General features: G+C 36.9%; 1 protein-coding gene and 3 long non-coding RNA genes across 6 annotated transcripts; 2 read left to right on the top strand and 2 right to left on the bottom strand.

Moving 5' to 3' along the window:
- Positions 1-18,599: 18,599 nt before the first annotated feature.
- LOC113315235 lies at positions 18,600-19,054 on the bottom strand. The gene is made up of 2 exons (XR_003342873.1): positions 18,867-19,054; positions 18,600-18,781 (listed from the first exon to the last, which is right to left on the bottom strand). It is a non-coding gene; the product is annotated as an uncharacterized LOC113315235 (long non-coding RNA).
- A 1,555-nt stretch (positions 19,055-20,609) lies between these two features.
- LOC113316585 (putative F-box protein At1g32420) lies at positions 20,610-21,953 on the top strand. Its single transcript, XM_026564748.1, has one exon. The coding sequence runs from the start codon at positions 20,610-20,612 to the stop codon at positions 21,951-21,953; it is 1,344 nt and encodes a 447-aa protein (XP_026420533.1).
- A 5,502-nt stretch (positions 21,954-27,455) lies between these two features.
- On the bottom strand, positions 27,456-29,112 carry LOC113319677. 2 transcript variants are annotated; one of them, XR_003345745.1, is made up of 3 exons: positions 28,925-29,112; positions 27,723-28,071; positions 27,456-27,637 (listed from the first exon to the last, which is right to left on the bottom strand). It is a non-coding gene; the product is annotated as an uncharacterized LOC113319677 (long non-coding RNA). The 2 variants fall into 2 exon arrangements; XR_003345746.1 differs by having other exon boundaries at positions 27,723-27,941.
- A 7,611-nt stretch (positions 29,113-36,723) lies between these two features.
- On the top strand, positions 36,724-42,893 carry LOC113319324. 2 transcript variants are annotated; one of them, XR_003345363.1, is made up of 9 exons: positions 36,724-36,834; positions 37,050-37,099; positions 39,373-39,849; positions 40,759-40,983; positions 41,104-41,267; positions 41,425-41,719; positions 42,112-42,225; positions 42,308-42,445; positions 42,537-42,892. It is a non-coding gene; the product is annotated as an uncharacterized LOC113319324 (long non-coding RNA). The 2 variants fall into 2 exon arrangements; XR_003345362.1 differs by having other exon boundaries at positions 42,112-42,445; positions 42,537-42,893.
- The last annotated feature ends 29,196 nt before the right edge of the window (positions 42,894-72,089 follow it).

The following is a 72,089-nucleotide window of genomic DNA, read 5'->3' as shown; positions in this document are numbered from 1 at the left end:
GATTGAATCTCCCGAAAACACCTTCATTTTGTTGATTGAAACTCTAACAGTTGAGAACTTCATTTCCCGCCAAAAAAAAAGATTTTGAATTTAAAGAGATGAAGTGCCCCTAACCGTCTGTGGAGTGTAAATAGCAAATGCCCAAGTGAGGTTCCCCTTAGTAATTGGGTTGCCCCTTAACCAAAATGAGAGTCCGAATAACAAATGTCCTCCGGGGACCCCCCGCATAATTTTTCGAGCAGATCTTTCAAAAAATGTTTATTTCCTAAAAATACATAAAAACACAATTTTAGTACAAAAATTGAGTTCCAACAATACGGACATTGAGGACAAATTAGACACAAAAATGTGTTATCAAAATCTCACACTTATGACTTTTATCTAAAGTGAATTTTTGTATGCATCCTACGCTAGCCAGTTTATGCATTGATTTGTAATTTACATGACCAAGTATTCCATGCCAAACATTCGATGACACACACATGAAAGCATAAGAATCATTCAATTTCACTTCAGGACAGGTTACATTAAGTTTGTAAAGACCCCAAGTCTTATAACCCTTACCCACATAATCATTGCCCTTAGTTACTATAAGTTTTCCTGACTCAATTGAAACTTTAAAACCCTTATCATCTAAAACAGAACAAGAAACAAGATTTTTGCAGATGTCTCGAACATGAAGAACTTCATTCAATGTGAGAGTCTTGCCAGATGTGAGCTTCAGACCGACCTTTCCTTTTCCTGCAACCTATGATGCAGATGAGTTACCCATATAGATTTTCTCGCCTTCCCCTACCCTCTGGTAGGAGGTGAACAGGTCTCTGTTCCCACAAACATGCTTGGTAGCTCCAAAGTCTACCCACCAGTCCATCACATTGGTCACCAAATTAACTTCAGACGCTACAGAAGAAAACTCATCCTTGATCTTTTCAACCAAGTTAGCATTATCCTTCTGTCCTTACGATGTCTACAGTGAACTGCCATATGCCAGTAACTCCACACGCATAACAAGCACCCTTAATTTTAGTAATGCTAGACTTGGTTTTCGAAACATACCTTTCTTGGGAGGACCACGCTTAGAGTTACGATTGTTACTCTCACCTTTTCCAGCTTTGGAAGATCTGTGTTCAGTCATATGAGCTTTGTTACTCATGTCCCTTGCAGAAGACACGTTCTTATCTTGGTGCACACACTCTTCCACTTGAATTTTCTTCCTAATTCAACCATGTTGATCTCGCCAGTTTCATGTCTTAGCTTTTTCTTGTATTCAGACCAGAAGATGGTAACTTCTCAATTACCGCAGATACTTGAAACGTCTCATCAATGACCATACCTTCAGCAAGAATCTCATTAATGATCTGTTGAAATTCGAGAATTGATCAACAACAGGTTTATCATTCGTCATCTTGAAGTCCATAAACTTCGCCACCAGAAATTTCTTGCCTGCAGTCTCCGCTTGATACTTTGCTTCTAACGCAGTCCACAAATCATAAGCACTGAAATTTTCTTTAGCATTGTAAAAATCATACATCGCATCTTCCAAACCATTCATGATATGATTTTTCGCCAGAAAATTACACCGCTTGTTATACTCGATCACCTCCTCAGTTAAACCTTCAGCATTCATCAATTCATCATGTGGAACAAGTACATAATCCAGTTCATGATGGCTTAGATAAAAACATCTTGGATTGCCATCTCTTGAAATCCTTTCCATTAAACTTCTGTGGTCTTTCAACATCGTTCTTTCCCATTGTTACAAGGAATAATAATGTGTTAAGATTGTTGGTCTTGCAACATTGAAGAAACGTCAGATGTATCAAACAATAATATAAAGAACAGTATCAAACAACTCTACCACGAACAAATTGATGAGGGCAGAATCACAGGTTCAACAAGCTGTCCTTAACACATTAGTTCGCGGGTATACTCTGAAGTAATGCTAAACCCCAACGTGCGAAGATGTGTCCAGGATAAGACTGCCCGATATAACTTGATTAGCACAATACAAGTTACCCACTCTTGAACTCAGCAACAGATGGAAGCAAAACGCCGAACATAAAACAAGAAAGAAGAAAAGTAGACCTAGAGATAGTCGCTGCTTGTGTGTTTTTAAAAAGAATTTCGAGTCATATTTATAGGAAATACTTGCAAATCAAGTTAGTTAGGTTTTTTTTTTTGTTTCTTAAAACAATTAAACACAAAAAGGAATTTCCACAAATAAAACTCTTAAAAAATTATTTATCAAGTTAAAAACTTCCAAAAATAATCAAGTAGAAACGGACTTGGTGCATGGTATACGCGCATGGGCATGGGTCGAAACATGTATTTTTCCCACCCGCTCCACCCACAGTTTTACAACAATCATAACATGGTAATATAGTGGAGCTCCTCTTTAGTTTTCCACAATGTGGGACTAAAGGTTCCATTTCATTCACAAAAATGAGTGAGTATCCTTAGACCCTTAGGTCATAGATCAAACCACACCAAGACCAAAAATCATTTTTAATTAAAACTCATTTTCTCCAACAATCCCCCACATGAATGAAATCTCGGAAAACGAAAAATCAGAGTAGGAAAATACCATTTAGGCAAAGGTGTCCATGAGGTCTTGAACCTTGCTTAGTGAGAAGTTACCGGAACTACTAGCTAACAGTGAACGATGTCTTGAACTGCTAGCGTTTGGTGTATTCAAATAACATCCACGCATGATATCCTCCAAGTGTTGCTAAGTTCGTGCCGTTTTGTCCATTTTGGCCCTGGACATATCCTGTTTCTCAAATGCTTAAGAATGGCTCCATTCTCATGGAAGCGACCCACTTCCTCATTCAGATAGGTGAGTTCCATCAAGAGTGCTTACTGCTACACCCCACTTCAATCTTAAATTGAAACTATAGAACTCATTAAGACTTAATTAAAAGTCATCCTCCACATGCAGTCACACTATCACATCAACACCATAGGGAAGGGACAGAGATAAAATTCTATGATAGTGTTTACCTTTATACCACAAATTAGTTGTCTCATTCGAAACCTTGATTGGAATCTCCAGTCAGCAAGGTTGAGTATCCTTCATGGCAAGTTTAATTATTTGAGCCTAAGCCCCATCCCCTTCGATGCTTTACTAACTATCTCCTTGGAAACCTTTCGTCAAAGGGTCCGCGATTTCTCCTTGGACCTTGTCCAATCTATGGAAATAACGCCTGTTGAGATTAGTAATTTCAAAGAATCATGTCTTCTACGCATATGTATAGACTTTCCATTGTAGAAGCTATTTTAGCTCTACCTATTGCAGATTTGCTGTCACAATGTATAGATATAGCTGGCACAGGCCTATGCCAGAGAGGAATATCTTCTAAAAAGTTTCTTAGCCATTCGGCCTCCTCTCCTGCTTTATCTAACGCAATAAACTCCGACTCCATAGTTGAGCGAGCTATACATGTCTGTTTGGAACTCTTCCAAGATACAGACGCACCTGCTAGAGTGAATACATATCCACTCGTAGACTTAGACTCCTCTGAGTCTGCTATCCAGTTCGCATCGCAAAATCCCTCAAGGACGGCCGGATACCCTTCGTAATTCAAACAAAAGGTCATTGTGTACTTCAAGTACTTTAGCACTCTATTAAGTGCATCCCAATGTTTCTGCCCTGGATTACAAGTATACCTGCTTAACCTACTCACACATAAGCAATGTCTGGTCTCGTACAATTCATCAAATACATCAGACTTCCTATGACTCTGAGTATTCAAGTTGGTTAACACCTACACCCTTATTCTTCATGAGTTTGCAAGAAGAATCATATGGAGTGCAAACAGGTTTACAGTCAAACTGATTATATTTCTTAAGTATGGATTCAACATAATGAGACTGACTCAGACTATAGCCATTAGAAGTTTTTCTAATCTTCATCCCTAATATGACATCAGCGGGGCCTAAGTCTTTCATGTCAAAGTTCTCATTCAACATTTTCTTAGTGGTATTAATAACATCCATGTTTGTACCTAGTATAAGCATATCATCAACATACAAGCATACAATCACACAGGCATCCTTGACAAGTTTAGTATAAACACACTTATCAGATTCATTAATTCTAAAACCACTAGAAATCATCACATGATCAAATTTCTCATGCCACTGTTTAGGTGCTTGTTTCAATCCATACAAAGATTTCTTCAGTTTACAAACCTTCTTCTCACAACCTTTAACTACAAATCCTTCGGGTTGTTCCATATAAATTTCTTCATCTAATTCACCATTCAAAAACGCTGTCTTTACATCCATTTGATGTATCTGTAGGTTATGGACAGAAGCTATAGCAATTAACATCCTAATGGAGCTAATTCTACTTACTGGTGAATATGTATCAAAGAAGTCTATACCTTCTATCTGTTTATAGCCTTTCGCTACCAACCTAGCCTTGTATTTTTCAATAGTTCCATTTATATTACGTTTTCTCTTGAAAATCCATTTACAACCTATGGCCTTAGACCCTGGAGGTAAATCTACAAGTTCAAAAGTACCGTTTTCTCGAATGGAATCCATTTCACTAATTGAAGCTTCTTTCCACCACGGAGCTTCAGGACAAGTCATGGCTTCTTTATAAGTCTGAGGATCAGACTCGGCTAGGTATGTAATGCAACCAGGATAGGTTTTTAGTTTTAACCCTTTTACCTCTTCTAGGTTCTATTTCTGGTTCATCTTCCTCTAAAGGTAATGACTGACTGGATGATGAAATTCTAGGGGATCATCTAAACATCTTTTCGAGAATCACGTTTCATAGGAAAAACATTCTCAAAGAACTCAGCATCCCTAGACTCCATGATAGTATTCAACCCTATGTCAGAAATTTCAGAACTCACAACCATAAACCTATGAGCACTAGAATGCTCAGGATACCCTATAAAAACACAATCAACGGTTTTGGGTCCTATCTTATTTGTCTTAGGAGGAGGGATGGCCACCTTTGCCAAGCACCCCCACACTTTGAAGTAATCATAAGATGGTTGTTTACCTTTCCATAACTCATATGGAGTTTTATCTGATCCTTTAAAGGGTACTCTGTTCAGGATGTAATTGGCTGAGAGGCCCCCCCCCCCCCCCCCCACCCCACAAATTCGAAGGTAATCCTGAACTAATCAACATGGCATTCATTATATCCTTAAGGGTACGGTTCTTACGTTCAGCTGACACCATTGGATTGAGGTGAATAAGGGGATGTAGTTTCATGTATTATGCCATGTTCTTCACAGAAATATCCAATAGGAATTAGATACTCACCACCACGGTCAGACCTAAAAGTTTTAATGGTAGCATTCAATTGGTTTTCAACTTCACGTTTATATATCTTAAAGGCTTCTAAGACATCGTCCTTCCCTCTAAGCAAATAAACCTGACAATACCTCGTACAATCATCTATAAAAGTGACAAACCATTTCTTACCACCTCTAGTTTGAACTGACTTCATGTCAACTACGTCTGAATGAATCAATTCTAAGGGTTTAGTGTTTCTCTGGACATTCTTCCTGAATGATTTCCTAGCATTCTTAGATTCTACGCAAATCTCACACTTATGACTTTTATCTATTTGGGTATGCAGCCTACGCTAGCCAGTTTATGCATTGATTTGTAATTTACATGACCAAGTATTCCATGCCAAACATTCGATGACACACACATGAAAGCATAAGAATCATTCAATTTCACTTCAGGACAGGTTACATTAAGTTTGTAAAGACCCCCGGTCTTATAACCCTTACCCACATAATCATTGACCTTAGTTACTGTAAGTTTTCCAGACTCAATTGAAACTTTAAAACCCTTATCATCTAAAACAGAACAAGAAACAAGATTTTTGCAGATGTCTGGAACATGAAGAACATGATTCAATGTGAGAGTCTTGCCAGATGTGAGCTTCAGACCGACCTTTTCTTTTCCTGCAACCTCTGATGCAGATGAGTTACCCATATAGAGTTTATCTCCTTCCCCTATCCTCTGGTAGGAGGTGAACAGATCTCTGTTCCCACAAACATGCTTGGTAGCTCCAGAGTCTACCCACAGGTTCATCACATTGGTCACCAAATTAACTTCAGACACTATAGTATAAAACTCATCCTTGTTATTTTCAACCAAGTTAGCATTATCCTTCTTGTCCTTACGATGTCTACGGTGAACTGCCATATGGCCAGTAACTCCACATGCATAACAAGCACCCTTAATTTTAGTAATACTACACTCTGGTTTTCGAAACATACCTTTCTTGTGAGGACCACGCTTAGAGTTACAATTGTTACTCTCACCTTTTCCAGCTTTGGAAGATCTATGTTCAGTCATATGAGCTTTATTACTCTTGTCCCTTGCAGAAGACACGTTCTTATCTTTGGATCACAGCAACTCTTCCACTTGAATCTTCTTCCCTAGTTCAACCATGTAGATCTCGCCAGTTTCATGTCTTAGATTTTTCTTGTACTCAGACCAGAAAGTTGGTAACTTCTGAATTACCGCAGATACTTGAAACGTCTCATCAATGACCATACCTTCAGCAAGAATCTCATTAATAATCTGTTGAAATTCGAGGAATTGATCAACAACAGGCTTATCATTCGTCATCTTGAAGTCCATAAACTTCGCCACCAGAAATTTCTTGCTCCCTGCAGTCTCCGCTTGATACTTTACTTCTAACGCAGTCCACAAATCATAAGCACTGAAATTTTCTTTAACATTGTAAAAATCATACATCGTATCTTCCAAACCATTCATGATATGATTTTTCTCCAGAAAATTACACCGCTTGTTATAATCGATCACCTACTCAGTTAAATCTTCAGCATTCATCAATTCATCATGTGGAACAAGTACATAATCTAGTTCATAATGGCTTAGATAAAACAACATCTTGGATTGCCATCTCTTGAAATCCTTTCCATTAAACTTCTGTGGTCTTTCAACGTCGTTCTTTCCCATTGTTACAAGGAATAATAATGTGTTAAGATTGGTGGAGTCTTGCAACAAATGAAGAAACGTCAGATGTATCAAACAATAAATATAAAGAACTGTATCAAACAACTCTACCACGAACAAATTGATGAGGGCAGAATCACAGGTTCAACAAGCTGTCCTTAACACATTAGTTCGCGGGTATACTCTAAAGTAATGCTTTACCTTCTTCGGTAGATTAACATTAGAAGCACTAGATTTCACCTTCATCTCCCTCATGGAATTTAGTAGTGTTGATGGCATCTTTTTCCTTTGTCCTGCTTCCTTTGCGCTCGCCACCATGAATTACTTCTGTCAATCATAAATTTATGATGAATAAGAGATTTGTATGTATAATATATTACTCGATATCCCTTGCGATTGGAGATACCAAAAAAAACTTAGCTTACCTTATATAGCTAATGACTGCAAATCTTTGCCAAGGGGTACTAAACACTTTAACATGGTAGAAAACTCTTATTTTCGGTTAGAACTATGGGTCAATTTAAGTCAATATCACCATCATATCTTATATATGTCGCATTGTATCGGCGACGATATTGATGCCTAGTACTGCAAACCATCGGTGTACAACCACATTACTTATTTATTGCTGGGTAAGTACTCACCGCTGGATGGAAGAATCCTTCTCGAATCTGCATTTCGATTGGAAACCATGGCGGTTGATTGTATGCATCCCATTCGGGACATACATGTTTATCGTTTAATATCCATTCAATGATGAATAATTTTGATAGTAGGTAAGGTAATAAAAGGTACTTTGGCATTCCCAAAAATTGTCAAACTCCAAACATTTTTAGCTTAGTACCAATTTAGGCTATACTACAGGTTTTTCAAGTAAATCATCTGAATCAAATGCTTTAAAAAATAAAATAAGTACATCATCTTAACGATATGGGTTTGGGGCTTTCTGGTATTTTGGGTAATTCCAAAAGAATCACGTAAAATGTTACTCCCACCAATCTCCAATCACAGGAAACTGATAGGGGGGCCTTGTGAAATGTGAAAACTACAGTGAGATCCATACTCCCAAACCCATATTTCTTAAAATTACGATTTTCCTTTTATTTCTTCTCCATTCGTAGTTTCTGGTTTCTGGTAATTTCTTTACAAACTTTGAGCAGAGGAATTGAAAGCAACTGATGTTCACCGATTCGACGGAAGAACTTTGATTTCATGAACTTATTATCTCATAGTTTCCTTGTGATTTGACAAGTTTTTTTTTCGTTTTTAGATTTATAGATCTGGGAACTTCTGTTCCAAATATCACATAAAATTCAACGAAAAGAACAACAACGCCTATCCTCCTTCACATGTTTTCCACCTGAATTATAGGGCGAGATCGAGATGTGGATTCATCTTATGGATTAGGAGATGGCATCACCGAAAGATCAATTCTTTACAACAACAACAACGCCTCTATGGACTTCTTTCAACAACAATAACCAATTGATTTGGGGGTCTCTTCACCGGAAACAACAACAATGGATTTGGAATTTCGATTGGTATTGAGTGATTTAGGGTTCGAGAAGATATTTTAACGGAAAAGAAATGAATCTGTGATGGCTAGCAGTTGGATTTCAAAATTCAGAGACAGAATGGGTTCTGGTTGTTCCTGTCAAAGCAAGAGACGATAAATCTCTACCTGATAATAGAATTGAGATGGGTTTTGTGCCGCTGTCAAATTGAGAGCAGAAAGAAGATCCTGGGTTATGTGATTTATGGGTTTGTGAAGGATTGGATTTCGAAAACATATGTGGTTAAGAATGGGTTTGATTTGGTTTCAGTTGATAGGGAAGATGATGATGTTTTGCAGCCGAAAGAAAGAACGAAGTTCAAATCGAGAATTATGAAGAAATTGGAGGTGTTCTTGAGCTGCAAAGTTGAGATAAACAAGGAGCACTGTTCACTGTTGCTGGTGATCAAATGGGTTGTGTGGAGCAGTATTGAGATTCAACTGAAACTTGTTAATTTGCAGGTTAATAATAAGGGTATGTTATTCAAAGAGAATTTTTTAGAAAGACTTAATCTCTTCGTGAATGCAATTTTTGCCGAAAAGAAAGCTTTAGTACCAGCATCATTTTCTCAAGCAAAATCTTTGGCTTAAACAGGGTCCCGTCTGCTCCAAAATATCAAAATCAAACATGATACAAGTATTGATTAGTTTACTGAATAGAATAGAATACAACATCCTGTAAAATGGGATAGGATGATTGAGATCATGGTCTTGCAGTTCGAATGTCTTGTAACTTGCCAGACTTTGACACTTTACTGGAACTGATTGGTCTTGGTATGTGCATCTTTTGTATTTTTGTTTGACTCTAATATGGATGATTTGTATTTTTGTCTGACTCTAATATGGATGTTGTTGGTCTTGGTATGTGCATCTTTTGTATTTTTGTTTGACTCTAATATGGATGATTTGAAATGTATGCATGAATCTTTTGTATTGAAACCAACAAAAAAAAAAGGCTGCATAATTTGTCATGCACCTACAAAAATAGCTGCATAACTTGTTATGCAGTCCAGAGAATCGTAGCATAACACGTTATGCAGTTACTTTTTCTTAGTATTGAAACCAACAAAAAATAAGGTTGCATAACTTGTTATGCACCTACAATAATATCTACATAACATGTTATGAAGTCATGAAAATGGATGCATAACATGTTATGCATCCGAAAATATGACTGCATAATGCATTATGCATCGTGAAAATTGTCGCACAATCTTTTATGCATCGAGAAAATAGATGCATAACCTGATATGCATCCGTAAATTTGGATGTATACTGCATTATGCATCAATTTTTTATGTACGCACTAAAATCAACCAAAACAATGGCTACAAAACTTGTTATAGATGCATAACTTTGTTATGCAGTCGAGAAAATGGTTGCATAATTCGTTATGTGTCTGCATGATGCGTTATGCATCCTTTTTGGTGGCTGCATAATGGTTATGTATCAAGTTTTTGAAAATTTTGCCTAAAACGATGATCGCCTCCGATTTTTTAATGAAAAACAAAATTTTGGTATTGTTGTTTGTACTCGTTGCGTAGCTCTCTTTAATAGATTTCCAACGATATAAAATTTGTAAATTTTCAAGGCGTGAATTTTTAGATATGTTATGTCCAAGTTGCGTTGCCAATTATACCCCTGATGCATAACCCTTCATGCAGATGCATAATCCGTCATGCATACATTTTTAATAATTTCATATAATTATGGGTGTCACGAAAATAATTATGGGTGTCACGGTATCCAAAATTAATTGTGGGCTTGACAATGAAAATATTATTTTTTTTGGGTCTCTCCCTAATTTTCCCTTGTGAAATTCAAGAATGCATGTTCATTAATTTTTGATGGGAACCAATCTCCAATCACAGGGAAACTTTGACAGGGGTATCTTGAGACATTCAAGAATGCATGTCGATTCATTTTTGAAGGGCCAAAGCTATCAAATTCGTACTCCCCCTGCCAAATAGTACTAGGGGCTAGTTTCAGTGTCGATGTAGTCAATGCTTGGGTTTCGTAGGCTGTTACCTTTGTTGTTTTTCTTTCTGAATTCTGATTTTGGCTTCTTTGCCATCTCCCGTTGTATCATTTTTAGTGCCTACCCCTTTGTTTTCTTTTGGTCTTTTGAATAGAATTTAAACCTTCTATTCCCCAAAAAAAAAAAAACGTTCGCGTTTTTAGGGGCCATCCGAAAGGATTTAGGGGTCATCAATTTATTCCCAGCCAAAGACTCTAGTTAAGGGGTACCCTATATGATATTGAAGTTACATAAATGCCCTTCTGGTAAAACTGTATAAAAATCAAATCAAAAAAAAATCTAATCATTTCAACTCTTGTTCTTCCAGTTTCATATTATCTTCTGATTGTGGAAGAAAAAAACTTTCCCTCGTTCTTGTGTTCAACCGAAACATCGCCGCGAATCATAAAATCAAAAATCGTCGATTCGTTTATAAAACAATGGATAAGGGAAATGAAACCCACAGACCTAGAACCAAAAACGTTGCTCGGAGTATCAATCCAAAGATTGAGATTTTAGCAAGAAATAAAGAAATTGTTGCTGCAAATGAAGAAGAACGCGAAGAACGCGAAGAAGAAGTACCCGTCGATATAGTCGGTGGTGGCGATTCCGATAGTCAAATACTTCGTCAACTTCAAATGACCCCAATTAGGTAAGAATCTATCATTTTTGGGGTTTATTTCGCTTTAATTCGACGAATCGAGAAAAAAAAATTCTAGGGTTTTCGGTTATTTATCCAGATTCGGGCGATATTCATGCTTATTTACTTCCGAATTTAGTCGTGTTCTTCATTTCTCAAGAACATCGACAGTATTCGAGAGAAATATTTGATGGTTATCTGCCGAATATTGTTGGCCATATCTTCCTGGATACAAACTGGTCATAATCGGTAGTTTAATGATTTTTTTGGATCCCGAATATATTTAAGTAGACACACAGTATTCGGAAGTACACTCACTACCGAATATATATATATATATATATATATATATATTGAAAAAATCTCAAAATTTCTGATATAGGAAAAATCCCATTTTGGGGCCAGTATTTATTCGGAAGACAATATAATGTTTTATACCTCCGATTGTGTAGGATAAAATTTTAGGGTTTCTGAACTCCAGTTGATGAATATTCGGTTGTAAACATGTTTAAATATATTCCGATTGTTTTTCATTCGGGAAAAATATGTGTCTTATGACTTCGGAATTTGTTCATTTGGGTTATAGTTGTGTACTTTGTCTTCCGATTGTGTAGGATGAAAAATTTAGAGCTTCTGAACTCCAATTGATGCATATTCGGTCGTAAATATGTTTAGTTAGCTTTCGATTGTTTTGTATTCGGGAACAGTATGTGTCTTCTTACGTCCGAATGTGTACATTCGGGTTATATTTCCATACTTTGAATTCCGATTGTATAGTTTGTAAATATTGTTCCTTTCTTTGTTGTTTATACAAAGTCGAGAAAGGAGGAAGAAAGTGACAGCTAGTGCTAGGAGGGAAAGGAGTGCCAAAGATAATTCAAGTGCTCAACAAAGCTTACAAGAACAAAGCAGTCAACAAGGAGTGCAACCAAGTGCTGAACAAAGTGTAGAACAACAAGGCAGTGAACAAGCGGTGCAACCAAGTGTTGAACAAGCCGCTCAACAAAGTGCAGAACCAACTTCTCCACAAGTTACACCCCACCATGAAATTAAACCAGTTGATCAAGTGCCAAGAGTAGAAGAAGAAGGACAACCAAGTGGTACCCAAAAAGCCAAAAAAAGGAAAAGATGGTGTAAAGAAGTATATTGCTAAGAAAGCATCATATCTTGTCCCTCAACACTTGAAGAAGAAGGGTATTCCAGCAGGCACAATCCTTGCTATTTGGATACAAAGACTCGTGAGCCAGAGAAATATAATAAAATTACTATTTTTTATTAATGTATTGTCTATGTGTTATATCGTAATATTTGTATTAAGGATTTTTTTATGTACTTTAATAGGATCATCAAGATGCGGTCCGTCTACTCAAACCTAACGCCGCACCAACAAAAATGCTTGCGTGGCCTTTATCCGGTGAATGTGAAAGGTTAAAGTCAATTGTTGCCAACTCGGGGTTAGTTAATGCCGCCGATAATTCATTGTTGGAACATGATCGTGTGGCCATATCGGCGTTCGTGAAGAGAATGTATCCTGATATAGATACTTTCCATATGACGTTTGGGGAGATGACGACTACCCCAGATGATGTTGTGCAGATTCTTAACCTTCCCGACCAAGGCACAACTGTGAAGTTTAACTACACAAAGCAGTTAAGTTGGGCACAACTTTATGCTCTAACTAAAAAGTGCTTAGGTTGGGATGAAGAGACAACAACAGCAGAGTTTAGGAGGCATGCAAGTTACAGAACAAGACAGATCAACATTACAGCTTTGATGAATATGTTCTGAGGAGCCTTGGAGAAGGAAAAGAATGGAACGTTAACTGATGAGCAACTGAACCACGCTTCCACCGCATATCTCCTTTGTGTATTGGGATGGGTCATATTCCCCAATACTTCTGGCAACCGGATCGACGCCAAACTTATACAACTTTTGGATCCTCTCCATGAAGTCGGTGACTATTCTTGGGGCACGACATGCCTAGCATTCTTGATGGAAGAGTTGAGAAAGGCTTCGAGGCTAGGAACCTGCCAAGTTTCCGGGAACGTGGCTCTATTGCAGGTTTTTTCTTTAACTCTATAACTCACTCTATAGTTATTCGGTAGACAATACATATGATGCATATTCATAACTCCAAACTATGCATATTTGGGAACATGATACTTAGTTTTACTTCCGATTGTTTAGAATCGGAGTTTAGTCTTGGGGAGTTACTGTCGAATATATATGCCAAAGTATTATAGGTTACTGAACTCCAAATGACGCATATTCGGTACAAAATGATCCATCTCTTGTTCCGAATGTTGGTTATTCGGTGGCTAGGTACTTATTTTGTTTTCCGATTATATATAATCGGAAATATTCTTTTGATATTAGAACCGAATATACAGGCCAGAAAAACTATATGTTACTGAACTCCAAATGACGCATATTCGTTAGGAAATGATCCATATCTATTTCCGAATGTTGGTTATTCGGTGGATATGTACTTAGTTTTATTTCCGATTATATATAAACGGAAATAATGTTTGGAAATTACTACCAAATATACACAATCTATTTACTAAAACTTGGTTTCTTATGTATATAGGCATGGATCTATGACCACTTCCCTATCCTGAAGTTGGCCGGAGAAAACCTGGGGGGTGCAAAGGTACTCCTAGAGGAACAAAGTATATATTTGAAGACAACCGTTCTAGGACAAAGAGCAGCAGTTGATTCGCATGAGGGAGATTTTGGACCAGTTGAAGGCCTCAGACGTATGCTTGATCCATACAAGGAAGATCGATCAGTGGGCATATAAATGTTCGGTCGGACTTGTCCTTTATTTGGACCATTCTGGCACCCACATGATATGTGATGTATAACCCCTCTAGGGTGATGCGACAACACGGGTACTATCAACATCAACCTGCGGAGGAAATGGGGGATTACTCAAATTGGAGTTGGAGTTGTGCTCTTCTAGTGGTGACAATCTCACGATTGTTCACACAGGCCCACCTACTGTTCTTGATAACTGGATAAGAGGAATGACTTCATTATTGACACTGGTAGACGAACCACCCGGGTGATGAAAATTATCCAGACTATAGAGTTGGTATAACAACGTATCAAATCCTTTGGTTATCCGTGAAATCAAATCCAATACTACTGCGGCGGGTTCAAGTTATAATTGTATCATCAAGACAAACCAGCTGGTTATGATAACTGGTGCGTGTTTCTTATATTTTTGTTCATTTTATATTATTCCTATAAATCTTAGGTAATTACAGTTTGATGTTATGTCATTACGTATAAAAAACGGTGAATAGGTTCAAGCGTGTTTCCAAAATGTTAACTGCATGCCTGAAGAGCGGAGATCCCATGCCAGCTGAGAAGATCAAAGAGGCTAGAGACCTAGTTGATATTAGATAACGAAGATTATGCTTCCCAGTTGGGGAGAAAGTCACGAAGAGGCATCCGCCCAAGGTGGCAGTATCAAAGACGGGTAAAAGAACTCGAGCTTCATCGAGCGCTGAAGGTGCTCCAACTGATGCTGCTCCAACTGAGGTGCTCAAACCCGTGGTCGTGTAGGAATGGGAGGTAGTCACGGTGTAAAGTAAAGAAGAGCAGATAAATGATAATGATTTGTGTTTTACATTCGGGATTTACAAGGGCCAATATAGAAGGTTAGACAACCCATATTCGGAAGTTTGGGTAACTGAGTTGACTTCCGATTATTGCAAGTTCAAAATTTAAAAAGTATCAGTTTTTCCCAAGTTCTGATTTTTGGGCCATCGTACATTCGAGAGTTTACAAAAAAAAAAATTATCCTCCGAATATTACAAGTTCAAAACAAACCATGCCATGGCTCTAGGTGGTTCCAAGGGCCAATATAGAAGGTTAGACAACCCATATTCGGAAGTTAGGTAACTGAGTTGACTTCCGATTATTGCAAGTTCAAAATTTGAAAAGTATCAGTTTTTCCCAAATTCTGATTTTTGGGCCATCGTACATTCAGGACTTTACAAAAAAATTATCCTCCGAATATTACAAGTTCAGAACAAACCATGCCATAGCTCTAGGTGGTTCCAAGGGCCAATATAGAAGGTTAGACAACCATATTCGGAAGTTTGGGTACTGAGTTGACTTCCGATTATTGTAAGTTCAAAATTTGAAAAGTATCAGTTTTTCCCAAATTCTGATTTTTGGTCATCGTACATTCGGGCTTTACAAAAAAAATTTATCCTCCGAATATTACCGATTGTAAAGGATAAGAATACTGAGTTTTGAAATTTTTGAGGAATTCGTTTTTGGGGCCATTCGGGGGTAAATAAGTCTACATAACTACCAAATATAGATTTTTTTGGAAAACCAGTTTGGGGTTTTTTCTCATATTCGACAGTAAAACTACTCTCTTGGAACTACCGAATATACATTTGGTACTCTGTGTGTTATATTCGTAAGTTTATTCGAGAAATTATCTACCGAGTCTGGGTGGTTCATGGCATTCAATGCATGCAATAATCGTTGTTTTCGTTTACAAAAGCACACAAACGCATGCAAATCGAGTATTTGAGTTTCTTAACACAATACCTGTGTTTTACATGCATCGTTAGCTTCAATATCAGGCGATTCTCCATTTTCTTCCATGAAAGGGTCATCTAGGTTTTCCTCTTCACAAAAGTTTGGATCATTCAACATATACCCCAAATCGTCTTCGCCATGATTCTCACCTTCTTCTTCATATCCATCCATTTTGTAGTGATAAAATGGGTTTCCCTTTTTTTTTCCTTCACCTTCTTCTCTATAACTCTAACAACTCAAAAATGAAAAGAAATGGAAAAAATGAAACAGAATCAGAATTATTACTGCATCGACTACAATCGGAAGTCTGGGTATTATTTTGGCTTCCGATTGAAATCGGAGGATAAAAATGTTATCATATCCTCCGAATATAAGGGTAATTTTGCCATTACGAATTACGCGAGATAAGGGTTGGCTATATTTTTCCTTTGGGTGATCTTTTTTGTTTATTGTTGGCCCCTAAATCCTTTTGAGTGACCCTAAAAACGCGAGGAAAAAAAACCCCTCAACTTCAAACAACACTTGCAAGAAAATACCACCACTAAAGTACTTGCGAAGTAAACACAACTCAGAAATAAAGAACATAAAAAAGAAACCACCCAGAAGAATGAAAACACCCAGCATCTGCATGAAAATTATAGGACCCACGAACTAATACCCAAACTGTTCACTAGCATCTGAACCAAGACCAAAACCAAGAAACAAACCCAATATGCTGTTTGATTCCCTATCTAGTTCTTCACGGACCAGGTCACCAGGGTCATATCAAGTTTAATCCACTTTGTCCTGATCACAATCAACTAGATATGAACAGTACATGGCTTCTCTTAAGGCTGATATTTTTTAACAATCTAACCTGCTGAGCAAGGTTTATTTAGGCATTTTGTACAGAGACTAATTGATAGCAAGATGGTTTGTTTATACTGAGACAGAAATGATCAACACCGCACATGCTTGCAAATCTTTCCAGACCGTAAACAATCAAAACCTAAGGCGTGGAAGTGACAGACAGAATTTGAACTACATTACAATATGAAGATTGTAATTTCAAACAAGAGAGACAAATAAACTGACTCACCAATCCCTCTTTTAGTTTTGATTCTATGAATTTCTAGACATTTGAGCCCGGAGTAGAAGTATAAAACTCCTAATGTTCCACCCTTTCATCATCAGAAATGTGCAGGATAACAGAGCCATAAACCATTCTATATTTGTAGAATCCAAAAATCAAAAATAATATCCCAAAGAAGCATACCTTTGCTAATCCAGCATACCTTTGCTAATCCAGCATATCTTGTCATCAAAAACTAAACTGGATGGCTTGCTACTGTTATGTTTACCGAAAAAGAAGACGAAAGCAAACTCCGCCCTAAGCGTAATAATACTGCTAAATCAAAGTCCTTCCATATGTCTTTTTTTTCTTTTTCTTTTTTTTTATTTGTTAGGGGTATTTTGGTAATAACATATTTCTAGTACTAGTCAATTCGGAATTACTTGACGTCTCTGGTCGCAGAAGTAACCCTCGTAAATAAGGTAAAAACCCCAAGGCTACTATGTGGTCTCCCCTTATAAAGTTAGTTCTAAATACAAAGATTTCCAATTTTTTCTCACTTAAACAATCAAAGATTGAAAAAGGAAAAAGGCACAATTTTAGATACCGTGACCTCGTAGTGCTATTTAAAAAACTTTTCTGAGAACTTAGTCATACTCATTTTCTTTCTCTTTGAATTAACGAGATGACAATCCCCGATCGGGATGATTTAATACTTAAAGACGATGAAGTGGAAACGATTGGTAAGTGATTTCAATACGTCTTATAACTTTTGTTTTGCTTAAGTTGTATCTTAAAATTAGGGTTATTTGTTTTCATATGGTTGGTGATCCAACGAGAAATTTAGAATTTTAGAGCATCAAAGGACAAGCAAACCAAAACCCTGATACACACATCCAATTTTATCTTATTTTGATCGATAAAAAAGAATCGTATCGAAACAAGAGAAAAGATGCAAGAGAGAAAATTGTGTCCCATCACAAAGGACACAACTCCAAATAGAGCCCCTCCTCATATAAGAACGCAGTTAATGACAGTAACAAAGACACTGGACTACGCAGAGACCCTCCTAAACTAATACCAAACCTAAGCTAAGGTTGTCCCAATAAGTATCCTAGTTCTAGCGTTTGAGCATAAACTAGAGCCGATATAGTTATATGATATGATAATTATACTTCAATGACTTTACCAGCCGATTAACCTTCATCTTGAATTTTGTTTCAAAGTGAACTTTATCGTGTAATTACATTCTTTTGACAATGTCCTTATGTCCACATAATTGGTCTGAGTCAGCCACATATAGAACGCTATTTTTAAATTTCAGTATAGCTTATTTGAAGTTTTACCTTTTGGGCGATAGGTATGGATATCGGTGGTGCCGACCAAAACCACCATGAAGGATGTATCGGAAAAAAAGAATGTTTTTGGGATCGGGTGAAGTACAAATGTATCCCTTTTTTATGTGCGCTTTCAAGTGTACCCAGTTTTTTTGACTTTTACAAATATACACCTTTTTTTTTTTTTTTGAAATAACGGTTAACGGAGAGTTATCCTCCACATGGCAGTTAAGTCCACTTAAAATTACTTTTTAGTCCCTTAAATCGCTGAGTTCACCATTACCATGCTATTAACTCTTTTAAAATCGCAGAGTTCACTTGTCAACTCGAATCGCTTCTGTTCCACCATGTGAACTGTGTACACGTCGTCAGAAACTGACACGTGGCTCATCAAATTGCTGAGTTAACTCAGCTTTGTGGTAGATGGGTCGTTCAAGGCTTTTCTCAAACTATTGTGCAAAAACTACTCAAAATTAATACAAAATCCAACTTATGTTATTTCATACTGTTCTAAATTAGCACAGTTCATGCGCAAATGAAGTGATATGTATACATTGGAAAGACAAACAATTTCCGTGCTGAGTTTGGGAAGATTATGTACCACTTGCACCACCACCACCACTATTTCTGCATCGAACACCTTCCCACTGTGTACCTGAAACAGACATTAATCTCAAGGCACTGACAGAACTTAAAGACTCCAGCAAATATTGAGCAGGTTAGAGAGAATTTTACACTACCTCATCCCACTTAATCAATACAGTGAGCAGCTGTTCCAGAGATTTCTGCTTTATGTACATAAAGAGAATTTAACTTGAGAAGGAAACAACCAAATGGCACACTCAAAGCATTGTGTCACACCCAGAATAATGACCCTTGCATGACCTTTGAAACATTCAGTTCCCCCATCAACAGTATTTCATAGTCTCTATATGGATTGTCTCCAGAGTCATATTCTAGATAACCAAAACAGGGAGACAGTATCAACTCAAGGTAATATCCATGAAGGAGTAACGTATGCAGTATGTGTAACTATAAACACAAGTAATTTGAAGATTCATGTATGTAAGATGGGCATATCCATTCCTGCATATGTAAGAACACAATTGAACACTAATCATCTATCCAGCAAACAAAATAAATTCAAAAATTCTTTGAAATTTTGGACGATCTATAAATTCAAAAATTCTATATTAAGAAATCTCAAATCAAAACAATGGAACAAAAATAAAACCCTTGATTCTTAAGCATGACACTAAGAAATGATGAGTACTCATTTACTAAATCAAAGCTACAGTTGGCGTATTATGTAGATAATCATTAGTACTGCAATCCTATTCGAAAACGAGGTATAATAGAAATGTTGCACAACATGTATACTGGGATTTCCACGAATGTTGGTAGAGGAATTTGGGGAACATAACAAAGAGTTGTATTCAGGAATTTGGGCAACATACCATAGCCCATTCATTTTCCTTTACTAGCATCCACACAGTTAGTATACCAAGTATTATACACATTTACAGGATCACTATCGTATCAAAACTTGTAATAAGGTATAGATAAAATTAGTGCCAGCTAGATTCATTTTCAATTCATAAAACTTGTAATCAAATATCAATACATAAAACTAACTAGGGAGAAACGAACGAATTCGAACAATTAAAATTGAACCCAGTATCAATCGATTAGGGAAAAGTAGAACTGTGAAACCAATCAAAAAATGAATCCAATATCAATTGATTAATTATGAATCCCTAGGGGAAAATGAATCCAGTATCAATCTATTAGAGCAAAATATACCAAACACAGAAACTCCAAGATCAACTCACCAAATTCAAAATCTTCTTAGCATCATAATAGCACAAAAAAAGGAAACCCATCATCAAATAAGTCTATACAAACAAAAATTTCAAATTAGGGCAATAAATTAGTACCTGGGACTGAGGAGAAAAACAAGATTAACGTGTTGTCGTTTAAGTTTAACAAAGATTGCAGGTGTTTGCGTGTTGTTGCACGAGGAGGAAGCCCAAGGTTTTGCTGCTCGGGGAGGAACCGAAGAAGAACAAAAGAACGAAGAAGAAAGAAGAAGTTGTTTTCTGTTCAGGGGAAGATGCGTATTAGGTATTGTTGGATGAGATTCAATCTCTGATTTCTAATCAATTGTTAGAATTTTATTAGAGGACAAAGTTGTAATCTTGCAACTCAATTTCTCATCTCGGTCAAGGATAAATTGACCATAAAACCAAAAAATTGACTTTTCCAACGGATTTGGATGAAAAACATCCAACGGGCCTATATTTGTAAATGGGAAAAAAACGGGAGTCATTTTTAAGTCGGATGTACATATAGGGGTACATCCGGTTACAGTACTTATTTCAAATGATGTCACAGTCCTAGGTGTTGACAGAACTGAAACATATGTGTCTGGGACAATAACAGGTACACCTTTGGTTCTCTGTCAGCATGCTAATTCTGATCAAATGTTTCCATCCATTAACAGTAGAAGTAGTACTAGTCATACTCTAGCTGGTGATGATTATATAGTCTGCGAGATACTCAGCAGACTGCGAGTGAAGTCACTAATGAGGTTCAAATGCGTATGCAAAAGTTGGAAATCCTTGATCGAAAAAGATCCTTACTTCATTAATTTGCACTTTACTCGATCAAAAGTTGTTGGGAGATCCATTCTCACCGAGATGTTCACTACTGAAAATTATGCACGTGTATTATCAGCCAAGCTATTACTGCCATCTGAAGATGGCCATGGAGGAGGAGCAACTTTCGAAAGGGAAATTCCTGTTGGCCCCCATCGTTGCCTTGATTACTTACACATGCTCAATTTCGTCAATGGTTTAATCTGCTTCTTAGACAGAAAAGAGCATAGTGTTCGTGTCTACAACCCAAGCACCGGAGAATCAACTCCCTGGATAAGATCCAGAATTAGAAAAGAACCCTCACATTTTAGATATATTAAATTCGGTGACTATGACTTTGGATATGATCCTTTCACCAAAGAGCACAAAGTGCTTGCCATGTGGGATCTGGATGCAAGAAGCAAAGACTTTCCCTGTGAGGTGTTGACTGTTGGCAAACACCTCAATCAGTGGAGATGGATTGAGGATGTCCCACCAGTGTCTCCATCAAAGCTTGGAAATCCTGTTCATACAAATGGTTCTATATATTGGCAGTCTGATATCTATGGTAGTGGAGTTCCTAGTATTGTTGAATTTAATGTTAGGAGCGAAAGGTTTAGAGTGATATCACTTCCTAATTTCATAATCCGAGATATTACTAAACCTTATGTCGCCAGTTTAATGGAAGTCAGTGGCCGTTTAGCAGTATTAGCATTGAAGACAACTATAGTTGACTACTCGAAAGATCCTTTGATAAACAGTAATAATAACAGCACATCTGTTAAGATGTGTATATTATACGATAGTCATGATGACAATCAAAATGGTACAAGCATCACAGGTAGCAGTAATAGTAATTACCACTGGATGGAAGAATCCTTCTCGACGCCACCATTCGATTGGAAGCATTCATGGATTCGGCATATGCATCCCATTCAAGGAACAGACTTATCTATCATGCAATATCCAGAAGACGATGATTTCTCATTCTATTATTATAATTGGAAAAGGAGAAGTTTTAGCAGTAAAAAGTTCACAATAAATGGAATATCCTCAGTTGATGCGTCTGTCAAATACATGAAGGGTTATTTCTGTTTTTATACTTTCACTGAAAGCCTTTTTCGAGTAAACCAAGTGCATGCCGGCGGTACAGGTATTGTTCATGAAGTCCAAGAAGAAATTGTTGATTGAGAAGACGATCATTTCGGTAATGAGCACAAGCTTCAAAAACAAAGAATTTTGAATACTGCGCATCATGCCGCCTATGTTATTAGTCTATTGTTTAAATAGAATATAATGCTTGAGTAAAGGTTCAGGGGAATAAGAAGAAGAAGATTTTTTGTTGGCAAGAAGGGGAATGCCAGCATACAGCAAGGGTAGGCTGTGGCCTTTAATTTGCCATTATCTGGTGAATTCCAGTAATATAATTTCTGTTGATTTCTGATGTTTTGGCCTTCAAGTAGGTTACTGAACTCCAAATGACGCATATTCGGTACAAAATGATCCATCTCTTGTTCCGAATGTTGGTTATTCGGTGGCTAGGTACTTATTTTGTTTTCCGATTATATATAATCGGAAATATTCTTTTGATATTAGAACCGAATATACAGGCCAGAAAAACTATATGTTACTGAACTCCAAATGACGCATATTCGTTAGGAAATGATCCATATCTATTTCCGAATGTTGGTTATTCGGTGGATATGTACTTAGTTTTATTTCCGATTATATATAAACGGAAATAATGTTTGGAAATTACTACCAAATATACACAATCTATTTACTAAAACTTGGTTTCTTATGTATATAGGCATGGATCTATGACCACTTCCCTATCCTGAAGTTGGCCGGAGAAAACCTGGGGTGGTGCAAAGGTACTCCTAGAGGAACAAAGTATATATTTGAAGACAACCGTTCTAGGACAAAAGAGCAGCAGTTGATTCGCATGAGGGAGATTTTGGACCAGTTGAAGGCCTCAGACGTATGCTTTGATCCATACAAGGAAGATCGATCCAGTGGGCATATAAATGTTCGGTCGGACTTGTCCCTTTATTTTGGACCATTCTGGCACCCCACATGATATGTGATGTATAACCCCTCTAGGGTGATGCGACAACACGGGTATATACAACATCAACCTGCGGAGGAAATGGGGGATTACTACAAATTGGAGTTGGAGTTGTGCTCTTCTAGTGGTGACAATCTCACGATTGTTCACACAGGCCCACCTACTGTTCTTGATAACTGGGATAAGAGGAATGACTTCATTATTGACACTGGTAGACGAACCACCCGAGGTGATGAAAATTATCCAGACTATATGAGTTGGTATAACAACGTATCAAATCCTTTGGTTATCCGTGAAATCAAATCCAATACTACTGCGGCGGGTTCAAGTTATAATTGTATCATCAAAGACAAACCAGCTGGTTATGATAGACTGGTGCGTGTTCTTATATTTTTGTTCATTTTATATTATTCCTATAAATCTTAGGTAATTACAGTTTGATGTTATGTCATTACGTATAAAAAACAGGTGAATAGGTTCAAGCGTGTTTCCAAAATGTTAACTGCATGCCTGAAGAGCGGAGATCCCATGCCAGCTGAGAAGATCAAAGAGGCTAGAGACCTAGTTGATAATATAGATAACGAAGATTATGCTTCCCAGTTTGGGGAGAAAGTCACGAAGAGGCATCCGCCCAAGGTGGCAGTATCAAAGACGGGTAAAAGAACTCGAGCTTCATCGAGCGCTGAAGGTGCTCCAACTGATGCTGCTCCAACTGAAGGTGCTCAAACCCGTGGTCGTGTAGGAATGGGAGGTAGTCACGGTGTAAAGTAAAGAAGAGCAGATAAATGATAATGATTTGTGTTTTACATTCGGGACTTTACAAGGGCCAATATAGAAGGTTAGACAACCCATATTCGGAAGTTTGGGTAACTGAGTTGACTTCCGATTATTGCAAGTTCAAAATTTAAAAAGTATCAGTTTTTCCCAAGTTCTGATTTTTGGGCCATCGTACATTCGAGAGTTTACAAAAAAAAAAATTATCCTCCGAATATTACAAGTTCAAAACAAACCATGCCATGGCTCTAGGTGGTTCCAAGGGCCAATATAGAAGGTTAGACAACCCATATTCGGAAGTTTAGGTAACTGAGTTGACTTCCGATTATTGCAAGTTCAAAATTTGAAAAGTATCAGTTTTTCCCAAATTCTGATTTTTGGGCCATCGTACATTCAGGACTTTACAAAAAAAATTATCCTCCGAATATTACAAGTTCAGAACAAACCATGCCATAGCTCTAGGTGGTTCCAAGGGCCAATATAGAAGGTTAGACAACCCATATTCGGAAGTTTGGGTAACTGAGTTGACTTCCGATTATTGTAAGTTCAAAATTTGAAAAGTATCAGTTTTTCCCAAATTCTGATTTTTGGGTCATCGTACATTCGGGCTTTACAAAAAAAATTTATCCTCCGAATATTACCGATTGTAAAGGATAAGAATACTGAGTTTTGAAATTTTTTGAGGAATTCGTTTTTGGGGCCATTCGGGGGTAAATAAGTCTACATAACTACCAAATATAGATTTTTTTGGAAAACCAGTTTGGGGTTTTTTCTCATATTCGACAGTAAACTACTCTCTTGGAACTACCGAATATACATATTTGGTACTCTGTGTGTTATATTCGTAAGTTTATTCGAGAAATTATCTACCGAGTCTGGGTGGTTCATGGCATTCAATGCATGCAATAATCGGTTTTTCTTGTTTACAAAAGCACACAAACGCATGCAAATCGAGTATTTGAGTTTCTTAACACAATACCTGTGTTTTACATGCATCGTTAGCTTCAATATCAGGCGATTCTCCATTTTCTTCCATGAAAGGGTCATCTAGGTTTTCCTCTTCACAAAAGTTTGGATCATTCAACATATACCCCAAATCGTCTTCGCCATGATTCTCACCTTCTTCTTCATATCCATCCATTTTTGTAGTGATAAAATGGGTTTTCCCTTTTTTTTTCCTTCACCTTCTTCTCTATAACTCTAACAACTCAAAAATGAAAAAGAAATGGAAAAAATGAAACAGAAATCATTATTACTGCATCGACTACAATCGGAAGTCTGGGTATTATTTTGGCTTCCGATTGAAATCGGAGGATAAAAATGTTATCATATCCTCCGAATATATAAGGGTAATTTTGCCATTACGAATTACGCGAGATAAGGGTTGGCTATATTTTTCCTTTGGGTGATCTTTTTTGTTTTATTGTTGGCCCCTAAATCCTTTTGAGTGACCCTAAAAACGCGAGGAAAAAAAACCCCTCAACTTCAAACAACACTTGCAAGAAAATACCACCACTAAAGTACTTGCGAAGTAAACACAACTCAGAAATAAAGAACATAAAAAAGAAACCACCCAGAAGAATGAAAACACCCAGCATCTGCATGAAAATTATAGGACACCACGAACTAATACCCAAACTGTTCACTAGCATCTGAACCAAGACCAAAACCAAGAAACAAACCCAATATGCTGTTTGATTCCCTATCTAGTTCTTCACGGACCAGGTCACCAGGGTCATATCAAGTTTAATCCACTTTGTCCTGATCACAATCAACTAGATATGAACAGTACATGGCTTCTCTTAAGGCTGATATTTTTTAACAATCTAACCTGCTGAGCAAGGTTTATTTAGGCATTTTGTACAGAGACTAATTGATAGCAAGATGGTTTGTTTATACTGAGACAGAAATGATCAACACCGCACATGCTTGCAAATCTTTCCAGACCGTAAACAATCAAAACCTAAGGCGTGGAAGTGACAGACAGAATTTGAACTACATTACAATATGAAGATTGTAATTTCAAACAAGAGAGACAAATAAACTGACTCACCAATCCCTCTTTTAGTTTTGATTCTATGAATTTCTAGACATTTGAGCCCGGAGTAGAAGTATAAAACTCCTAATGTTCCACCCTTTCATCATCAGAAATGTGCAGGATAACAGAGCCATAAACCATTCTATATTTGTAGAATCCAAAAATCAAAAATAATATCCCAAAAGAAGCATACCTTTGCTAATCCAGCATACCTTTGCTAATCCAGCATATATCTTGTCATCAAAAACTAAACTGGATGGCTTGCTACTGTTATGTTTACCGAAAAAGAAGACGAAAGCAAACTCCGCCCTAAGCGTAATAATACTGCTAAATCAAAGTCCTTCCATATGTCTTTTTTTTCTTTTTTTCTTTTTTTTTATTTATGTTAGGGGTATTTTGGTAATAACATATTTCTAGTACTAGTCAATTCGGAATTACTTGACGTCTCTGGTCGCAGAAGTAACCCTCGTAAATAAGGTAAAAACCCCAAGGCTACTATGTGGTCTCCCCTTATAAAGTTAGTTCTAAATACAAAGATTTCCAATTTTTTCTCACTTAAACAATCAAAGATTGAAAAAGGAAAAAGGCACAATTTTAGATACCGTGACCTCGTAGTGCTATTTAAATAAACTTTTCTGAGAACTTAGTCATACTCATTATTTTCTTTCTCTTTGAATTAACGAGATGACAATCCCCGATCGGGATGATTTAATACTTAAAGACGATGAAGTGGAAACGATTGGTAAGTGATTTTCAATACGTCTTATAACTTTTGTTTTGCTTAAGTTGTATCTTAAAATTAGGGTTATTTGTTTTCATATGGTTGGTGATCCAACGAGAAATTTAGAATTTTAGAGCATCAAAGGACAAGCAAACCAAAACCCTGATACACACATCCAATTTTATCTTATTTTGATCGATAAAAAAGAATCGTATCGAAACAAGAGAAAAGATGCAAGAGAGAAAATTGTGTCCCATCACAAAGGACACAACTCCAAATAGAGCCCCTCCTCATATAAGAACGCAGTTAATGACAGTAACAAAGACACTGGACTACGCAGAGACCCTCCTAAACTAATACCAAACCTAAGCTAAGGTTGTCCCAATAAGTATCCTAGTTCTAGCGTTTGAGCATAAACTAGAGCCGATATAGTTATATGATATGATAATTATACTTCAATGACTTTACCAGCCGATTAACCTTCATCTTGAATTTTGTTTCAAAGTGAACTTTATCGTGTAATTACATTCTTTTGACAATGTCCTTATGTCCACATAATTGGTCTGAGTCAGCCACATATAGAACGCTATTTTTAAATTTCAGTATAGCTTATTTGAAGTTTTACCTTTTGGGCGATAGGTATGGATATCGGTGGTGCCGACCAAAACCACCATGAAGGATGTATCGGAAAAAAAGAATGTTTTTGGGATCGGGTGAAGTACAAATGTATCCCTGTTTTTATGTGCGCTTTCAAGTGTACCCAGTTTTTTTGACTTTTACAAATATACACCTTTTTTTTTTTTTTTTGAAATAACGGTTAACGGAGAGTTATCCTCCACATGGCAGTTAAGTCCACTTAAAATTACTTTTTAGTCCCTTAAATCGCTGAGTTCACCATTACCATGCTATTAACTCTTTTAAAATCGCAGAGTTCACTTGTCAACTCGAATCGCTTCTGTTCCACCATGTGAACTGTGTACACGTCGTCAGAAACTGACACGTGGCTCATCAAATTGCTGAGTTAACTCAGCTTTGTGGTAGATGGGTCGTTCAAGGCTTTTCTCAAACTATTGTGCAAAAACTACTCAAAAATTAATACAAAATCCAACTTATGTTATTTCATACTGTTCTAAATTAGCACAGTTCATGCGCAAATGAAGTGATATGTATACATTGGAAAGACAAACAATTTCCGTGCTGAGTTTGGGAAGATTATGTACCACTTGCACCACCACCACCACTATTTCTGCATCGAACACCTTCCCACTGTGTACCTGAAACAGACATTAATCTCAAGGCACTGACAGAACTTAAAGACTCCAGCAAATATTGAGCAGGTTAGAGAGAATTTTACACTACCTCATCCCACTTAATCAATACAGTGAGCAGCTGTTCCAGAGATTTCTGCTTTATGTACATAAAGAGAATTTAACTTGAGAAGGAAACAACCAAATGGCACACTCAAAGCATTGTGTCACACCCAGAATAATGACCCTTGCATGACCTTTGAAACATTCAGTTCCCCCATCAACAGTATGTTTCATAGTCTCTTATATGGATTGTCTCCAGAGTCATATTCTAGATAACCAAAACAGGGAGACAGTATCAACTCAAGGTAATATCCATGAAGGAGTAACGTATGCAGTATGTGTAACTATAAACACAAGTAATTTGAAGATTCATGTATGTAAGATGGGCATATCCATTCCTGCATATGTAAGAACACAATTGAACACTAATCATCTATCCAGCAAACAAAAATAAATTCAAAAATTCTTTGAAATTTTGGACGATCTATAAATTCAAAAATTCTATATTAAGAAATCTCAAATCAAAACAATGGAACAAAAATAAAACCCTTGATTCTTAAGCATGACACTAAGAAATGATGAGTACTCATTTACTAAATCAAAGCTACAGTTGGCGTATTATGTAGATAATCATTAGTACTGCAATCCTATTCGAAAACGAGGTATAATAGAAATGTTGCACAACATGTATACTGGGATTTCCACGAATGTTGGTAGAGGAATTTGGGGAACATAACAAAGAGTTGTATTCAGGAATTTGGGCAACATACCATAGCCCATTCATTTTCCTTTACTAGCATCCACACAGTTAGTATACCAAGTATTATACACATTTACAGGATCACTATCGTATCAAAACTTGTAATAAGGTATAGATAAAATTAGTGCCAGCTAGATTCATTTTCAATTCATAAAACTTGTAATCAAATATCAATACATAAAACTAACTAGGGAGAAACGAACGAATTCGAACAATTAAAATTGAACCCAGTATCAATCGATTAGGGAAAAGTAGAACTGTGAAACCAATCAAAAAATGAATCCAATATCAATTGATTAATTATGAATCCCTAGGGGAAAATGAATCCAGTATCAATCTATTAGAGCAAAATATACCAAACACAGAAACTCCAAGATCAACTCACCAAATTCAAAATCTTCTTAGCATCATAATAGCACAAAAATAAGGAAACCCATCATCAAATAAGTCTATACAAACAAAAATTTCAAATTAGGGCAATAAATTAGTACCTGGGACTGAGGAGAAAAACAAGATTAACGTGTTGTCGTTTAAGTTTAACAAAGATTGCAGGTGTTTGCGTGTTGTTGCACGAGGAGGAAGCCCAAGGTTTTGCTGCTCGGGGAGGAACCGAAGAAGAACAAAAGAACGAAGAAGAAAGAAGAAGTTGTTTTCTGTTCAGGGGAAGATGCGTATTAGGTATTGTTGGATGAGATTCAATCTCTGATTTCTAATCAATTGTTAGAATTTTATTAGAGGACAAAGTTGTAATCTTGCAACTCAATTTCTCATCTCGGTCAAGGATAAATTGACCATAAAACCAAAAAATTGACTTTTCCAACGGATTTGGATGAAAAACATCCAACGGGCCTATATTTGTAAATGGGAAAAAAACGGGAGTCATTTTTAAGTCGGATGTACATATAGGGGTACATCCGGTTACAGTACTTATTTCAAATGATGTCACAGTCCTAGGTGTTGACAGAACTAAAATAGATATGTCTCGAACAATAACAGGTACACCTTTGGTTCTCCATCAACATGCTGATTCTTCTAAAAAGTTGCCACCTGTTAACAGTAGCAGCAGTATCAGTAGGATAAGTGATGATTTTATATTCTGGGAGATACTCAGCAGACTGAGAGTGAAGTCAGTAATGAGGCTCAAGTGCGTATGCAAAAACTGGAAATATTTAATCGAAAAAGATCCTTACTTCATTGATTTGCACTTTACTCGATCAAAATCTGTTGGGGCATCCATTCTCGTCGAGATGTTTACTTCTGAAAATTATGCACGTGTATTATCAGCCAAGCTATTACTGCCATCTGAAGATGGCCAACAAGGAGGAGCAACTTTCGAAAGGGAAATTCCTGTTGGCCCTTATCGGTGCCTTGATTACTTACACATGCTCAATTTTGTGAATGGTTTAATCTGCTTCTTAGACAGAAAAGAGCATAGTGTTCGTCTCTACAACCCAAGCACCTGAGAATCGACTCCTTGGATAAGATCCAGAATTAGAAAAGAACCCGCACCTGTTAGAAATCTTAATTTCGGTCATTATGACCTTGGATATGATCCTTTCACCAAAGAGCACAAAGTTCTTGCCATGTGGGTTCTGGATTCAAGTAGCACAAACTTTGCCTGTGAGGTGTTGACTGTTGGCAAACACCTCAATCAGTGGAGAAGGATTGAGGATGCCCCACCAGTGTCTCCAACAAAGATTGGAGATCCTGTTCATACAAATGGTTCTATATATTGGCAGTCTGATATCTATGATAATGGAGTTCCTAGTATTGTTGAATTTAATGTTAGGAGCGAAAGGTTTAGAGTGATATCACTTCCTACTTTCATTATCCGAGATATTACTAAACCTTATGACGCCACTTTAAAGGAAGGCAGTGGCCGTTTAGCAGTTTTAGCATTGAAGACAACTAGGGATGACTACCTGAATGATACTATGATAAAGAATAATAATAACAAATCTGTTAAAATGTGCATATTATACGATAGTCATGATGACAATCAAGATGGTACAAGTATCACAGGTAGCAGTTATAGTAATTACCACTGGATGGAAGAATCCTTCTCGACGCCACCATTTGATTGGAAGCTATCATGGTTTGAGCATATGCATCCCATTCAAGGAACAGACTTATCTATCATACACTATCCAGAAGACGATGATTTCTCATTCTATTACTATAATTGGAAAAGGAGAAGTTTTAGCAGTAAAAAGTTCACAATAAATGGAATATCCTCAGTTGATGCGTCTGTCAAATACATGAAGGGTTATTTCTGTTTTTATACTTTCACTGAAAGCCTTTTTCGAGTAAACTAAGTGCAAGCCGGCAGTATAGGTATTGTTCATGAAGTCCAAGATGAAATTGTTGATTGAGAAGACGATCATTTCGGTAACGAGCACTAGCTTCAAAAACAAAGAATTCCGAATACTGCATCAATCATCATGCCGCATATGTTATCAGTCTATTCTTTATTTAGAATATAATGCCTGAGTATTAAGGCTCAGGGGAAAAAGAAGAAGAAGATTTTGTGTTGGCGAGAAGAGGCAAGCCAGCATACAGCAAGGGCAGGCTGCGGCCTTCCTTTGCCATTATCTGGTGAATTCCAGTAATATAATTTCTGTTGATTTCTGATGTTTTGGCCTTCAAGTGGAAACGTTATCTAAACAGCTTTTGTGATTTGTTACATTGATCAGAGGTTTCATGGTTAAATTGTGGATTTACATGCATAAAATTTTTATGCTTTTCAAGTTTCATGTATCTAAACTAACTAAAATTTGTATCATCATGGTTAAAATCTTTCTGAAGACACAAAAATTTGTGCACGTGGCTATTGATCACCATTTAGATACATGGAATCAGTTAAACAGTTCGATAAATATGTTACAGACAATAAAATGGTTCTTAAGCCGCATCCATCATGACTATCTATATCTTGTTGAGATATCAACACAGACTTCATTAGTGAAGCCCAAGTCCATTAGTAATCCTCTAGAGTTTTCTGGAGTATATAAATACTAGATAATTAGCATGTGTATAAAGGGATCCTGAAGAAGTATCTAGAGTATAAAATCCATCATGTACTAGTTAGAAATGTCTAGACTAGTTTAGTCGGTGCTTTAGGGACATATTCTAGATAGTTCCTAGGCAAGTATAAATAGGTGTTTAATTATGGTCCTCAGTTGTGGTCACTCAAGTAAGTGGCATTGAGTCCTCACAGTGTAAGTGAGAGGTGAGAGCTCTACTCATCGTGAGTTTATGAGTGGTGTGAGTGAGTAAGTAGTGTGCACTGTGAGATTAGTGCACATGAGTGCTTTGTGAGAGTTGTATGTGTCTAGAGTGTCTAGAGACGATAGTGTAACGATTTTTGGTAAACAAATAATGAAATTATACCGAAATCCTGCTGAAATCTTGGTTCACCATCTAGACATAGTACAGAAATTTCCTCGCATTAGACTCAACATATCTATCATTTAAAAATGTAAAAAACATAACATCTGATCTTTGCTGAGGAAAAAATAAATAAAAATCCTAACGCGGATTATGAATGACTAATCGGGTTATCGTTCACAATTGGTTATCACAATCACAAATCAATGTTCCAAGAAGAGGTGGTGTCTATGATGGACAAAGGACGATTAGGATTATCAAAGGCGGTGTCTATGATGGACAAAGGATTCTCTCTAGGTTGGACGGCTAAGAGGATTCTCTCTAGGTTGGACGGCTAAGATAATGCCTCGACCATTATAACTAACATTAGCTTTGCACGGCTTATCCCATTATAACCCTAGCTATGACCAGGCTATAGCTAACTATAACTATTTTTCGGCCTCAGCTAAAACCTTAGGTCTCCCGGTCGATCAAAAATACTGCCGATTGATCATGGTCAATTCCTGTGCAGATGCAATATATTATACACCTTTTAGATACCGTGAAACAAAAAAGTGTTAGTATATGATTTCTTTCTTTCGTTTCTTTATGGGCGCTACCTGAGAGCTTGCAATCTTTACATCGGAACCATCCAACTCAAGACAAGTTTTTTAACTAGACTTCTCTAAATTATACCAATCTAGGAAAATAAATATGTTAACAGAAGCAAAGACATGAATGCAATGGATCATTTTTTTGGTGATAAGTACGTTATTAACTGCTCATTTGGGTGTGGATAGGCGAGCAACCTGTATAGAGAATTTGTTTGGATGGAGTTTGTGATTAGATGGGACCAAATCGTACTTGCTTACCGTTTGTCTACCCATCATTTTAAGCTTCCTTACCTGCTATGTGTTTTCTCTTATTGTACTCCTCTTTTGGATAATGGAAAATGGGTCCTTTGTCCAAATATTTTTAAAATATGGTTCAAATAAAAGAGTAAAAATTATTATGGATGAAGTGGACACCAAAAAAAATAGCAAGGATGAAAATGGATTCATCCTGACTTAAACTTAAAAAATAACAAGGATGAAACCGTATGCATCCTGATGTAAATTAAGAATAAGAAAAAGTATTTGAAAATAGGTAGGATGAAACTGTTTACATCCCGGCTATTTTTACATTTTTTTTCCATTTAAACAGTATCAAAATTTAAATATCATTTTCATTCAGGAATTGTGGATTTTGATCTTTTTAACCAATTTTGTGTTTGGATAAAACAGTTAAAATTCTTTTCATTATTAACTTACACCGTTATGGGTACATATAAAGATCAACATAATAATTGCAGTAATTGGAGATTCGGCAGCGTAAGATGGTCTTTCGACTTGGATGGAGAGCACTCGAGGACACAAATTTATCCCTAATCTTCCAAGGAGTTTGATAAGGTAGACAGGTAACTTTGTCCGTTATTCCTCCCAGCCCCACAACACCCTAAAATTTGTATTAATAAACAAGTAGCCTAATGATAAACAAACTATTGAAAGAACCACATATATTAGCCTACTTATAAACAATTATCTCAGTACAACGGAGTCAATCCTTCCTTTCTCCAAATACTTACATTAGAGTCGTGAGAACTTAATTTGATTTGCTTGCAGATTATTAAGCTGGAATTTCCAAGTTAAATGTCATTCGAAGGATTTCTTAACGGAATGTTTACCAAATTCTAAGTCTCTAAGTAAGTCAAACTCTAATTGCATTAAATCGAATTGTGTATTCCAATTTTTTTTTGAAGAATGATATATTATATATATAATATCATCAAACTTCGTACCAAACAATTTTTTTTTGAAGTATGATATATTGTATATATAATATACCATCAAACTACGTACCACCAATGTTGTAAAAGGTGTTGGGCAAGACGAGGCGCCAAGCCCAGCGCCTAGTGCCTAGGGCGCCTAAGCCGTCCCAGGAGAGCGCCCGAAATTTAAAAATAACAACATCAAGCATAATTTGGCGCCTTAGGCGCCTTTTTTGTCTAAGCGCTGGTCCAACGCTTAGAGCGCCTTTCACAGCATAGCATACCACACAAATATGGAGTATAGTTATAGTCGTAGCTGTATTCGCTAACCTGCAACAATTTTGACGTTGCATCAGTATGCAAATTGAACAACAAAACTTTGTTAAGTTTTATGTGTGTCAAGCAGGGTGAGATTGCACGACATCTGCGTGGAGTCTTAAACTTTACAACCCGAAAGCCGCAGGTATCAATGTAAGTAATATAAGGGTGTTAGTGACCTACAATTCTACATATCTGTAACCAGTTCTTCCATAAATCAGCTAAATCTAACCCCATTTCTTCCATACCTCGACTAAATCTACCCTCAAATTTCTTAACATAATCTAATCTTATAACATATCTACGCTAGGATCTTAAGTCCCGTCTAATGACGAAAAGGTTGTGCCCGGTCGTAGGCCGGGTGATACCTAGTATCATTTTATTTAGACTTAGTTAGCTTAACTGTAATATATGTGCCTTGAATACGGTTTAGTATTCAGTTGGGTTTACCATTTTCCCGGCCCGTTTTCCCAATTAACTTTTGTTTGTTGGAAGGCATCAGGAGATAAGAAGAAAGTCTTCTTCTTCTTCTGTAAAAAGAGAAATTTATTTATTAGAAAAGAGAGAGTGAACACCAAAAGGGAGCTAGGGTTCTTGAGAAGGGGTTTATTCAATATCTTGTAATCTTGTTGGATACATAGTGAAATCGTTATCGTTCTCTTCCAAAGTGGATGTAGATTATCTTGATCGAACCACTATAATTCCTTATGTTGTGTGTGCTTCATTTACTTTTGATTTCATTTCTTGATTGATTGTTCTAGGAAGAGCCATTTCCTACAACAAATTGGTATCGGAGCTTCGGGTGGGAGAGATCTAGGATGGCGGCAAAGTATGAGATTGAGAAATTTGATGGAAAGAATGATTTCAATTTATAAAGGCTAAAGATGAGGGTTGTTTTGGTGCAACAAGGTTTGGAGAAAACTTTGAAGGGGAAAACGGCTCTAGCAACAACATTGTTCGATGAAGCAAAGGAAGAACTCATGGACAAAGCACATGGAACAATTTTGTTGTGTTTGAGCAATGAGGTCTTGAGAGAAGTAGCGACGGAAACGACGCCAAATGGGCTATGAAACAAGTTGGAAAAGAGGTATATGACCAAATCCGTAACTAATCGTTTATATCTTAACCAGAAATTACATACTCTTAGAATGCATGAAGGAATGTCTATTATAGATCATATTGATGATTATAATAAAATCTCTTGGATTTGGAAAATATTGATCTCAAAATTGTAGATGAAGACCAAGCATTGGGTTTGCTTTGTTCCTTACCACCATCTTATGATAATTTTGTTGATACCGTAATGTATGGAAAAACCACAATTTCCATGGAAGACGTTAAAGCGGCTTTGAACTCTAAGGAGTTAAAGAAGACGGGTATTGATGGTAAAGATAATTCGGGAGATGGGTTGTTTGTAAGAGGAAGAGGAAACCAAAAGGGTGGATTTGATAGGAGTAGATCAAAGTCAAGGTCTAAATATAAATCTGGTAAATTATATTGCTTTCACTGTAAGGAACAAGGGCATTTCAAGAAGGATTGTCCAAAAAGGAAGAACGTTGAGAAGAATACAAACCAAGGCACCGCGGAAAATGTTGAAGTAGAAAGTGGTGATTGAACGGTTCTCACGGTTTATACCGAAAGCTCGGAGAATGGGTGAATTCTTGAATCAGGGTGTACATTTCACATGTGTCCTCATAGAGAGTTGTTTACTACTTATCAAGCTAGAGAATGTGGTAAAGTTCTTATAGGTAAGAATGTCACTTTTAAAGTGGTGGGTGTAGGTACAATTCAAATTAAGATGTATGAATATATGGTGAGGACTTCAACTAAGGTTAGGTATGTTCCAGACTTGATAAGAAATCTGATTTCTTTGGGTACACTTGATTCAAATGGCTGCAAGTATCAAGGTGAAGGTGGAGTTATTCGTGTCTCAAGGGGAAATCTTACAATTATGAAGGGAGAGAGGATTAATGGTCTTTATACACTGCAAGGTACTACTGTGACAGGTGATGCAGTTGTATGTTCTTCAAGTTCTGAAGATGATACTACCAAGTTGTGGCATATGCGGTTAGGGCATATGAGCGAGAGGGGGTTGGCTGTTTTGAGCAAGCAGGGATTGCTTTGTGGTCATAAAACAGGCAAACTTGATTTCTGTGAACATTGTGTCTTTGGGAAGCAGTGTAGAGTCAAGTTTAGTACAACAATACATAACACCAAGGGTATTTTGGAATACATTCATTCTGACTTTTGGGGTCCTTCTCGGGTTGATTCACATGGTGGTGGTAGATATATGTTTACATTCATTGATGATTTCTCATGAAAAGTATGGGTATTCATAATTAAGCACAAATATGAAACTTTTGTTAAGTTCAAGCAATGGAAGACTATGGTTGAAAAGCAAACTGGAAGAAAAATCAAGTGCTTGAGGACAGACAATGCACTAGTCTAGAAGAGGTTGTTAATGACGTTTTTAAATGACAGATAAATTACGTGATTAGGATATGACGAAAAAAATATGTCATATAATATAAAAATAATGGGACCCATCATTTAACGTTAAAAAACTGTTATTCTCAAATGTGATAAATTTGTAGGGACGTGATCAACCATTAAATCACAGAATTAATCTGTGGGATATCGTAAGTTCAATATGCCCCCACTAATATTCTGTTAACACACCCTAAAAGTGGCTAACCACTGGATTAACATAGATTGGCTTGCCATGAATCTATAGAGCCATATTTGTTCCATTGTAGCAAACCCCAAACAAACATAAAACCCCAGAACCAAAAGAGAAGTTCTGAGTTTATCTCTTCACCCCGCTGTCTATTCTTTTCCCTCCGGAAACCTAACTACCCGGGGAGACTCTAACTTAGAAGAAGAAGAAGACACGACGATATTGAGTATTGAGTAAGTTTCAATTACTTTATCTGGGTTACGCTCAAGTTTCTATCTGGTCCCTAAAAATTTGATTTTGGAGACCAAAAATTTTACATGCAAAGATTTTGATTTGATATATTGGTTAAGAGGTAGAAATTGGGACGGAATAATTTTGATTAGTTTGATTGCATGAAAGTTGTTTCTGAATTCACTTCTTCAACCCTTTCTCTCTGTTATTTTGCTAGACAAAATAAGAGGAGATCGAAGAAAAAGAAGAAGAAGATATCGAATTCAAGTAAGTTTCAAATCCCTTCTCATCTTTCATTCGGTTTTTTTTTCTTAAGCTTCTGTCTGATTAATCAAAAAATTGATTTGATTTTTGGAGGCCAAATGATTATCTAATAGGATCCAAAGATTTTGGTTAATTTGATAAATTGGTTAATGTAGAAATTGGAAAGGAATGAATTTGTTTAGTTTTATTGCATGAATCTGAAAGGAATGAATTGGGTTTTTAAATCTCTATTAAGAATCGAAAATTGCAGAGATTTTGGTTTGATAAATTGGTTTGAGTTTTAGGGAGAATTGGATACCTTGAAAATCTTAAGTCATTCCAATTCTATTTTTCCATTGATCATTAAGTGAGTTTGTTTTCCTGATGTGCTTCTCTTATTCAAACTTTGTTGGTATGAGATGGTCAATTTTCTGAGGTTAGTTTATCAGTGAGTAATCAGTCTGAGGCCACTTACTGATCTTAAAAAGTTAAAATCCGACATGAGAACTGAGGTTCTTGGGCTTGTTCCTGTAACACAACCTTTTGGCGAGGAGAGTGGGAATCTAGATGAGTACCCCCAAGATGCCCAGCGATTTCACTAACAGCTTAATTGCATCAAGCTGGGGTGACCCTGCACTTGTTCGCGATTAATTCTGTTCCTGACACTCATTGTAGCTTTGTCAGGTCCACCACCACCCCTGGAGTTTGGAGCAAGAGTCATAAGCCCCTTTTTCTCGCAAGTGTTGTGCCTTCTTATCTGTGAGACTTACATAGATTGAGCTTAGGTATTATTTCTTACATGTATTCTAGAAGTTCGTGTAATATTTCAAGAACCAAGCTGAAAGCTTGTGTTGTTAACATTATAGTGTAATGCTGCTCCTCATTTTCTTCTATCTTAGTACTGTAATCATATTGTGTAGTATCCAGTGACACTCATATCTTGAGCTGATTGCAAATGTCATCTATCGGAAGTTCTCTTAAAAGTTAGGACCATCCAGCCATTGGGCATCCAAGTTTAGGGATTGGAAATAAACATCATCAGTGAGACTAGTCGGTCTTCCCAACTCAGTATACCACAATGTGAGCCTCTTTTACCGATACATTGTGGGGTATCCATAAGGTTAACAATCAAAATTGGTCAAATAGTAATTATCAAAAAGCGTGTCATCTCTTTATGTTTTCTGAACTTAGATATTTGTTCTAGTGGCTTAAGCATGCTAAAAATCTGAAAACTTGTTTCTGTTTGTTTCTTCACCTGAGATATGTGATAATCTATATTCGAGTTAAACATTAACTTCAACTAGTAATCCGGATTAGATCATCTTAAAAGTTTCTATTGCCTGGTATGCAAGTACTGAGTAGATAATTTCCAGGTTCTTAAAGTTGAGCTGGAATGAGATTGAAACATTTAATCTCTATCTTTATTAATCTCATCTGGATTTTTCCTTCTTCCAGCTAATCATCTTGATACTAAGTACACTTATTATATCTTAATTTTTTAACTTGTTGACATCTTCAGCTACTTCATTTTTTGAGAACAAGACTTAGATGAATTATGACTGGTTCATAATATTGAGATTAGTTTTGAAACTCCCTTAATGTGGGGCAGAAACCATCTGACTGAAGCTTTGTCTGCATTATACTTATACACCACTCTCTGACTTGGACCATCTTTTTTTACGAGTTTAGTAGGATCTCCCATTGTGATTATTAGACTATCATTAGATTTGGCATCACCCATGTTCCTTTTCCCTTTCCCATTTTCACTCGTTTTTCTTGCCAAAAACAACAGGGCTCTTTTAGTGCAAATGATTGTTGCAACTGGTTTCTTACATGTCACCAGCTTTACATCATTGTTGTTGATAAATTGGCTTAGTCATTAAGTGTATACTTTCATGTGTTTCTGAAAATCCCTTTTTCTTCAGACAGTTTATTGATTACTGTATTTGATTAATGTCTGCTTTGATTATTGATCCATGTAGTGGATTAAGTTCATTCTTTTCTTATTGGTATGAGGTTCTGTAATTGGTTAAGGATTATAGTTATCTGGGTGAATGAAAACGTTCAATTTCTATCTGTTATTATTTAAATTCGTGTAGTCGTGTCCAGTAATTCACTATTCGCTGCTCCTTTAGTTTTATCACTTCTATTTTTAACATGTGTTTAGTTGTAAGAGAAGCTGGCTATGAAGCTTAGCTTTGGTGCTTGTCTGGCTCATGTGATACACAAGTTTTGTAGTATCTGTAGTTTCCTTTTGTATGCTCTTCATAGTAAGTTTGCTGCATCTTGTTTGGCAGGCAATCATTGGCGTAAGTTTGTATGCTTGTACTCTGTATTCTTACGGTTTATGGAAACACAAAAGACACCGATGAGCCATTTATCCATTCTTCTCAAGCTAATTCAGGTTTTTATTGCAAGGATGAGAGTAGGCCTGATAGGAAGTGGCATATTGTTTTGCCAAAACAACGAGGTCCTTATGTGAATGCTTTTGAGGATCCTTTTGTCTTTACTGGCATAGCTAAAGAATCTTCCCTAACGGCAGCGAACTTAGATGATAACAGTATATTGAGAAGGAATGGAAGAAGAACATCTAGCGGTAATAATCTCGGTCATTTAAACCCTAGCAATTTCATTTTAGGCGGGATGAAATCTAAAGAAAATCCTTTTGGGTGGGATTATTCCCGCTTGGTGTTTTATTCAACCCTAAAATCAATTCAGAGATGTTAAGAGGTATATCATTTTTGGGGGATTATCAGTTCAGAGTTCAAAAAAAGGTATATCTTTTTTATGCTCATCTACAACTAAATAACTTATGATATTTGATTTGAAAGATGCATGAGTTCATATTAGACTCTTTGATTGAATATGAAATTGGGTTACATAGGATTGATATAAATTTGTAATAATACAATATTATGCTTGTCCATAGCTAACTTTGATTGAAAAGATGCATGGGTTCAAATCAGACTCTATGATTGATTCTGAACTAGGGTTACAACGATAAAGTAGCTGTTTGTTTTGTTGATGAATATGACGAACTTTATGGAATAAGGTTACAGTGACAGAAAGGGAAATCAATTGGTTAGAGTTCCCAGATGTGCTGAATGAAAGCTTATGGTTTGAAAGCCATACCAAAAAATTGATGTGCCAGTTTGAAACCAAGTAATAAGATTTTAGAAGTTTGTGTAGCATGTTCTGTATGCAAGTATATGTGCTGATATGCTATGCTACATACTGTAGCCATACAGTAGTGCTTAAAATATTGAGATACGATTTGTGTATAGATGTTTGTTGAATCTGAATCTAATAATCAAATATTAAAGGTTTAAGCTATTTAGATTGTGTACAAAGTAACAAACCAAAAGTTCATTCTTTTGAGATCATCACGAAACAATAATGTTAATTCTTCTATAATCCCAAATCTTGAAAAAAGGTGAGACAATGACATTGTCAACTAAGATCTCTGTTTTTTAATCTATGATAATCTCTGTGTTTAGGCCTTAGAAACTAGGTAACTTTGCTAAAATCATTGTGGACTCCTGCATAGAGCATGTAATTGTCAACAATATTTCGTGGTGTTTAGTTAACTGTTTAACATCCTGGATTCTAGCAGCATTGTTAGTTATCAATAATGTAATTGTATTGAACTATTCTATTGTGATGTATGTTTGTTGATGTTTCAGATGACTGGAGGGAATACGACCACTTTTGTTTTTTTGCGATGGAATGCAGCCTCACATTGAATTGGTCTCCATCGTCTCCTAGACGTATCCCCATAGTGTCTGGATCAAGTCATGATGAACATAGTTTAGGGAGCCAACCGGGTGGAGCTGTGTTAACCCATGGATCAGAATATGCTCTTAATTCACAAGATAATGAAATTGAGAACATTCATGCAAACTTTAATGGTAATGTTAGATATCTTTTCATTGATTTCCCTAGTTTTTAAGTTATATAACCTACAATTTATTTGCTTCTAAATCACAGATGGTTCATTACTTATTCTAATTTTGGGTTTTCCAACCTAGATGAGCGTTTGCCGGTATTCTTTAATGAGCATGGGCAATGGAACGGGCCAGCACAATTTCCAACCTGGATCGGAGAGATTACAAGGTCACAAATAGGATTAGGGTATAAGACTTGGAAAGAGGTTCCTGATTAATGCAAAGAAGACATTTGGAACTCTGTTCAAGTAAGTCCAATTTGGCTTTCTCCTCTTGAGCTTACGTTCATCTATCATTCTATATTCTTTTGGCTTTCTATAACCTTACCAAGTGTTGAAATTAAATGCTTACACTGCATTATGTAGTTATGGGAGATCTGAGTGCATTTTTTTTTTATTATAACAGAGTACGAACCAGGTAACAAATGTCCATAAAAAATATGTTTTAACAAAAGCAAACAGTGCATGGAAAACAGAAAAATCAACAAAAAAAATGATTGATCAAAGATGTTGCAACTGGGCAAGAAAATAAAAGGAAGTTGCCAACATACAGTAAGAAAGAATACTTGGAGAAGTTTATTGATGACATCAGTGTCCCAAAATTTCAGACAAAATCTGAACAAGCTGCGAGAGCACGGTCACAAGTGAAGGTTTAGCATACAGGTGGTAGGAAATGTGTCCCTACAAGGTGGATTGAAATGGTAAATTCTTAACACTCTATTGCATTTTAAGGTATTATCTTATGTTATTTTATTTGTTTCGCATTGGATAGCATAAGAAGTTTTTGGTATGCCAAGTGTCCTTGTTTATACTAGTTTCGTTGGTTCTTGTTCATTCTGTGCATTATTTACTGAAAAGGGTCATTTATTGGTTTCAATCCATTTGGTTTTGGTTTTTAAAGTGCAATATTAGCTAGAGAAATTCAGCTGGTTAGATTATAAGGCATGTCGTTATAGGATAATTACTTATCTTAGCAGCTAATAGAGTTTTGAGGCACTTATCTTGTCAGTAAAACTCTTCTTTATTATGTTTCACAGATGTTGTCTTGTGATGCAAAATTTTGCAAGTTTTTTAATGAGTCGTGTTGTCACAGGAAAAGGAAAGCCCCACTGGTGCGATATATTAGCCAGATGTGTGTTTAAAAACACATAGGGTCACCCCAGATGATAATCCCTCATCTTCTAAATCACTGGCAGCTGCAGAACTAGTAAGTTCTCCTGTTTTTAAAGGGATGCGGAGTGTGTGCTGGTGTTTCTAAATCTCAGTTTATTGCTTCTGAGTTTATGAAGGTCAAGGTGCAGAAAGAGAAGCACAATCTGCGGAAAGAGAAGCAGAAAAACGAAGCTTTGAAAGCACAGTTGGATGCTGAAAGACAGAAAAACAAGACTGGAGTACATTATCAGATCTCTAATAGCTTTTATCAGCAGGTAACCTCGAATATCTCTTAGTAATATACAGTCAGATTATGCAATGCTGCTATATCATGGTATCTTAAAATTAGTCTTGTTACATATACAGGATATTGTGTTCCCTTCGTCGTTCGGTCTTTGTTGTTTGAGGAACTTCAGGAAAAAAGTTGTTGCACTTGCATATGTTGATAGTAAGCTACTGATTGATGACAGCTACGAATGCATGATTGAGGAAATATTTGATCCAAGAGCGATGTTGTGCAATAAAGATGATGCAGTACTTCAGGATGTTTCGAGGGGTGAGTTTATTAAGTGTCCCAAGGCCTACGTGACTTCTGTAGGAGAGCGATCAAGTTAGAGCGGCAATGACAGTATATTGGTTACTTTTTTAATTCAGTATTTAAGTTGGAGTTAGAAAATGTCTTCTATTACATGTTCGAATATTCAATTTTTTTTAAAAAAATAATTATTAAAGTCAATTTGTTTAACGTCTATTTTGTTTTTTAATCTGGATTAATTTCGATACACCAAATATAATTGTGAGCGGATTTCATATTTCTGGATGGTTCAGATTCCCAAAATCTGAATACCAATATCCGAATCGGTAGCCAAAAAACCGAATCGGTAGCCAAAAAATGACAGAACTTTTATGTTAGAATAAGATTTTTCTTTTGAATTATAACAGGCATGAATCATTATTTTTCAATTGTTGTTATAGTTCACATATAGCAACCACGATTTTTTTATGGCATTAATCAACTGTTATTTTATGTTACATACAATAATCGTGATATTTAATTACAGATTCTGTATGTGATTCTAAATCACAAATTTTAGTCGTCATACTTTATAACATTATTTATTTGTCATTTATAAAGAGTCACAACAAATAAATAACGGTTCGAATAACAGATGAAAACCGTGATAAATCATGTTTTATAACAGACTTCATTCGTCATTTATAGCCCCTTCTGGACTAGTGATGGTTTGGAAATTTGTGGGGGTGAGTTCAATGAGCTCTGCAAGGAGCAAGGGATTGTGAGACACCGCACAGTCAGAAAAACACCACAGCAAAATGGTGTTGCAGAAAGGATGAACAGAACCATTATGGAGAAGGCAAGATGTATGCTCTCTAATGCCGGGTTACCAAAGCATTTTTGGGCAGAAGCAGCAAACACATCATCTTATTTAGTGAACAGATCTCCATCGACTGCCATTGAGTGTAAGACGCCAAATGAAGTTTGGACAGGTCCACATGCTAACTATGAAGACTTGAAGATATTTGGATCTTCAGTCTATGATCATGTGAATGAGGGGAAGCTAGAGCCTAGGGTATGCAAAGGGTGTGAAAGGCTACAGGTTATGTTGTCCGGAAGAGAAATCAAACAAGTTTTTTATTTGTAGATATGTGAAATTTGATGAGCAATCTATGTTGAAGAAAAAGAATGAAGAACTAGATGGAAGAGTTGAACAGGTTGTCAGTGACAAGGTGGATCTTGGTGACCAGGTGGAACTTGAGATACAAGTTCAAGGAAACAATGAGACTATTGTTTCTTAAATTCTCCTCATAGTTGTGGACATCTTTTTTACTGCACTCTTGTGCGTCCCTGAAATCTCCCCTAGACTACAAGAAAATTGCCAGTTAGCGACAAACACAATTGTCGCGGAATGCTCTTTTTCGTCACTAATACATTTTGCCGACGAAAAATTTTGGTCACCCAAATTGTCGGGAACTGCTTGTCGCTGAATGGTACTGGCGACAAAAGTGTTTAATTTTTTAGTAAATATAAAGTAGCGACAAAAGTAACCTTTGGTCGGTAATCAAAAAAATTCACCGACCAACAAATATATTGCAGCAAATAAGAACTATTAGCGACAATGTATTTTTGTCGAGTGAATAGTTTTAGCGGCCAAATATTTGAGGTAGCGATGCCATTTTTTCGCAGCCTAAATCTCCACTTTGCGGCCGTTAAAGATTGTATACGTGAAAAATGGGTCATTTGTCCAAATATTTTTAAATCACGGTTCAAATGGACGAGTAAAAAATAGTTTGGGTGAAATGGCCAAAACAAAATAGTAAGGATGAAACTGGTGTCATCCTAGCTTAAATTTAAAAAATAGCAAGGATGAAACTGGATACATCCTGTGTAAATTAAAAATAAAAAAAATATTTGAAAATGGGCACGATGAAACTGGTTACATCCTGCCTATTTTTACATTTTTGTCCATTTAAACAGTATCAAAATCTAACTGTCCATTTCACCTAGGAATTGTTGATTTTGGTCTTTTTAACCAATTTTGTGTTTATTTTATGAGTAATTTTTGACCCAAAATTAATTTTATTTCAACGTATTGGATACGTATAAAAATTAAAATGTGAACATTAAGAAGATGAAATGGAATGAAACGCAAGAATTTATTAGTTGAACCTTGTTTTCCATACATGATGACATTACGGGTGAATCGTAACAAAATTTCAGAATGAGAAAAAGATTTACACAGTCGATTCTTAAATTTGTATACATTTTTAATGGAAAATAAATTAGAAAAATACTAATGATGCTCCAGTAGACTGATCATGATACAAAAGTAAATAAGTGGATGTTCAATTCCAATTTTCCATTCTGTTTAATTCCAATCTGCAATCTTTGACTCTCCAACATTCAAAATATAAGAGCAATCACTCTGATTAGTCACCCACTAATGTTCCAATTGCAAGAAATTTTTTTAAGATTCGTCTTGCTCCGATAGCATCTTAGAGGTTTTTTCTTTTCTTTGTTCTGCAATAGTTACAAAACCAAACACAAATGATTTATGTTATACTAACTTCTTGTATTGTTAAAAAAAAGAGATCATTGAAAGCAAAAATTGTGTTCTGTAAGACAAACATGCATATATAATCACAAACCATTAGTAAAACACGGAAAACAATATCTTTGAGCCCGTGTCTTCGTCGAATCCTCCTTCATCCCCTCGTATCTCTCTTAATTAATCTATTCTATGATAAAATTATGAATTAGTAAATGAGAAGGCAACTAACTCACTAGATCAGGCAAGGCAATTAAAGAAGAAACTGAAGTTCGCTTGAAAATTGAGAGAGGAGATAGGATAAAACAAAACACAGAGCAGTCACTTATGAACGAAAACAAAAAAAAAAAACTAGGAAGAGAAAGTCATAGACCGTGGGATTAGGAAGAAGTTAGAAAAATTTATGGATGAAATTCCACTCAATAACCAACTCATGCACGTCTCTCACGTAATAACATAGATTAGCTTGCGGTTACATTAAAAGCCTGTTTGGATATATTTAATATTGTCGCGAAATTAGGATTTTGCCGTCGACATCAATTTTGGTCGCCTTTTTAAAAATTTAGCTACAACATCATTCCTGGTCGCCAATTAAAAAGTTTAGCGACCATTTTAGACCCGTTTAGCTACGTTATTTCCTTTAGGTCGCAAAAGTATTTTTCCTGCGACCAAAATGTAAATTGTCGATGTTAGTTATCTTTGGCGACCAAATTGTATACGTCGCTCGGAATTTCGTCGCTAATGAGTTATTTTCTTGTAGTGCGGCCTTATCTCTCCAATTGCACTTGGCATAGAAAACTGTATGGCCTGGTGATATGTGGATGCAACCCTTTTTATCCCATGTATGCATGGTCTCCCTATGAGGGAAGTAAGGTGAATCTATGTCTATTACACAGACTATGACCTTTGTTTCCAGCTCGCCGGCGAAAATATTTACATCCAGTTCTCCCTTTGGCCTTGATGCAACCCCATTGAACCCATTTATGTTGTATGTTGATGGCACGAGATCCGAGTCCTTGTATCCCATAGCTCTAAATGTATGATAAAAGAGTATCGACCAAGCTCCCCGTATCTACCAGAATCCTGTTAATTTCCCATATTTTCCTTTTTACGGCTTGGTCTTCTTCCCATCTTGAGTATTTCCCAAAATTCAGGGTTACAACCAACGGGTTTGTGTGAGAATTTCCTCCTTCAGGTGTATCCTTTGCCGAGAATGTTAGTTCCCTTCTCTGTCATTCTTCTAATGGTTCTTTCGTGGTGACTTCGAATATTTCATTTCCTTCAAAGTCCCTCTTATACACCCTTTTAAGTATGTTATCATGAAAATTTAGGATGCTCTTTGTTGCATGTATTATTGTATTTGTTAGAGCATAGCTCGGTCGACTTCGCATGCGTTGCTATCTCAAGCATGTTTGTCAATGTTAGTGATCAAAACTATGAGTCTTGATTTCTAGTCTACATATCTAAGTCTCGGATTAGGATAAAAACGTGTAGTTGATCTCAAGGATTTCATGGCGATTCATCATACAACGACGAAGATCTACTCAAGGAACCGTGGAACTTCATCAACAAAAAGGTATGTGGAGACTTGAAATTATTTATCACTCAAAAGTCTATCTCTTATCTCCTACTTCTTATGAGACAAAAGTCGTATGATATATAAACTGGATCATACACATTTGATATTTCGAGCTGAGTATATCTCGTCTATCTATATCTCGAAATCATGTGTTGGTAAAGCGTTTCTCTTTGATCGGGTTTATCTTCACCTAATGACGAAAGTCATATTGTTTCAATCACTTTGAAAATCTCTTTGACGAGAAATAGTGTAACAACTATATAACGTCCTCTAAGAATGATTCAATTGTTTGAATGAGAGTTTAGTTCAATATAACCAATGATGGATATAAGCATTGTGTGGTAACACGTATGTGCATAAGTCCCATTCCTTAATCCGAAGTTTGCGAACTTTGTTGATTGAGAGAAACCGGAGGAATTGGCTTTGCCAAGTCCGCGAACTGACGAAAGTTCTCTTGCCAAGAATTTCTGCTGGAATTTTCCAAAAACTCGTTTGCGTGTTTAGTCCGCGAACCTAGTCCGCGAACTGACGGAAGTCTGCTTGCCGAGGTTTTATGCTGAGTTGGGAAAACTCTGTCGGTTGCCTTAAGTCTGCGAACTTGCTTGCGTACTTGAGTGGGTTATGATCTAAAGATGTGCTCTGAACATGAAACTTAATTTACTAAGGAATGCAGTATGCAAACCATGGCTATAAAGTTCATGAGTCGATTCAATCGAATCATCTTTGTTTCAATTGTGTCTTGTGTAGTTACATAAGATCTCATAGCAATTGAACAACTCTCTAACTAGTTCATTTGAGTCAATTGAACTAGTTATGGTGAAGAATAACAAGGTTAATATGAAATGCTCAGATGGTTAACCTTTTGGGTTACTATGTTGAACTAACATACACGTACACGTTTGGGCACGGTTTTCACAAACCTAGTAAACGTATATCTCAAGTGTGTGTGACAAGCTAAGTTTTCGATCTGACAGTCGAGAAATATTAGCTTGAATCTAAATCAGGTTTTCATCTAACGGTGAATATTGATTGCTTTGTAACTAAGGCAAAATACTGATTTGAAGTTTATATATAGGAGACATCTAGCATTGGGCAAAACTAATCCCCACACGTCTGTGTGATACTAATGTGCTCGCTAGAGTCGATTATTCTCTAACCTTTGGTTTTATTATCTAAAACCAGGTTAACGACTTAAAGACTTCATTGGAATTGTAAAGCCAGACCGATACTACTTTTATCGTAGTTGTGTGATCTGATCTTGCATCTTCTATCGTACAAGTACAATCTATTGATTGTCTTGAGATCGTGAGAGTTCTCCGATATGCAATATAAAGAAGTCAAAAACATCGTCGTCTCACTGTTTGTCATTCCTCGACATCCTCTTGTGTAGTCAAGAAAGATTGTTGAGAGGTGACTGATTAGTCTAGGATGATCTTCGGGAATATAGGACCAGATTATCAATTGGTTCTTGTTCACCTTGATTTTATATCTTAAGACGGAACAAAAACCTAGTGTTTTTCAGTGGGAGACAAATTTATCGTTTGATAAACTTTTTTGTGTGAGACAGATTTGTTTATTATCAAGTGTGCGATTTTGGGTTACAACAACTCTTGATTGTGGGTGAGATCATCTAAGGGAATCAAGTGCGCAGTATCCTGCTGGGATCAGAGGCGTAGGAGTACAACTGTACCTTGAATTAGTGGGAGACTAATTAGGGGTTCAACTATAGTCCAGTCCGAAGTTAGCTTGGAGTAGGCTAGTGTCTGTAGCGGCTTAATACAGTCTGGGATCATTCAAAAATATAATCATTTTGGCGCCGCCGACGCGGATTTTGTAGTAATGAGGTTCAAACTCTCGGACTTGTGAAGATTAAATTTAAAGATTTAATAAAATTATATACAAAAATATTAGCAACGTGGGCGAGAGGTAACCAAGACACTAGATTCCACTATGGTGCAAAATTGAATGATACATATTTCAAAACTCTAATTATCTTTTAAGACTCTTATTTCTTAATTCACAAATAATCTGGAAATTCTCTAAAATTAATTGTATCTCCTAAGCATAGATCATCTAAACAAAGCATAACCTATCTAATTGAATCACAACTAATGAAGAAATTTTTTGCAAACAATTAAAAACTCCGCAAGAGCAGTGATTGAGTGAATTATAAATTATAAATTAGAGAGAATAAATAATTACCAATTATTTATGCGTAAATAGCTTCCTCATTGCCTTGGTTGTGAGAGAATTAGCCGCTCATCATGTTGGAAAACCTCTCAAAGAATTTCATTGATGCTCAAAAATGGTTTACAAATGATGAGAATATGAGAAATATAATAAAACCGGGTTTGTAACAGTTATAGGTGTTACAAACCAGCTGTTACAGAAAACGACAGACAGAAAGTGTTGTAAACACTGTGCTGCGACCCTCGCCTCTGTGCCGCTGACACTGTTGAAAAACGACTGTCTCTCGGAGTCTGTTCTTCGCGTTCTTCAGCACCAGAAGAAAACAGCAGCATGAAGCTTGTTGTTCGTCTTGATTTCTCACTCCTCATCCCATCTAAAGCCCCCCAAACTCTCGACCCCCTCTCTAGGACTCCCAGGGAATCTATTTAAAGAAAAAACACACGTTGAATCTCCTCCATTAATCCAAAATAATCTTCTTTTACTCGGGATATTTTGTTTCTTTTTTTATCAATGATTTTGATTTTTACGCATCTGCAGCTGGATTAAATTCCTTATAAATCTTCTTCACGTTCCAAAGTGTTGATTAAGGCTTCCAAACACGTGCAGTACACGTTTAGATTCACCACAACTCGTGTAAGCTCATGTTTTTCCTCCAACTACCTGTTTGGATTAAACCAAGTTATCCAAACAAATTTAATCGAAACAAACACCCATACTAGCTTTGTTAGGACATATCACAACTACCCATGAAGTTTCAGCGATTGAATCACACAAAAACTCCTCCAAAATCCGATCGAAAACTCTGCCTTTGTTGCTGCCATTTTTCCCGCCTTTTTTCATTTTTGAATTTTGGGAAGAAGATTTCCTACCCTTAATCCTGTACGGGTGTCCCTTTAGCACTTGCCATGGGGTGCAAATAGTATTTTTGGGGCGTAAACAGTAATTTTTCTGGGATTCCTTCAGCGCATTTCTGGGTGCCTTTAACACATTTCGGGGGTGTAAAACACCACTTTTCGAGCCAATTTCCCCGCAAGAGCTTATTTTTCCAAAAACATGTACAAAAACATAAAACACCATAATAAGTACGAAATCGAGTACTAACAATACAAAACATTGAGGACAAATTAGACACAAAAATGTGTTTATCAATTACCCTTCGAAAGAGACCTTCTCGTCTAATGAATGGGATACAACTGAAGAGAGTAAATTGATTCTAAATCTTGTTAGAATTCAAGTTGTTAGAATGAATCAGTTAAAACACCATGTCAATGTTCTTCTTGGTATTGTTAGAGATTGCAAAGTCCATGGAAACGCTGAAGATCAGTCTTCATGCTTGACTCTTGAGTCCATCCTCGAAAAGGATTCCTTGGAAATTGAACGCCGCTTGAATAAACTCTCCATTCAAGGATGTTCAAAGCAATCTAATGTACCAAGAACTTCGGATGCTTTACATTCAGAAGTAAATACAGATGTTCCTAATGTTTCCTCCAATCCTGAACTTGGGACATTCTGTAAAAGAGACAACTCTTTTGACGATGATATTAACACTGCATCCTCCAATCATTTCAATGATCAAAAGGTATGTGTTGTTTGTGACACCAAGTGTTCTGTTAGACAAAAGAGAAATCCAAGTTGAATAAAGACTCTTGGTTCAATTTCAACACACCCTAGAATTTATTCTCAAAGGTGTGACTGACATCCGTATGATTGAGCCAATTGGTTTTCGTACCTATCATGTGTATGCAACCAGGAAAGTCAGTACAGTGATTTCCCCAATGTTCAAGGGCAGAATAGACGTCTTAATAAACATCGTCCAAAGGAATTTCAATGCCTTGTCTCTAAAAGAAACATTGTTCCTGTTGAGAAAGTCATTCCAGAAGAAAGTAAGATTGATAAGATAAAAAAAGATATTAAAGAGATAATTGTAAGATACAAAGATCTTGTCAACAGATTATCTTCTTCCTCATGTCAAGGCACTTCTGGTAAGAATTCTAACTATGTATCTTATTTTGATGACAGTAAATTTTATGATAATTTCTCATGTCAAACAGGATCCGTCTCTAAGACAAAGAGGAAAAACAAACTTAACCAAAGACATAAACCTCGTAATGAGCCTATTGCTCGTACTTGTGCTAATTAATCACAAGGTTCGAGAACTTACTCATATAAAATCCCGTTGAGTAGGTTGTGTTAAAAACATGTATACGTGTTGCTTGCATCTGTTAAGTTAAGCTATTTTCTTATCGTACATAGCTAAACTTGTATTGACAGATCCGCTAAGATCAAGTATTGGTTAAGTCAAAAGAAGATATTGCATACTGTATTAAAATTTGTTTTTAGGTCCTGTTTTCAAAATATTTGAAGGAATTTATTTCTTGGGTATTCATTGTACTCGAACGAATTCCGTTCTGGCCCGAGTCAACAGTTTATTTGAAACTCCCCAAGGATAAAATATCCAACCTCTTAGGGTTACAAGTCACGTACGTGTACTTCTGGTGGTTTTTGGATTTTCAAAGAATGTCTTCCTCCTCTTCCTACTATGGTGGTTTCACAAAAGGATTTCTTGACAAAAGTGTTGAGGTTGATCCAGGAGGAAGAGAACATTTGTAGATGAAGATATCGCAATGCTTCATGCTTCTTTGCTTATTCTCATGAAGATGTTGAGACGGATGATATGATCTCTGCTGAAGTTGTTCATGACTTTCTTAAGTACTTTGGGGAAGCAAAACAACAGCTTGTTGATACTTTAAAAGGTCTTTTTAAGGTGAAAAATGAGTTGGAAACGGTAGTGTCTGACCTTGGTCTCATAAAATCTCAAATCAATGATCTTCGTAAAGAGAATCATCTTTATGATGATGCAGAGAAGGCTGTCATTCACAAGCTCGAAAACTTCATGTCTTGTGAGGATCCTGTACTGCCCACATCCCTATTCCCTGTTAGGGAAACGATGGAGTCTGATTCTCTCTATCTTGTCTTTATAGATACCTAGTATGTCTTCTTTTTGGTTTTTTAGAAGAATAACTAGTGTTTTTAATAGCGAAGATTGTGACTACACATAGTTATTTTTGTTTTCATCTTCTTATGTTATTTTTTAGGTTTATTGGTATTAAATTCTAAAAATATTCGGAGTATGATGTTATTGCAGTATTAATCTTTATGATTTTGTGATATTGCAATTGATTATGGGATATGTATTGTTTGCATCCGTGAACTTGAAGGTACCATATGCTGTCAAAAGTAAAGTCGTTCAGAAATTGGTATTCGTATTGATGAAAGGACGAATGGAGTTTTGACAAATACAAAAGTTACGCCTACGCAGTCATGTATTTGATGGAAAATAGGATAAAATCTTTTGTGTGACAAGGATAAAGTCTATTATGTCGTTATGATGGAAAATAGAATAGATCCTTGTATGTATTCCATGGTATTGATCTTGGTTGATCCATTCTTTTTGTACTACCGTGAAGGCTCCATTGTGTGTCTTATGTTGAGCACGATACAACCAAGTCGATTATTCTTATTGGATTTGTTGGTTGTTCCATAAGACGCTATATGTTGAACATTATGAATTAAATTAATCATCTTGGTTGGTTATTTAGTTATTTGCTCCGAATGTTTTCTTTTGTTGAGATTTGACAATTGAATTGATTACTTTCGTAATTAGTTTGGTTGATTGTATTCCAATTAGATTAATTATAAGTTCTCTTGTAATTAGTCTAGTTGAGTTTTCATATATTCCACAATTTCTTGTGTTGAGTATATAAACGGCTATACTAACCATGCTCTATTGGTTGATGTAGTCGTATATTCCGTAAGGTTTTCCTTATGTTGAGTATGTGAACGATTAAGTTAGTCATCTCTGTAAGTTTACTTATGTTGAGCACTTTCAATTAAATTTATCACTTTTGTAGTATTACAATTAAATTAATCATGGGTTTTATTGTGATTAATTTGATTGAGTTTTGGATATAGAAAATCATTCCTATGGTTTTTGGTGTCCAATTAAAAATCCTTCTTTTCTTTCGAAATTAAGGTCGGTCTTGTTGTTCTTTCGGGAATGACATCAAATGGGGGAGAGTTCTTTTGAACTTGTGCTTAATGGTAATATCTTGCGGGGTGTGCGGCTGTGGAATTTTATAGTGGTTATCTTGTATCTTAAAACTCCTTGATGAATGTATTTAGCTTCGGCTTTATGATTGCATCTAAATTAAGTTGGTATGTATTTTTTCTTTTAGTCTGTGAAATGTCTCTTCTTGGAAATTTCATTAGGATCCCATTCTTGTACCTTTGCCAATTTTATTAACAATAAGGGGGAGAATTAATATGTAGTTCTACTACATATACATATGGTTTTCAGATCATTTTGTAAGGGGGAGTGGTTTCCATGTGAGATGGAGTATTGACTAAAAGGGGAGTGATACATATCACCGTAGTATTATTGTTAAAGTCGTGATGCATTTGGACTTTGATGTTACATAATAATACTATGTCACTGTATAATGATGATCGAGAATCTCGATTTCTCTCATTGTTATAGCTACGGATCTTCAACAACGGTGATGCTAAACTTACAACCTTTGGGATCATTGGAGTACTTGGAAGGACGAAGATTTCAGGGAACGTTGAAGATTAGACTATGGAATAGGAGTCACTAAAGTTTATCATTTTTGTATTTCATATGTATTAATAGTTTTGTCACTAAAATTGACAAAGGGGGAGATTGTTAGAGCATAGCTCGGTCGATCTCGCATGCGTTCATATCTCAAGCATGTTTGTCAATGTTAGTGATCAAAACTATGAGTCTTGATTTCTAGTCTACATAGCTAAGTCTCGGACTAGGATAAAAAAGTGTAGTTGAGCTCAAGGACTTCATGGAGATTCATCATAGAACGACGAAGATCTACTCAAGGAACCGTGGAACTTCATCAACAAAAAGGTATGTGGAGACTTGAACTTATCTTTCACTCAAAAGTCTATCTATTCTATCTCCGACTTCTTATGAGACAAAAGTCGTATGCTATATAGGCTGGATCATACACATTTGATATTTCGAGCCGAATATATCTCGCCTATCTATATCTCGAAATCATGTGTTGGTATAGCGTTTCGCTTTGATCGGGTTTATCTTCACCTAATGACGAAAGTCATATTGTTTTAATCACTTTGAAAATCGTTTTGACGAGAAATAGTGTAACAACTATATAACGTCATCTAAGAATGTTTCAATGGTTGGAATGAGAGTTTACGTCAATATAACCAATGATGCATATAAGCATTGTGTGGTAACACATAAGTGCATAAGTCATATTCCTTAATCCGAAGTGTGTGAACTTTGTTGATTGAGAGAAATCGGAGGAATTGGCTTTGCCAAGTCCGCGAACTCAGTTTGCGAACTCAGTCCGCGAACTGACGGAAGTTCTCTTGACGAGAATTTCTGCTGGGATTTTCCAAAAACTCGTTTGCATGTTTAGTCCGCGAACTCAGTCCGCGAACCTAGTCCGCCAACTGGCGGAAGTCTCCTTGCGTACTTGAGTGGGTTATTATGATCTAAAGATGTGCTATGAACATGAAACTCAAATTACTAAGGAATGCAGTATGCAAACCGTGGATATAAAGTTCATGAGCCGATTCAATCGAATCGAATCATCTTTGTTTCAATTATGTCATGAGTAGTTACATAAGATCTCATAGAAATTGAACAACTATCTAACTAGTTCATTTGAGTCAATTGAACTAGTTATGGTGAAGAAGAACAAGGTTAATATGAATTTCTCATATGGTTAACCTTTTGAGTTACTATGTTGAACCAACATACACGTACACGTTTGGGCACGGTTTTCACAAACCCAGTAAACGTATATCTCAAGTGTGTGTGACAAGCTAAGTTTTCGATCTAACGGTTGAGAAATATTAGCTTGAATCTAAATCAGATTTTCATCTAACAATGAATATTGATTTCTTTGTAACTAAGGCAAAATCCTGATTTGAAGTCTATATATAGGAGACATCTAGCATTGGGCAAAACTAATCCCCACACGTCTGTGTGATACTAATGTGCTCGCTAGAGTCGATTATTCTCTAACCTTTGGTTTTCTTCTTTAAAACCAGGTTAACGACTTAAAGACTTCATTGGAATTGTGAAGCCAGACCGATACTAATTTTATCGTAGTTGTGTGATATGATCTTGCATCTTCTATCGTACAAGTACAATCTATTGATTGGCTTGAGATCGTGAGAGTTCTACGATATGCAATATAAAGAAGTCACAAACATCGTCGTCTCACTGTTTTTCATTCCTCGACATCCTCTTGTGTAGTCAAGGATGATCTTCGGGAATATAGGACCAGATTATCAATTGGTTCCTGTTCACCTTGATTTTATATCTTAAGACGGAACAAAAACCTAGGGTTTTTCTGTGGGAGACAAATTTATCCTTTGATAGAATTTTCTGTGTGAGACAGATTTGTTTATTATCAAGTTTGCGATTTTGTGTTGCACCAACTCTTGGTTGTGGGTGAGATCAGCTAAGGGAATCAAGTGCACAATATCCTGCTGGGATCAGAGGCGCAGGAGTACAACTATACCTTGAATTAGTGGGAGACTAATGGGGGTTCAACTATAGTCCAGTCCGAAGTTAGCTTAGAGTAGGCTAGTGTCTGTAGTGGATTAGTACAGTGTGTATTCAATATGGACTAGGTCCCGGAGTTTTTCAGCATTTGCGGTTTCCTCGTTAACAAAATTTCTGGTATCTGTGTTATTTCTTTTCCGCATTATATTTGTTATATAATTGAAATAATACAGATTGTGCGTTCGTGATCATCAATTGGAAATCCGAGCTTCGGTTGTTGATTGATATTGATTGATCCTTGGAAATTGGTCTTTGGTACCGTCCAAGTATTCCTTGTGTTTGATTAGGACTCGCTGATTTCAGTTAGCTTGAGTAATATCAAAAACAAGAGAGAGATATTTACTCCTTGAGATACTTTTATCTAGATTGAGTCTGACTGTCTAATTGATTCCCTAGAAAAGTATTTCGGAGTTAGTCCATACAGATTTCTAAGCGAAATATTGGATGGTATTGTTAGACCCCATCTTTTTCAGTATTACAATTCGGTCGTTGTGCTCCCCGATCTATCCCAATTCGATATATCGGCTGGTTATCACGAGGTGGTGGAGGTGGCACATAATCCGGCAATCATTCGTATGATATCCCTGCTTTAGGAAATGCGCGAGTTTTCCCTGCTCTATAAGGCGAAGTATAATTCGTCAAACATTCCGGAAATCATTCGTATGATGTCCGTGAAAGCGATGATACCTGCAAAACTCATGACTCCTGGTACCTGGAGGTGACTCGCTTCCCAAATTGGGGGGTGGCGGGATCTCTTCTGTTAATACTATTTCCTCCCACACCTTTTCCAAAGTTGCGTTAAGTCTGGAAGTTTCAATTCTTCAAACACTGGTGCATTCTGTCGCCGCTCTCCAAATCTGGGCCCTGGTTATTCCTATGTTGATACCCGGAGTTATAATTTCGTAGCTCATAATTCCTTCGTCTTGATTGCTCATATCTTTGTTGATCAATCCACTCTTGATCTCCGCTTGACACAACTACAATCTTTGCCGGCACCTGGGTCGAAAGCTCTCTTTTTCACATTTAGGTTCATTTTCCAAGACATGCATTGTCCTTGGTAGTAGTCTTGAATTCCCTTCCTTTGCTGGAATTGGTGCTACATCGCTGACTTGCCTTTGTTTTTCTTCCAGCGCTATGTACTCCTCTTGGTACTCTCTTACTTCATTCATCATCAAAGATTTTAGGATGATGAATATTTGGGTGTACAACAAGTCTGTTAGGATCAACGCGTTCACAAAAGTTAATATGAAATTCTTCACGTCAACTCTCCCTTCAAGCTCGCTGCATACCATTCTCCATCTCGTTACAAATCCTCTCAGGCTTTCCGAAGGTCTCCTTCGCAGGTTAAATAAAGTCTCAATCCCCGGCCTTAAAATGTTGTTGGTTATATAAGTGGTCAGAAATATCCTTTGTAAGTCTTTGAAGGACGAAATCGATCTCTCTGGTAGCCCGTCAAACCCAGCCAATGCCTCCCCGACCAAGCTCGCGGGGAAGTATCGACAAAGTACCGCATCATTTCGTCCCCATAACATCAACGAAAGGGTGTATTGCTTCAAATGCTGCACAACACTTTCAGATCCACTAAATATGCTTGGGAGCGTCGACAACACACATTTCTCTGGGATATCAGTGTACATGATCTCATAGGTAAATTGAGATTTATAGGCCTCTTCTATTGGATCCGCCAGTTGCACTCTGCCGCCTCTTCGTGAATTATTGATCAGTTCCTTCATATCTCGCAGCTCGTCCAAAACTTCCTGGTTCAGTTTCCCTTCACTTTCTCCCCGACGGCCTCCCCTCATCACATTGAGCCTTCCTTCACCATGTCTCCTTGCTTCCCCCTCCCTGTGGTTGAATTCGCGCCGTCTTTCATCTTCTCTCATCCTCTCATCTTCCTTGTGCCTTTGTTCTTCTTCATATCTTCTCCTTTGATCTTACCAACTCGACACTTCCAATGCCCTTTTTAGTTCTCTTTCTTCATTGTTTTCTCTTCGTCGCTTCATTCGCTCTCCTCCGTCGTCCTTGCGGGTACGTCTCCCTCGTCGTAACTCTTCTTCACCTGATGATATCAAGTTCACTTCCGAATCCGTGGCGTCAACTTCCACTTCCTCGTTCAGCTCGCGATTTTGCAACACCAATCTACCATTCTGCCGCGTCAATCGGGCGTGTTGTTCCACAACATCCATGTCTCGTTATCTTTCGATGCAGAGCGTTTCCCTCAGATGATCCAACGTCATGTTCTCTTCACCGATAATCTCCTCCATTTCCTCACGAGTCATCTCTTCTCCTATGATGGTGTCCGTGTCGGAAGTGTGTACTGAGCACTCTCTGAAGTTACCTCCGTTGGCCTCCTCAGTTTGCCGCTGGTTCACGCCTTGTCTTTCTCCTTAAGCCTATGTTCCTCCTCTTTCCATTCTTCCTCCTCTTTTAGCCTCCAATCGCTTGCTTCTCCTTTTTTCTATCATGTGTGCCGCTCAATCCGATGTTCTAGTCATCAACTTATCCTAGTTTCGATATAGATGTTCCTCTAAACCCTAGTCTCTTGAGAGGTGTCTCGCGAAGATCTCTCACCCCTACAACTTTAGCTTCTCTCCAATCCTTAGATGAGAATAAATCCCCAATCTAAGCTCCCTGTTTCTAGCGCCAAAATGTAACTACTGGAAATCCAGTAGTACACCCAAAAGGAAAGTAACCAAGATCTAAGACATGTTTAATAATATGAACCCCGAAATATTTATTGATGAATCATACAAAGAAATCAAAGTACAATTTATTAAACACAAGGAAACCCTAATCTCCTATAAGCAAAGTCTCCCACTCAACTAAAAATCTCTCCCTTCGTCTTACCCAAGGACCTCTATTTATAGGCCAACTAACCCTAATGGAGTACATCTCATTTTACTTTGCCACATTCTCGCGGAGGTGCCTTTTACTTCGCCCGGATCATTTTCTATAAAGTTTTTCCTTTAGTTTCGTTATCCTCACATGGACTTGTCGGGACACCTGTCTCTTTTCTTGCTCCATAATTTATCTACTTCGTGACCTGTCTTTTCAACCAAGCGATCCTACTTCGCGTTTCTTGGCTTCGTGACTTTCTGGGAACTCCAACCTGGTCTTTCGTATCTTCGTATGAATATTCTTGCCTTTGTTCATATCTTCTCCTTCTCTTCGCATGGTTGGTCCTCGATGAGATAACTCTGACATCTGATTTGACAAGTCTCTGCCTGGGAACTTAGAGTGAGATTTTCTACCTCTTTACGTCCGAGACGGGCGAACCTATTTCGTGTACCTACAGAGATGTGCATCGTAGTTGTAGAGTTTGAGACTTTGTGTGAACAATATTGAGTCAAAATAGTTATCTGGTCAAAACCAGAATCATTTGTTAGTGTGAGATTCTTTAAATCATGGGGATTATTATTTTGTTTAAAGCGGAAAAGGGCTCAACAGAGATCATTTATCAAGCTTCCTCTTCAAGGTGGAGGTTTGAACTGATACAAAGAGGTGGAGAATTAGCGTACATACTAAAGAAATTTCATGCATTGTTTGCATGTTAGCGTACATACTAAAATCTTACATCAACAAAATCGTTAAATTGCATCATTTATTTTGAGAATTACAGATTTGATACCCCAAGAGACGTCTCTCGTGTCTCCCAGAATAGCTGTAGTCATGTTAGTTGCACCTCCAATCCTACGATATACCAAGTTTAGAAGCAACAGATTCTGCTAGCAACGAAGACGTAGCATTGAATGTGATCAGGGGCGGAGGAAAGAATTCGGGGGGTACAAAAATTTACTTTGCGGTTACAATTTTTTCTTGCGGGGTATAAATAAGCAAAATTAGGCTTGTAGATAGCAAAACAAATTTTGTTGGCATTAAATTAGGCTTCGAAGCCAGCTGGGCAGGGGTGCAAATGCACACCCTTGCAATGAGCTGGCTCCCCCTTGAATGTGATGGAACTGCATTCCAGAAACTTTCCATTATATTCTTGAGTAGAGGTGTAAAAGGGGCTGTGCCATACCGAGCACAACCCAGCCCAGCACGCTAAGATCTAAGCCTAGTCCAGCCCAGCACGTGATTTAGCCCATCTCGGCCCAACACATTAGTTTTGTGGGATGCGATGGGTTAGTCTAATCGGCACAGTAGCAACGCACAGCACGCGGCACAGATAAGCACGTGGCATGGCCCTGCCCAGCACGTTAACAAAACACGTCATAGCATGCACAAATACACTATATAACAAGACATAATACATCACTTTTTGTGTATATTTCACAAAAGAGTCACTATTATAGCTAGTTTTTGACATTTTATGCTGGCTTATTTTTATAACAACACATATAATACCTAAATATTTGGAAAATATATGTCAATATCGTTGTTATAATGTCGTTACCTATATTTGACTAGAACATTGATTTACATGACAATCATTCAATTTTATATTTGATGGAGTATTTCTTTTTAATGAATAACCTTGTTAATTTTACTTGAAATAATTTCAAAAAATGATATGTTGTCTATTTAGATTCTCGTAATAATTTAATGTATACCATTAAGTGATTTTAAATTGTTTATAACACGTGTGCCAACACGGCACAGCATGGCACATCACGTTTATTCGTGTGTTGTACCCGTGGGCTGTGCTGTGCTTAGCTTTTAACTATTAAAACACAACACGACACAACACGTTTAAAAAAAAACTTAGCTTACCTTATGTGGCTAATGACTGCAAATCTTTGCCAAGGGGTACTAAACACTTTAACATGGTAGAATACTCCTATTTTCAGTTGGAACTATGGGTCAATTTCAGTCAATATCACCATCATATCTTATATATGTCGCATCGTATCGGCGACGATATTGATGCCTAGTACTGCAAACCATCGGTGTACAACCACATTACTTATTTATTGCTGGGTAAGTACTCACCGCTGGATGGAAGAATCCTTCTCGAAGCTGCATTTCGATTGGAAACCATCGCGGTTGATTGTATGCATCCCATTCAGGACATACATGTTTATCGTTTAATATCCATTCAATGATGAATAACTTTGATAGTAGCTAAAGTAATAAAAGGTACTTTGGCATTCCCAAAAATTGTCAAACTCCAAACAGTTGTAGCTTAGTACCAATTTAGGCTATACTACAGGTTTTTCAAGTAAATCATCTCAATGAAATTCTTTAAAAAGAACGATTTTTTGGGACCATGATTTTTTAGGGGACCCATGATTATTTTGGGTAAAGACATTAGAAGTAATTCTAGATCACCCCATATTTAGTTATTTATTTAATACCTAATCTACCCTCTTAATTAATTTTAGGTTATGATTAGTGAATGATTTAGTTAAAAACAATTAATAAGATTAAATTAAAAGATGGGTTTATTATTAGTTGAGTTGAATTATTGAGAGAGTAGAGTTAGGGAAGATGAAGGAGAAAAACATGGAAAATAGATTTTTTTCCAACTCACTAAGTTTGAGTATTCAAATGATGAAAACTCATCTGATTCTTCATCTCCATCCTCTCCTAGAATATTTGTTAATCTTCAAAATGATCCGGATTTGAACTGGATTTTGAACAGTTCGGTTACTTTATATGAGGAACAAGTAACCGAACTCATCTGAAGCTGTAGTTCGGTTACTTTATATGAAGAACAAGTAACCGAACTCATCTGAAAGTGTAGTTCGGTTACTTGTTCCAAACACACGCAGGTTACCGAATTCTCTAATAATAGAATTTCTGGGAGTTACAACGTTATGTTCGGTTGGTTCTCAACTAACCGAACTTTGGTGTACAAAGTTCGGTTGGTTCGCAAACTGCATGCACTTTTGATCTAACCGAACTTTACGTAATATAAGAGTATATAAGTTTACAAAGTTCGGTTCTTTCGCAAACTTGAACCTAACATCTAACCAACCGAACTTTGAGTTCGGTTTCTGCGATAAAATTGTGAAGTTACCGAACTTAACAAACAAAAAAAATGTGAAGTTTCAGCGTCTATTGGCTAAGTTCGGTTACTTTGTAGTTTTAAAAATTTTTGCGAAAAAACCGAACTCTATTGGCTAAGTTCGGTTATTTTGGAACTCAACATAGTGGCCACAACAACACAGTTCGGTTAGACTGGATTTGTTTTTTTCGGTTCTAAGGGTGGAGTTCGGTTACTTTGTAGTTTTAAATTTTTTTGCGAAACAACCAAACAGAGAGTTCGGTGACTTAGTTTTAAATCCAATAGAACCGAACTGTTTTTCGTGTTCTTCATTTTCAAGAAGTTCGGTTAGTAAACTAGGGTTTTTTGGAAAATTGTCCTAACCGAACATGGCTTTGTAACTCCTATTAAAACCCTATTTTGATGATTTCTATTCGATTGAAGCAATCAAAATCAAATTAAAGTGAAGGGTTTGTTGGAAAATACCTCCGGAGTGGTCCCATGGCAGAATCAGGCTGCGGCTGGCGTCTTTTATACTCGATAAAATTATCATGTAACAGAACTTAATTGTGATTGCATTGATGTTGTTACATTTCTTAAATAGGCGGTGGTGGGAGGAGGTGGTGGTGGTAATCGGTGGTTGGTGGTGGTGATAATCGGAGGTGGTGGTGGTGGTAATCAGCGGTGGTGGGCGGCGGTGGTGGTGGTGGTAATCAGTGGTTGGTGGTGGTGATAATCGGAGGTGGTGGTGGTGGTAATCGGCGGTGGTGGGCGGTGGTGATGGAGGGTGTGGTGGTTCTCTCTCTCTCTCTCTCTCTCTCTCTTGTGGTTCTTCGGTTGGTTTTCGCTTCCCTTCGGTTCCGGGTCGGTTCGTCCTTTCCCCGTTTTCGGCCCCCCCTTCTCCCTCTAGGTGCCCTCCTCACATGGTCCCTCAATCATTCCTTATCCCTCCGTCCTCATCTTAACGATATGGGTTGGTCCTTTCTGGTACTTTGGGTAATTCCAAAAGAATCACGTAAAATGTTACTCCCACCAATCTCCAATCACAGGAAGCTGACAGGGGCCTTGTGAAATTCAAGAATGCATGATCTCCAATCACAGGAAGCTGACAGGGGGCCTTGTGAAATTCAAGAATGCATGTTCATTCATTTTTGAGGGGAACCAATCTCCAATCACAGGGAAACTTTGACAGGGGTGTCTTAAGATATTCAAGAATGCATGTCGATTCATTTTTGAAGGGCCAAAGCTATCAAATTCGTACCCCCCCCTGCCAAATAGTACTAGGGGCTTAGTTTCAGTGTTGTTGTAGTCTATGCTTCGGTTTTGTAGGCTATTGTTTTCTTTCTGAAATTCTGATTTTGGCTTCTTTGCCGTCTCCCGTTGTATTATTTTTAGTGCCTACCCTTTTGTTTTCTTTTTGTGTTTTGAATAAAATTTTAACCTTCTATTCCAAAAAAAAAAAAGAAAAAAACTTTCAACTTCAAACAACACTTCGAGAAAATACCAGTAAAATACTTGCGAAGTAAATACAACTCGAAAAAAAAAAACATAAAAACGAAACCACCCAGAAGAAAGAAAACACCCAGCATCTGCATGAAAATTATAGGCCACCACGAACTAATACCGAAACTGTTCACTAGCATCTGAACCAAGACCAAAACCAACAGAAACAAACCCAGTGTGCTGTTTGATTCCCTATCTAGTTCTCCACGACCAGGTCACCAGGGTCATATCAAGTTTAATCCACTTTGTCAAAATCACAATCAACTGGATAAGAACTGTATACACATAATCATCACTTACCACGTGTCGAAGGAATCACACGTGGAAGACACAAGGCGTTTAGACATTGAGATATGATGCCATGTTCCAACACCTAAGGGGCGTGCATCATCTACTCGTCATCAGACTGATCCAACGACAGAGGATCGAGGAGCACCAGAGCAGTAAATTGCTGCGAAATACCATAGAAGACCCAAGGTCCTACTTTATCCTATCCCGAGGAAGATCCATGATCAAGGGCGTGGATGAGTCTCACTGACAGAGATGTGATAGGGGTAGCAGACAGTTGTCTGACGCGTGCGGACTACCTAACCACCCGCATTAAATGCTATGAACATAGGATACGTGTTAATTATTCTATGGAGGAGAAAAAGGAGACCCATCGTTACAACATGTTACCATTGGAGCCATCGGGATGTTACAAAGATACCATCAGGATCAACACATAAATCAATACGATAAGAATTTGTCCCTAGAAGAAAGCCCCACACGAGGAGCTTATAAATACCCAACTCCACCAAGAGAGAAGGGGTAGACCAAATTTAGAAGGAGAGAATTATAGTTCAGGAGAGAGAAATTATAAGAGTAAGTATGAGTCTTAATCACTTCCCGCCTAGCATCTTTCCCTACACAGAGTCATTCGACTATCCTTGTAACCTCTTATAATTAATAGTGAAACACCAACCCCCGTGGATGTAGGTCTTAGTGTTGAACCACGTAAATCATCTTCTCATTTATAATCTGCACTTATAACTTTCTTACTTTAATGCTATGCATCATTTGAATAATCATAGAAACCTCTATGATGCGAAACGAGGACTAGCCCGAAGGCTCAGAGTTTCTTTTATCATTATTTTGTATTGCTTTATACATATTTCTATCATTTCGTCAGATTTACCAATACCGCGAACATTATTTGTGGATACGATGATACCATCGTTATTTTCGTGTTCACAATCTGGCGCTAGAAACAAGGACCCTTATGTCCCGGTAAAAGATTTATCTTACCATGTGAACTTTTTTAGCCACTCAATACTGTTCTGTAGTATGGATATTGGGTGACATATCTTTGAAACCGTTTTATTCAGATCTTTATTATCATTGGAAAATCTTCATACCCATGCTTTCACTAGCAAAAATCCTTGCATCCGTATCTTTGCTTGCAAAAAACTTCGGCTAAATCTATGTTATCATGTATAAAAACCCTTGGATCTTCCTTCTTTCGTGAAGTATTTTTAGACCCATGGGTGGATCTATGTTTACGATTTTTTGATCTACGTTCTGTTGAAAAAGTTTTTGGATATGTGATCAGATCCATGTTTTCCCTTGAAAATCTTTGGATTTACGACCATGCCTTTTCTGTATTGATTCACTAACAAAACCCGTGTGGATATTTTTTCTTCGGCAATGTCTTGTTTTTGCAGAAAATCGAAGATGGACAAAATAATGGATGCAGGAAAAACCAAGGCATCGTTGAAAGAAACACCGAGGACTACACCAGTTATGACACGCAACATGCAAAAAGATGAAAATCTTTAAAAAACCAACAAGAAGCAGGATGGAGCGGAAAACACGATGCCAGCGCAATAGCAGCAACAACTCTGAAAGCCGCAGCATCCAAAGAAGGTGCCTCCAATGTAGCAGCGATAACTCGAATAAACAAACAACGAGAAGGGATGGCTGAAAGTACGAATAGAATATCGCACATATATCTTATGCGAATGTTGGATAATTATGTGTGTGCGAATACAACGGACACTCTTATATGTGATAACGAATCAAATGATGTCAGCCTATTCACGAGCAATGTGTGAAGAACTGTGCGAAGCTTATAGAGTGCCAATGTAAATAATGTACATATGTGATAGTATCGCACAAGGATCCCGAAAATAAAGGATCTCTTAACTGTCATCCATTATGTAAATTCCTATATAAAGGAGAGTTGGTCTATGTGGAAGAGAGAGTTCTTTTGAGGATCCTTGGTCAATAAATTAGGAGAGAGAAATATTGTAAAAGAGAGAGTAAACTTGAATTCTAGTTATCTTGTAATCCTTCCAATAATTTCAATATAACAAAAGAAATGATTTACTTTGAATTAGGATAATCAAGAGTGAATCCAGATAATTGTGTAGTTCTGAGATTTCTCGCAACCACACTGAGATTCTTTGATTTTTCTTAATTAATTGCTTATGTCTACATAATTGCTTCGAGCCACATAAGGAACTGTACATACATTTTCCTCACAGGATATTCATATGAGTCCCGCTGGATGGAAGGATCCTTCTTGACGACGCCATTCGATTGGAAGCACAGTTCAAGGAACTGACCAGTCCTTTATAGCGATGATTTTTTATTCTACTATTACAATTGGAAAAAGAGAAGTTTTAGCTGTAAAAAGTTCGTAACAAATGGAATCTCCTCAATTGATGCGTCAGTCAAATTCTTCAAGGGTATTTTTCTATTTTATGCTTGCACCGAAAGCCTTTTTCCAGCAAACTAAGTGCACGCCGGTGGTATAGGTATTGTTGAATGAGAAGACAACCATTTCGGTAATGATCACAAGCCTTAAAAACAAACAAAAACAAAGAATTACGAACACTGTACTATGAAGACTTGTGTTACGAGTCTATGCTTTATTTTAAATGCTTGATACTTGATTAAGGTCCAGGAAAAAAACAAGTGCTAATTTTGTGTTGGCAAGAAGGGGCGGAGCCAGCATACAGAAATGATAGGCAGTCAGGTTCCTTTGCTATAATCCAGTGAATTCGAGTTATATCTAATTTCTTCTGATCATTTTTTTGATGTTTTAATTTGCTTTCAACTTGAAAGGTTTTATATTCCATAAGAATACTTGCATGACATGAAATTTTGATAGGGTAGCACGGGTATTGTTGATGATGCTTTTGGTACATTATAATAAGAGATTTCATGATTTGCTAACTTTACTCAACTGTGTATTTACCCTTTGAAACCAATCACTTCAAAATGTCATAAAAAAAGGGTTAATCATGGCTAAAACTGGTTGAGCGCAACACAAACAACAAAGTCGTGTCTAGCTAGAGTTACCAATAAATTACTTGCCTATAATCTACAGACTGAAACTGTTAGATGGAATAATCTAAATTACTTGGTTAAGAGATTCGCATATATGTTTGTATATACGGTAGTTAGGACATATATTCTGTATTAGGAAAGTTATTCATTGCATACAAATTCCTCACCATATTTGTAAAGGAGTTTACGCCTATTTGGACACAGGGATATCCTGTTTGTAATCAAGCTTTTGGCAATATACAAAATCTTCATATTCTTACCATGTCGTTTCATGGCATCTGAGCCAGGTTCGACTTAACCTAATCAAAATCAGAAATCTGAAAAGTGTGCTAAAAGATTAGCATCATGACTGGAAACGAATCAAAATTTGAAGAACGGAAAGTTGATTCAACCTCACCATATTACTTACACCCTTCGGATCATCCGGGTATGTTGATCTCTCCTGTGAAGTTCAATGGTGATAATTATGAAGAATGGTCTCGATCGATGTTGAATGCCTTTCGAGCCAAACGTAAAACATGTTTTTTGGATGGAAAACTTACTGAGCCTGGGGAAAATAGTGTGTGTATTGAAGATTGGTGGAGTGTTAATTCTATGTTAATTGGATGGATTCTAACATCTATTGAATCAACAATTCGGTCAAGTTTGACCTATTTTGATACTGTCAAAGAGTCATGGGATGATTTGAAGCAGCATTTATCGATTGGTAACGGACCAAGATTGATGCAGTTGCGTTCAGATCTAGCAAGATGTCGACAAGATGGACAAACTGTACCAGCATATTATGGACGTTTGAAGCTTTCTGGGAAGAAATCAATGATCATGTTAAACCGCCTTTGTGCAGCTGTGGTAAGTGTACTTGTTCTCTTATTACCCAATGAAACAAGCAACGTGATGAAGAACGTATACATCAGTTTTTAATGAGGTTGGATGATTCTGTATATGTAACTATTAGATCTCATATTATTGCTCAAGATCCCCTTCCAAACTTGAGTCCCGTATATGTTCTTGTTGTTCAATAAGAAAGACATCAAACGATTACAAAAACACGTGATGTGCGTGCTGATGCTGTGGGTTTTGCGGTGAAACTCGGAAAATATCAAAGGGTTATGATAAGAGGATGGCCTATGTTTCTACAGAGAGACCAGTTTGCAAACATTGTGGAAAGTCAGGTCACGAGATGTAAAATTGTTTCCAACTGAAGGGGTATCCGGAATGGTATGTAGATAATAAAGAGTGTAACATGGGACGAGGAAGTGGTTACCAAGGGAAAAATATTGGTCGTGGAAAGTCGTCACCTACTGTAGCTAATGTTGCACTCACGAATACTAATTCGAATGGAGCCTCTATTTCATCGCAGGATCGTCTAGGTCTTGCTAATACCCTTACTGATGCCCAATGGGAATCCATTGTTGGAATGTTTAAAAACTCGAATATTGATGCTTCGAAAGAGAAGTTGTCCGGTAAGTGGATACTTGATACAGGGGCTTCCAGGCATATGACAGGAAGTAAAGATTTATTTAAAACATGTCACGTTGGTCTCTCTTCCATAAAACTTCCGAATGGCACATACTCGATTTCTCCAAGTGAAGGCACTATGGTGCTTGGAGATAACATGAGATTATATCATGTTTTATATGTTCCTGATCTTCATTGCAACTTAATTTCGTTAGCACGTTTGATTAAGGATTTAAAATGCATTGTCACTTTTTATTTACCTAAATTGTCCAAATTTTGTTTTGTATTTTAGATTGTTTTTGATTTGCCTAATTATATTATTTCCATGATGTTCACAAAATTTGTCCGAGTCGGCCACGTATAAAACGCTACTTTTGACATATCAGTATAGCTTATTTGTAGTTTTGTTTTTGTAGTGAAAGATATGGACGTTCGTCGTGGCGACCAAGACTTCCATGAAGGATGTATCGGGAAAGAGCATGTCGGAATCATTACAAACCATGTCGCAAAACTAGGTGTTGACAGAACTGAAACATATGTGTCTGGGACAATAACAGGTACACCTTTGGTTCTCTGTCAGCATGCTAATTCTGATCAAATGTTTCCATCCATTAACAGTAGAAGTAGTACTAGTCATACTCTAGCTGGTGATGATTATATAGTCTGCGAGATACTCAGCAGACTGCGAGTGAAGTCACTAATGAGGTTCAAATGCGTATGCAAAAGTTGGAAATCCTTGATCGAAAAAGATCCTTACTTCATTAATTTGCACTTTACTCGATCAAAAGTTGTTGGGAGATCCATTCTCACCGAGATGTTCACTACTGAAAATTATGCACGTGTATTATCAGCCAAGCTATTACTGCCATCTGAAGATGGCCATGGAGGAGGAGCAACTTTCGAAAGGGAAATTCCTGTTGGCCCCCATCGTTGCCTTGATTACTTACACATGCTCAATTTCGTCAATGGTTTAATCTGCTTCTTAGACAGAAAAGAGCATAGTGTTCGTGTCTACAACCCAAGCACCGGAGAATCAACTCCCTGGATAAGATCCAGAATTAGAAAAGAACCCTCACCTTTTAGATATATTAATTTCGGTCACTATGAATTTGGATATGATCCTTTCACCAAAGAGCACAAAGTGCTTGCCATGTGGGTTCTGGATCCAAGAAGCACAGACTTTGCCTGTGAGGTGTTGACTGTTGGCAAACACCTCAATCAGTGGAGAAGGATTGAGGATGTCCCACCAGTGTCTCCAAGAAAGCTTGGAGATCATGTTCATACAAATGGTTCTATATATTGGCAGTCTGATATCTATGATAGTGGAGTTCCTAGTATTGTTGAATTTAATGTTAGGAGCGAAAGGTTTAGAGTGATATCACTTCCTAATTTCATAATCCGAGAAATTACTAAACCTTATGTCGCCAGTTTAATGGAAGTCAGTGGCCGTTTAGCAGTATTAGCATTGAAGACAACTATAGTTGACTTCCCGAAAGATCCTTTGATAAACAGTAATAATAACAGCACATCTGTTAAGATGTGTATATTATACGATAGTCATGATGACAATCAAAATGGTAGCAGTAATAGTAATTACCACTGGATGGAAGAATCCTTCTCCACGCCACCATTCGATTGGAAGCTATCATGGATTGAGCATATGCATCCCATTCAAGGAACAGACTTATCTATCATGCAATATCCAGAAGACGATGATTTCTCATTCTATTATTATAATTGGAAAAGGAGAAGTTTTAGCAGTAAAAAGTTCACAATAAATGGAATATCCTCAGTTGATGCGTCTGTCAAATACATGAAGGGTTATTTCTGTTTTTATACTTTCACTGAAAGCCTTTTTCGAGTAAACTATGTGCATGCCGGCGGTACAGGTATTGTTCATGAAGTCTAAGAAGAAATTGTTGATTGAGAAGACGATCATTTCGGTAATGAGCACAAGCTTCAAAAACAAAGAATTTTGAATACTGCCCATCATGCCGCCTATGTTATTAGTCTATTGTTTAAATAGAATATAATGCTTGAGTAAAGGTTCAGGGGAATAAGAAGAAGAAGATTTTTTGTTGGCAAGAAGGGGAATGCCAGCATACAGCAAGGGTAGGCTGTGGCCTTTAATTTGCCATTATCTGGTGAATTCCAGTAATATAATTTCTGTTGATTTCTGATGTTTTGGCCTTCAAGTTTTAATGTTATATATATATATCCATAACAATGTCTGGCATGACATGAAATTTGATAACGTTTGTGGTATCTAAACAGTTTTTCTGATTTGTTACATTAATCAGTGGTTTCATGATTAAATTGTGGATTTACATGCATACATTTTTTATGCTTTTCAAGTTTCATGTATCTAAATTAACTAAAATTTGTATCATCATGGTTAAAATCTATCCGAAGACACAAAAATGTAGGAGTAAAGAACAAAAAAAAACTTCATGTGAAAAAATCTTCTTTAAAAAACAACATAGTGTATGTTCCCATGCACCAAAAGACCACCAATTAACCTCCAATAATGTATCTTCATTTCCTGCACTCCAACTGTACCTTAATCTGTAACATCAGAAGATGCAACTTGCAATCAGTTCAACATTAGGGACTTCGACAGGAGTTGCCTAATAGACAGAACAAATTAAGCGGATATATGTCTAGTCAATAAGTCTTGGTATTTTGAAGCATCAAAAAGTGCCCTACTTCCATATGGCATTGTCAGATACTATTGAAGGAACTCTAATATGAGTTGTCTATTGTCTGGATACACTCCCACAGAAGAAATATTCTTCTTATGAGCTTTGAAAGGATATATATATATATACTTCCAAATATGACGAAAGCAATATATATTCTTACAGATTCTGATATTGATTTAGAATTTCATCTATTCCTTAGTTTCCCCTAAGTGAAGTTGCATATTGGCGACATTCAAATGTAGCACGATATTTAGCATTTATTACTATTCTAAGCATGAAAGTGCGACTCTAAGCAGTAAACATGGATTAGAGATCTACGGATAAATGTTGTATCCATTCTAAGCTTTAAAGGTATTGACATATTGAAAGACAGTAAAATATCAATAACTAATAAGACTTCGAACCTGAATTTTGGGGTCTGCAAATCCCACATTGCTACAAGTGCTTGTCATCGAAGGCATGTGATACAGTAAAAGCACCACCAGGATCCTGAAGTGCCAATTTCGAGCCGATTATGTTCCCAACTGTGATTTTATAAAAGTAACTTGGTACAAATGTGGTCTAGAATAAACATCCATTTAACAAAAAATAAAAATGACAAAAATATTGTTTTAACTTGGTACAAATACGTTGTCTATGTTTGTTTTAACGTTATCAAAAGTGTTTTTTTCCAACTTTTCAGAGTGGTTTTGACATTATGCAATTTTTTAACCATTTTATAGGCTGGAGATCCTTGTACATTCTTATTCCAGCAGTCTAAGGCACAGTTCATGTTTTATCCATTCACCAAATATTTAAATGGGGTCGGCACCATCAATATTCCAAGTGTTCCGAGTATTGAGACAGATTGGTACGTGATCTGAGTTTATTTGACTTAAATGTCTAAGATTAGAATTAGGAAAAGTTGCATTCCATCTAGAAATGACTATGGCCCTATAAAGTCTTTGCTCTATGAAATCCGCATCAGTTCTCCACGTATAAGTATATCCTATAAACCCTAGTTCCACTAAACCACAATCTCATATTATTTTATTGAATTTCCTAGCTTCTCGTTCATTGAATGGGAATCTACCTCTTTTCTCTCCTTGATGCAGTATTACATTGCAATCTCCTATCACTATCCGGGGATGATTTATGTTATCAGCCATAGATTTTAGACTCTAGGATTCCTCTTTTTCATTTCTATATGGGCTTCCGTGGAAACATGTTAGAATCCAACTAGGTCTGTTCTTGCTAGCATGTATCATAATATTTATATGGACATGCTTGAAATTAAAGATATCTAATTTCATGCTATCTTTCTAGATTAAGCACAATCCTCAAGTTATTCTCCTAGGGGACAAAATCTAGTAGTTGGTCACGTCGACTTTCTTAAAATTTTATGCATTTCTTCGTTCTATTGTTTGTTTCTGAAATGAACATGATGTCAAGGTTAATCTAATTATGGTTTCCATTTTTCTTGGGCGTTGGAAATTTCAGGCAATTATTGCCACAAGTACGAAACCAGTGGGAACTCTAGTTTACGCAACATT

Source organism: Papaver somniferum, chromosome 10 (assembly GCF_003573695.1).
Source record: "Papaver somniferum cultivar HN1 chromosome 10, ASM357369v1, whole genome shotgun sequence".
NCBI lineage: Eukaryota > Viridiplantae > Streptophyta > Magnoliopsida > Ranunculales > Papaveraceae > Papaver > Papaver somniferum.
The sequence above is the reverse complement of the archived record's forward strand: the minus strand, read 5'-3'. Positions and strand labels throughout refer to the sequence as shown.

Excerpts from the sequence above, each read along its gene's own strand:
- LOC113316585 (XM_026564748.1), top strand. The coding sequence starts at position 20,610 with ATGTTTCCATCCATTAACAGTAGAAGTAGTACTAGTCATACTCTAGCT.